The sequence below is a fragment of the Ochlerotatus camptorhynchus genome, unplaced genomic scaffold (genome assembly GCF_037179485.1).
Source record: "Ochlerotatus camptorhynchus isolate MF236.1 unplaced genomic scaffold, CSIRO-AGI_Acam_v1.1 ptg000329l, whole genome shotgun sequence".
Lineage (NCBI taxonomy): Eukaryota > Metazoa > Arthropoda > Insecta > Diptera > Culicidae > Ochlerotatus > Ochlerotatus camptorhynchus.
The window spans coordinates 1,722,055-1,794,143 of NW_027040817.1; the positions used below are offsets into that span (position 1 = coordinate 1,722,055).

A 72,089-nucleotide genomic window follows, 5' to 3' on the forward strand; every position below is an offset into this window, starting at 1 on the left:
CTAAAATGATTAAAATTTATTCAAAAAAAGATAATCTACAATCTAATCAACCATGATTAAACTGGGATTAATATCAGATGCTTATTTTTTAATCATTCGATATGATTAAACTGAGTTTAATGTCAAATTGATTAAATTTCAAGCAAAATGGGAATAGTTCAATTTATCAGTGTACTATAACTACGGCTACGGAAGCGCACTACTTCGGTATATGACCCATTTCCGTCGTCCACTGCCATTTCTCGGCTGTCCTTAAACCAGTTGCATCAATTTCTTGTTGTGACAGCTCATTCTACGGAAAATCAGCTCAATCAGCCACTGGTGCAAAATTCCTCCGCTATAATAAAAGGTATTTCCGTCATAAGGCTCCTACCAAAATGCATCGCAGTCTTGATTTTGATCTGGCGAAGATCTTCGATATTGCCGACGGAGCGAATGCATAGCATGCACAGTAGTATTTAGTTTGCTTGCTGTTTATCCTACGATGAAGATTTATTGAAAATTGGTTAAGAACAGATTATATCAATTTCAACGCCGCACTTGCCGGTTGAACAACTCTCATTTGTCTCAATTCCAACGATCCCGGGTACTTCGTCTTTTTTTTGTCGATCAGGTGCTCCTCTTAAAATTTCCGGCCAATTCTACACTTGATTTTTGACATTTCTTATTATGTCGCATATTGGAGCAACATTTAATTTAATAGGCAAAAATTGGGAGCATTTAATGCTTGTTTTTCTTTTTTTTTTGTTGATTATAATTTGATAATCCTTTATTATTTAGTTTGCCTTAGTAAAGGGTCCTATGCACTGAAAGCAATCTTCTTCTATGCTATTTTAAGAGGCTGTTCATAAACTACGTAGACAATTTAGGGGGGGGGGGGGGGTTACAATTATCCACGGCCCATACAAATTTTAAAAATTTTGTATGGACAATTGTCTACGCAGGGGGAGGGGGGTCTACGTATTTTATGAACAGCCCCTAAGAGCGTAACATTAATTTTAACCGGTGCAAATCAATATACCCCACTGTGCGAGGTATTCTGTTCTCGCTGTTTTCTGCTGTTGATCAATGCGAGTGAGCATGAACCAAAAAACCTTTATGTTCATTCCGAGTTTTGACAGCTACTCTCATCGTTCATTATCTTTGTGACAAGCATACGATAAACATGCTCAAATGAAAATGTGCAGTTTCTCAAATGAAAATGAACTGCAGTGACTCAAATGATAGTGCTAATCGATATCAAACGATTGAAGAGTGACTTGTTGATAATGATTCATAGTGTTTCTCAAATTCATCGTTTATTTTCGATTGAAAATGAAAATTTACCGCACTGGTCTCTCTTTTTCCCGTCGCTTTATTCGTGTTTCTTCTGAAAAGGAAAATATATACCTATTTAAAGCATTTCTCACATGATAACCTTTGAAGTTACACGTAATGTGTATATTTTATCTTCAATCCACATGTTTATCTAAAAAAAGTAACGAAAACGGGACATAACGTATAATAAACAAATTGACAGAATAGATGACAGAGTGTTGTTGAAAGGATTTGGAAGCCAAAATGAGGCTTCGTTTCAACTCGATAATTGACGTTACTTTTAATTGAAAGGGGTGAGCAAAGCAAAAATGACCACGTTTGGATTTTCAACGTGAGTGTGCAGAATTTTTTAACGTCTCTCGCGTTCCACCTTCGATAACTTTTAAACATGTGTATGATTCATGATGAAATTTTCATCGCTGAATAAAAAAATCTTCCAAATCAAAAAGTTGTTAACAGATTCTTGCTACAACAACTAGAGACGCTACAGAAAATAAAAAAGCGGTCAAATACTAACTGGAACAGACTTTATAAAAAATAAAAAATAAATAATAATTTTCAAAGTCTTGACCGCCAAGTCGATAAGGTCGCTATTGAAAATGTAGTTGATTGTTGAATTTATGTATGGGCCGAAATTGGGGGCATTTAGACCGACATTACATCCATTTCCCCTATTTTATTACATTCAAAATAGTAAATAATTATCCTGACTCCTGCCTGTCTTTTATGCATAAAGGAAACCGAGAACCACTGCCCCAGTCACCGTCTTTAGTCTTAGGTTAGCAATTCCAAGCGCGTTCTTGACGCCATTATTACCGACGCCTTAAATCTGTTTTCCGCTCGTTGCAAAACTATAAATTCTACGAAAAAACTTTTTTCTTTCGCCCTACATAACACCAAAAATAATAATAACGATGATGCACTCTCACGTCCTTACCGACCTGACTTTCCCCGGCATAGCCATCCAGCTTCAACGCTTCACTTCCTGTTGTCTTTCCGTTTTCAGCACATTTTTCAACGATTTACAGTTCGTTAGTTTTTGGAGCGTTTCCAGAGCGAACTCCAGCAGGGAAACTTTTTTACCCCAATGAGCTTATACTATAGCGGCATTTTTTTGTGTACGGTTCATGCAGCACCAAGAACCAAGAATGGCCACAGAACAGCATCACCAAAGAAAGGCGTAATGACGAGGTGCCTATGAACACGAAGATGGGAGTTTTCTTTCTATGTTCGCGCGCGCGTGAAGAAACCATTTTTCGGATCATTATTTTCTTCCCACTTGGTAGCACAAAAACCAACGCATCTTTTGCTAACCGTCTTTATTCCATCTAAAAAAGTAGGATTTTCACGGAGTTGGTCATAGCAGATTGATCAAGTTAGAAAAAAAAATTATATCTTAAAGAAATGCAGCTTACTGTAGCCTGTCGCATGGTAAAACTTTGGCTTGGAGGCGAACCAGCCCCAGGCTGAAAGCCTCCCTAATAAAGATAAATTAATTAATTAATTAAAACTTTGGCATATGTGCTTCCATAAGTATACAGTTTGAAAAGAAAGTATATTCAACGATTTCTTCCCTTTTATCTACTTTTGAGTTCATATATTGCCTGCTTCACTCTTGCTAATGTTATCATATGTAAAATCTGCGGACTACGTTTAAAATCTTGTATACCGTAGATCGACTGTGTGAAATTAACTAACAGAACCCCAAGGATGCAACGAGCGAGGCGATGCTGTGAATAAGCACGCTTCTCTGCAACGGGACAGGCGTGCTGTGTCACAGCATCGCCACGCACATCTCACCCTTGGGGCTCTGTCAGTGATGTCTCGCGTTTTTTTAATTAACCTCGGTTACGTAAAAAAACATGGTAGTGATAGTTCTTTCAATGTCGTCGATGTGGTCACATGCACCGCGTGCACCTCAGCCAATTGAAATATGTGTCGGCCACCACCAGGTAGTAGACACCATAGGGTCTCGAGGGACCGTGATATGTTTTTAAAAAGGCAAATTGAACTGATCTGAATGCTAGCTCAACAAAGAATGATTTATTTTACCTCCGGAAATTGCATTACACCTACCATCTAGCTTAAACTAAGTATGATGCAATAAGCACTAAGCATGATGTAAATCTTAACTTCTATGAATCAAAATATGAAACGAGCACCAGTAGCACCTATGATGATGATGCGCCCTCGTGTCTTGCTATCCCAAGCTGGTGTCAATTTATACGGACTGGTGGTAGAATTCATAGAAAACGTATCGACAGTGGGAACGTTTTATGCAACTGGATCCGTCTGGTTCTACAATGTTGCGATCTGATGATTGGTGGTGTTAATGATGAATGGTGGTAGGTTAATGGAAAAACGTATCGACTGATGTTTGTGGTAATGTTAATCAGTATAGACTGTTTGATCAGTGTAGACCGTTGAGTACACTGTGGTATGCACTACGCTGAATAGAAGGCGGTAGTGTGTAAATGTCCGTTACCTCTTGATATTTCTAAGGGAGGAGGACGGCCCATAAGAGTAGCCTTACGAGACTTTTCGGTGGTGTGTTTTTTAGATCGTTTTCTCGTATTGCCTTTCAACACAAAATTCAAGATCACAGGTATAAAAATGAAACTACAATGTGTTGAATCGGAACCTACCTAACTAATAAAAACCAAAGAAATCTATACAACACTCTAATAAGGAAAATCCCAAAGGCTTGGTAGTCCAATCTTGATCAGTGGTGTTGAGTACTTGGCACTGATGAAGTCTGCAAGTAGTAGACGAAATACTCGTATCTGTCAAAAGATAAGCAATTATAACGGAATTAAAAGGAAATAAACCAACACGCTCAAAGCTCTTCATAAAAGTATATTGCTGTTTTTGTCCTATCACTTGGCTTGTACCCCAACAGTGCTGCTAGCTATTGTGCTAGCACTGTCAAAACATACTGCCATTAACTGCTCCCAAGAAATCTGCATCGCTGTCAGGACCTCAGAAATGCTATTGAAGATGGTCGTCGCGTCTGTTTTCAACACCCGTCTCACACCCACGAATGTTACCGTCGGTCGATCATTATCAATATACCTGATGACAATCGCCAATTGCTCGTGGTGGCCACAATCGCTCGTCTAATCTGCAATGATTGAGACTGGTTTTCCTCGCAAGGTTTTTGCAATGTTCCGCAACATTACATTGTGCAACGACGTAATCATGTCATTTTGAATACGCTTACTTGTGTACTGGCAATTTATAGCACCTTCCGCCAAGTGTTTTCCAGCACAGGATCGTAGTTAGCCACCAACTGGGAGGCACACTTTCCCAGAATGTTCACGAAGTGGTCGGCCACCTTTGCTAAGTTTGCGCACAATATCGATGAAACGTTCCATTGTATAGCGATTTTGTTGCCGCTTTGCCTTATACCCCGTACAGACTATGGCCTATATTATGTAATATATGCTGTCTTGCAATGAGCACTCATACATCTAGTTTTCACTGAAAATCCTATATGTGAGTGCTCATTGCAAAACAGTCTATATTACATGATATAAGCCATAGTCTGTACGGGGTATTATATGCTTTTGTTGTTTGCACTTTAGTATCACCGTTGCGAGGCCGTTGAGCTTGGTCATTTTCAGTGAAAATTGTAGTTCTATTTTTTCAAATTTTGACCTAAATCCCAAAACTAATAGGATCATTAAAAAGGTTTAAAAAAATGTAACGATTTGAACAAAAGCGCACAAAACTTCACGAATTAGTTACATGGGTCTCCCCCCCAGGGTTCATGTTTAAGCCCCCTTCTTTATAATTTCTATGTAAAAGACATTGATGGTTGTCTTGATGAAAATTGCTCGCTAAGGCAGCTTGCAGATGACGGGGTTGTGTCTGTTATAGGGCCAAGTGCACCGGACCTGCAAGGACCATTGCAAGATACCTTAGACAATTTGTCTACTTGGGCTATGAAGCTGGGTATCGAATTCTCTCCGGAGAAAACTGAGTTGGTTGTTTTTTCTAGGAAGCATCATCCTGCACAGTTACAGCTTCAACTAAAGGGTAGAACAATCACTCAAAGTATATCTTTCAAGTATTTAGGTGTCTGGTTCGATTCCAAAAGCACGTGGGGAAAACATATTGCGTATGTGAAACAAAAATGCCAACAAAGAATCAATTTTCTTCGTACAATTACCGGAACTTGGTGGGGAGCACACCCGGAAGATCTGATCAGGTTATATCGAACAACCATCTTGTCGGTTCTAGAGTACGGTAGCTTCTGCTTTCAATCCGCGGCGAAAACACATATCTTGAAGCTGCAACGGGTTCAATACCGTTGCCTCCGAATCGCGCTTGGCTGTATGCACTCGACGCATACGATGAGCCTCGAAGTACTCGCGGGTGTTCTCCCACTGACAGATCGTTTCGCGGAACTGTCCTTCCGGTTTCTTATCCGTTGTGAAGTAATGAACCCATTAGTAATAGAAAACTTTGAGAAGCTGCTCGACAGAAATCATCAAACAATATTCATGAGTCTCTATTACGAGTACATGACGCTGGAGATTGGCCCTTCTTCCACCAATTCCTCTCGTGTTTGCCTCCAAGACTTTTATAGTTCCTCTGTAAATTTTGATCTGACCATGTTGCAAGAAATCCGTGGAATACCAGATCACCATCGGTCGATGGTTGTTCCCTTAATTTTTGCAAACAAGTACCACCATGTCAGTAACAATAAGAGTTTTTTCACAGATGGTTCAACTATAAACGCTTCCACTGGATTTGGAGTATTCAACGAATTTCATAGCGCCTCATATCAACTGCAAAAACCCTGTTCCGTATACGTTGCGGAACTAGCAGCCATATTCTACGCAGTAGAGCAAATTGCCTCACTACCATCTGATCACTATTTTATTTTTACTGATAGCCTTAGCTCGTTGGAGGCTATTCGATCAATGAGGCCGATGAAGCACTCCTCGTATTTCCTGACCGAAATCCGAGCAAAATTGAGTACTTTATCTAACTGCTCCTATACTATCACCTTAGCTTGGGTCCCATCTCATTGCTCAATTCCGGGTAATGAGAAAGCGGACTCGCTAGCTAAGGTGGGCGCTATGGAAGGCGATATTTTTGATCGACAAATCGCCTTTGCGGAATTTTTCTCAATTACCCGTCAGCACGTCCTCACCAACTGGCAACAAAAATGGAATGAGAGTGATCTGGGAAGATGGTTACATTCTATTCTCCCACAGGTGTCGAACAAGCCATGGTTCAAAGGATTGGACATGAGCCGTGACTTTATACGGGTCATATCAAGGCTCATGTCCAATCACTATTCGTTAGACTCGCATTACTTCCGAATCGGGCTCGCAGGCAGCAATTTGTGCGCTTGTGGTAGTGGCTATCACGATATCGACCACGTGCTTTGGTCATGCACTTTACATTGTGTTGCTAGATCCGAGTTATCCGCATCCCTCAGGGCCCGAGGAAAACAACCTTTGCGGCCCGTTAGAGACATCTTGGCGAGCCGAGATCTCGAATATTTTAATTTAATTTATGTGTTTTTAAAACGGATCGATCTGAGGATTTAGTAGTTAGTGTCATCTTGTGTTCCCCCAAGTTGTTAGCTGCCCATCGGTGTACCCCCATGTTTGTCTTTTTCATCAGTTGGTCGCTTAGTTCGAGATCAAGAGCACATTGCTCTCCAAACCTTGTGTTCTCAATCCCTACCCTGCCATCCATTTGTTAAAATGTGTTACCCCTAACCTCGAGATAGCCGTGAGTAATCGGCCCCCGCTTTACTAACGTTAGTTTTTAGAAACTTTGTAATCTAAACAATGAATATCGGCTCCGCAAAGCTACGGCAAATGAGCCTAGAAAAATAAACGCATTATAAAAAAAAAAAAAAAAAAAAAAAGCGCACAAAACTATTTTGACAAGCGAGTACAGGATTGTTAACGGAATGACGACTTGTGCGAAGGATTGAGCATGTCAACCCTGCCGCAAAGTACCGCCAGTCGGGGTGACAGGAAATGATGGCCAACATAAAGATGATATAATGGACAATCCCGAAGTTATTGCAACGCACAGAAACAGCTGTAACTTTTTAACCACGGTTACAAATTTCTTGAAATTTTCATAGAAAATTCTTAGACGAATTCTTAGTAAGGCAACAATAGACCAAGGTTCAATGGCAAGCTAATACCTACTTTTCAATAAGAGAATCCAAAAGCTGTCTTTAAACTTTGTACAGCTGCGAATAATTCCATCCTCAGAATTCCTTGAGGTTCTTTTCAAAAATTTTAGAACTCTATGAGCTCTTTTGAAATACTTCTAAATCTGAAATTATCTTTAGAACTTATTGACTTTTACTCACAAGACCTTGGAACTAAAATTTCCTTAGAGTTTCAGAAGAATTTCCTCAGTATTATCCAGAAGTTACTCCCGGAATGAGCTAGAAATTATCGGTACTCCCTTGAAATTTCCCTCAAAATGGCTTTGGAATTACACTCATAATTTAATTTTTCTCGGTATTCTTTTCGAAATTATCTTGGAACTATCTGCAGGATTCACTAGAAATTATTCGCAGAATTTTCTTGGAATACTCCCCAAAAATCCTTTTTAATTATACTCAGAATGCAATATTCTTGAGGTTCCTCTCGGATTTTTAGAACTCTTCTAAGAACTCTTTTGAAATTCTTCTCAGAAGTCCACTGGTATTATACTTAGAACTCTTCATGATTTTTTTTCTCATAACACCTTAATTTTCAAAAAAATTTCTCGGAATGAGCTAGAAATTATCCTCGGAATTCGCTTGAAATTTTGCTTAAAATTTCTTTGGAATTTCACTCAAAAATTGATATTCTCGGTATTCTTTTCGAAATTATCTTGGAACTATCTGCAGGATGCACTAGAAATTATCCACAGAATTTTCTTTGAATTCTCTCCAGAAATATTTTGGAACTGTCCTTGAGATTATTTTCGGAATATTTTAGAACTTTTTTTTTCTATGAACACATTGGAACTTAAATTTCCCCAAAGTTTCTGAAAAATTTCCTCTGTATTCTCCAGGAATGCTTCTGAGAATGAGCTTGAAATTACCCTTGGAATTCCCTTGAAATTTTCCTCAACATCCCTTTGGAATTTCATTCAAAATTCGATTCTCTCGGTTTTCTTTCCAAAATTATCATGAAACTATCTGCAGGATTCACTAGAAATTATTCGCAAAATTTTCATGAAATCATCCCCAGATTTTTTTTTTGGAACTGTCCTCAGAATTCAATACCCTTGAGGTTCTTCTCAGAAATGTTCAATAAAGCTTGCCCCTCCATTCACAAGAACTGTGCAATTTTTACATAAGGAATTTTCAATTCAACTTGCCCCTCCATGCAGCAGATTGTTGCAAATCATACACCAAAAAATGTCAATACAAACTTGCCCTCAGGTAATTTTAAACCAGATAATTTCAATTGACCAGAACGATACAAATTTTCCACCGTTAATATTCAATAAAATTTGCTATTCTAATCTTCTGCTTGGTGCAGATTTCCTTTTTCCATTTTCACCAGACATTTTTAATATAGCTTGCATCTCCTATCATCAGAATGTTGCAGGTTTTCCAACAAATATTTTCAGGATTTTCAGCAGCAGTAAAGCAGTTTCCCTCCAATCATCAGAATGCAAATTTTAAACCGGAAATTATTATTAAAGTTTGTTTCTCTATTCAGCAGAAGGATGCAAATTAAATAACAAAAAATTTCCTAAAAGCTTGCCCATCTCACCAGAACGGTGCAGATTTTTCACCATAAATTTTCAATATAGCTTAATTTTAAATAAAGCTTGTGCCTTCATTTACCATACCAGTGCAAGTTTTCCACCAGAAATATTCTGTTCATTTCATTTATCAGAGCGATGCAAATTTTGCACCAGAAATTTTCAATAAAGCATGCTCCTCCATGCACCAAAAATTATCAGTGAAGTTTGTTTCACCATTCACCTTTGTGGTGCAATTTTCAGACATTGCCTCTTCATGCACCAAAATGGTGCAAATTTTTCACCATAAATTTTCAATGAAGCTTGCATTCATCAGAACGATGCAAATTATGCACCAGAAAAATGAATAAACCTTTCTTCTACATTCACCACAGTGTTGCGAACTTTCCATCAGAATTTTCAGTTAAATGTGCACCTCCAAATTTTTAGCGTGATTCAATTTTTCCACCAGAGTTATTCATTTTGATAAGTCCCTACATGCACACCCTTGATGATATTTTTACACCAGAAATATTCAATAGAAAGCTTTTTCTTCGATTTACCACCACAAGGGTGAATTTTTTCAACCTTAAATTTACCCTCTTCTTTTAACTCTCCATGAACAACCTTGAAAAAAAAAATACACCAGAATTTTTTGTATGCACCAATTTTTTAACCAAAAAAATTTCATCGAAGGTTGTCCCTTCATGCACCTTTGTGATGCAATTTTCAGGCACCATCTCAAAGGAATTGACGCAATAAAAGGTTTCCAGTGCCCTTATATTATGAAATGAAATTATTTTTTGAAATCACGTTATCAAGAAAGTTATTTTATATCATAATTTTGTAATTTGGTAATTGCCCCACCTTGCCCCACCCTGTGCACGCCAGTACACGGATAAACCTTCTACACTGAGGCGGCAGCAGACTGGAGAGATGTAATTGTTTGACCCAACGCCTATTGGGTCAATAACCCTGTGCCTCGGTCGACTCGGTAGGCAATTTGTCGCACTTTCGTTATTGCTATCGTGTGCCGATAGTGTTGATTTTGCTTATGTTGATGTTGCGATGATGATGAGTTAAAGCTGGACCGTAATCAAAGCGCTCGGTGTATGATTAACGGCTTTCTCACTCACGCACTTATAACACTATGCCAACTAACTTTGGTGAGAAAAAAAAACCCTCGCGAGGGGAAAACTCAAAAATAACAGTTGGTCGTACAACAAGTCCAGTAGGTACGTCTTGACCGGCTCAGCGTGCGAAACGGAATGAGTTGGCATTCCTGTCAGAACTTTTGTGAGCTTATTCAAATTATATTCTAGAACTCCTTTGAAATCATCACTAAAATTTCTTTGGAACTATCCTCAAAGTTTGTATGCCCAGAGTATCCTTTGGAATGCTCCTGAACATTTTCTTCGCTTCCACATGTAATTCTCTTCAGAATTGAGGTAAGGATGGCTCGAAACGCGGCCAATGCGGTCAATTATCTATTTAATTACTATAAAAAGTCTGTTTAGGACAATCCACGAAGAAAGAGGAGTCGAACAGCATCTTTTTTGTAAACAAATTTGTTTTTTTTTCAACCACAGCATACCCAGGTGGTCAATGTGAACAATGATCCACCCCACCTGTATAAAGCTATTTATTTACTTGTGCAACCATGCTGATTCAAATCCATGTTTCATATCACAACACTATTGCTTGAATCTGTTTTTAATGCTATTTACCTACCTATAATCGCATATCAGTCCCTTATGTATTTTTGCCAATTTTGAGATAATAACGCTTTCCACTATAGCGGTGCTGGTGGTGTATTGGTAAGCGTGATTGCCTCTCACCCCAAAAGTCCTGTTTTCAATCCCAGTCGGCAACGCCGGTGTTTTCTAAGGCATAACATCACGGAGGAAAGTAAAGCCGATGGTCCCCGGTCCTTGAGTTGATAAGTCGATATGTAGGGTCCAGGTGTGGGAGCTACCGTTCGGCGTCGGTAGCAAAACAAGATCGACGGAAAACAAATCAAGCAAAAAATCATGAAAAATGTGAAAACAACATCAACTCAGTTTGTCTCATCATGAAAAGTAATCGCGTATCAATCCCATCCTGAAATTCAATCGTCCATAGGTGTCGAGTTACAGTTTTGCTTTTTGAATTGTCGTATTTTTCGCTGATATACATCCCAGTTTTATTGCAACTGATTATACATTGCACAAATAAGCAATACATTTACTATGATTTTCGTAACCTCAACTGCCATTTTCTCAATGCCAATTTTTGTTCATGGGACTGATATGCAAATATAGGCAGTTTACCTTCCTGATGGTTTCTGATTGATTAACTTTGATTCTGTTATTATTAATATCGTTTTGTATGATTAGGACTTAGTTTAAAGAAATATATCAGTAGGATTCAATATCATCTGTTGGTATCGAAATTATGTGGTTTTGTGGTGAGCTTTTCTCCCCAAATAAATAAATAAATAATCACAAAATTCATGTTTGGTGATTTCCAGTCATATCAAGTTTAGACTTAATCATATATTTTTCTATTTAACAATTAACATAAGTTTGATACTTCCTGTGACATTTCCGAAAACAACAAACCGTAATCATCATTAAGCACACACAGCACTTATACATCACAAAATTGACATAGTGACATTGCCAAACAAATATGGTCACAGAGATAAACCAGCTGATGGCTGAAAGTCTCCCAAAAAAAATCAAAACAAATATGGTCAACGGTCATCTCCTCTCGACTATCCACAATCAATCAATACCCCCTGCAAAGACAAGGTCATTGGCACTGGTTTGAGAAATTCAACATCAATGAGCGCACAACACAAACATACAAAAAAGCCTCTTGAAATATCTATAGATCAGTGCGCAAAGGTCTAAATCAAGTGTTATAATTATTTATTTATGCAATCTTCACACATCTTCTGGAACGCGTAACTCGCGGGGTTTTTGAAGCTTTGTTGACTTCTACCGGAGTCGAAATCGCCACCAAGGTAGGGAAGCAGGATTGGAACGTATATCAGCAATGGAAACTGTTGGCGGGTGAGCCACTGGCGGCAAGCGGAATCTTCGGGCGTCGAAGAGGTCAAGTTGTTTTGCTGCAGGGCACGTATGTTTGCGGTCAGTTCCAAAACTTGCTTGTTGACTGCTTCCATTTGAATCATCAATTGATTAACATTATACTCCGACGTACTGCATTCGCCGTGAATTGGATAAACAAATCCGTTGTATTGACCGAGAACTGGTGAATTCTGCTGTTGGCAATCTGGTAGAGGATTTTTTGGCGTTGCATATGTGTAGCCTTCCGGGCCATCCATCCGGGTTGATGTTTTCGAAGTTATCGGGTGTTTTGCACCTTGATCGAAATTGTTATCTGCTGTTGATGCGACAATGGATGGTTTCGTGTGAAGATAACTATCTCTATCTCCTGTGGTTGTTGGAGGAACATCATTTGCAAATTTAACTGACTCAGTTGTAAATAAGCCTTGTGTTCTCGACGTGAGTGTTCGAGAATCTGTTCTGGTTAATTTATTTGACTCTGTTGTAGATGAGCTATGCATATTCGGTGGGATTGTTCTTGAAGTTGGTCCTATTGTAGCAATATTCGGTGTGTTTGGCGACAGATGCACATTTTTTGTCTGATTGAAAAGACTAAGTGAATCTGTTGAGTTGATTTTACCCGACTGCGTCGGAGGCGTTGTTATGGTCAGTATCTCATCCAATCTGCGACAAGAATCAGGTAGATATAGATCGTTCCATGCTACCACTTGTTCATTCACTTTTTTATCTTTTAAATCAATGTTTAATTTATTTCTGAAAAAAAGTGTCATGAAAATTTGCCCTTATATTAGAATGCACCACAAAATTCTCACATGCTGCTAGCAACTCTTTCGGTAAAAATTTTCGTTGGTTGATTCGGGGGAACCAATCTGTATCCTAACCGATCTGCTACGTAATATACCAAGTGTTTCTCGTTATTCGGATCAATGTAACCGTAACAACCGTACGTGACATCATCCGGTCCTTTCACTTTGTGTTGAAATTGACTATTTTCTTTTTCCACCTGATAGCCATAATTGAATTCATCTTAAATGATACAAAATAAATCGCACTGCACAACAAGTAATTCATCAATAAATAAAGTACGTACTGTTTTTTGCACTTTGCTCATGATAAACCTCGGCATTTTTCTGCTTCACATCGATATTGAAGTCATCGTCTGCACCGTACACTTCCAAGGCGGAAAATATCACCAACACCTGACATTATAAATGGTGAATAAATTATAATGTACAATTGATGCACTATCCCATCAAAAAAAATACTCACGGCCAACACAGTGATATTCATTCTCATTAACACTTTCCTTAATATTGACCATTCACTTTTCAGCGACACTCCAAATGTTGATAAATAAATATTATACCGCCGTTCAAAACCATAAAGTAAATCAAACTTCTGCTATGGATGATCCTATCGAAATCATGCGCTGAGCTAAACTGTGAGCCAAATTTGAATTCAAGTTCAATTTATAGTGGCTTCAGCACTAAATCGATGCGCGCTATTCGGACTAGCAACTTCCGACGTTATTAGCGGTATTATTAGAGGCATAAGAAGACCAGTAATGCCAGCGAGAAATGTCGCTTTGATTTTTTAGTCATATACACAATAACCATCTAAACAACCAGCGGGGATCTCCCATCTGAATGGATTTTTGACATTTCTCACATTAGGCAGTACGGCAGCACAAATAATGACGCACAATGATGCGATAAACGCACTACTTCCGACACTACGTTCAACGTATAGAACGAGAGTAAAATTGATTGTCGCTAAAGGAAAATATAAGTTTTTCAAGTTTTAAAAGGAAAATGAAGGATATTTCAAGATTTTAGAAGTTATGTTCATTTTAAAACTTATTAAAAATGCTGATTTTTCAGAAATGGACACCAAAGACACTTCAAAATTGATCAAAATCGTAGACCGTAAATTTTAGTAATAATTTTGAACTTTTTTTCCTGCAAAAAAATCTGAACTAAAAAAATATGTTATCTGCATAAAAAAAACGATAAGTATTATTTGTGGGAAAAGTTCAAAGTTTGAAATAATATTTAGTTTATGTTCTACGATTTTGGTCTGAAGTATTTATTGTGTCCAATTCATAAAAGTTAGCATTTTTATAATTGAAAGCCATTGGAGGCGAACCAGCCCAAGGCTGAAAGCCTCCCTAATAAAGTTAAATAATAATAATAATAATTGAAAGCTTATAACATAAGTTTGATAAAAATGCACCTTTTTTTTTTGTTATTGAAGTTACTAACGCTATTTTCTTCATTTTTGAGAAAAGTTTGTGATTTATTGCCTGTGTGTATTTTTTTCTGAAAAGTCAGTCCAGTTTTTTACAACTTTGTCTCAGATGTCATTTCGATTAAATTAGCCATTTTCGTGCTATGATTTATTGAAAAATATGGGAAATCCCAACAAACAATTTCAGCTGCAGCTAAGCTTATACAGGCAAAAATGTACCAGCTAGTCTGCAGCTAACATTGTTAGTTAGGATGCCATTTTTCAAATCTAGACGTGAGTCAAAATTTCCGAATTTCGACACAAACTTGGTTCATTAGGAATTCGGAGAGGAAAAAATAAAATCGATTCTTTAGTTGGCGTAGAACTGCTCTTCTTCGTTAGTTTCCCTTATAAAAAATATTATGGTTAATTTGCTTAAAGACGTGTTCGGAGTATCATCCAAACCATTTGTGGAATTGTTCAATAATTAGGGTTTCGTTCCTTTATGGTATTTTTATTAGGGTTGCTATACCACAATTTTGAACCAAAAGAGAGCATAGATATCAAGTTCAAAAAAATAGTGCTCACCCCTTACTGACCCTCCCCCCTCCCCTAACAGGAAAGGTAAAGAAACCGGCAAAGACGAACGACACGCTGCTTCACGATCATTATATCTGCAGCAAAAAGTGATGGGCGCACGCATTGAAATGGCTCACTCATGAGCCAATGATCATAATTAGATACAGTAATCCCTCAATTTATTTATGGTTGGCACTAATCACATACAAAAAATTAGCGTAATTGGTTGAAGAACAGCCGAGAAACAGCGGTGGGAAGACGGTACCTGTCACCGCATATATGGAGAGATTACTGTACTTATGAACATGAGCCTGATGATTTGTTTTAGGTAGGCTCTACTCGATGAAAGCAGTATATCAAAAATCTTTCAAGCGATATCGAACAGATTTAGTTGACCTTGATTAATGGATCTCAAGAAATCATAGACCAATATTGATATTGAGTCATTTTTACGTGTGCACTTATTTGGTTGTCCTTTGTGAGTAGGTAAGCAGGCTGTTGGTTTCTCAAACTGAGTAGCCCCTCGGGCCAATGACCTTTGTTACCTTCTTAACGTTGAAGTAGTCAGAAGATCAAGTGGTAAGTTTCGAGCGAAACAGGTCATGTTTACGAAAAGAAAACTACACCAATTAACTTTCCTGCTTAGTAAATCTATACGAGTACTGAAGTTTGAACGATTTCGATTTCAGTGAAAACTGATGTTTAATAACTGTTGTTCTTAAGCTTGTATTCAGCGCTTAAACATCTGATGTTAATGATTCTCACAAGCCAAAAGTTAAGGAATAATCTCTGTTTTAAGCTTAATACATGGTGTCTCTGGTAGACAAACTCATTTAACAAAATTAGTATCGCTGAAATACACACCAAACGACAGCTCACCCCTATCATATGAGGCTAGTATTTAAATGAGCAGTTCCACACCAAATGACGAATCGATATAAATAGACCTTCTTCAATTTGCATGAAACATTTTATAATTGATTGTTATGGGCAATCATTCACATTATTTTCAAGTATTTTTTTACAAAATGACGTCTTTTAAATTTTTAAATAAATTGTAGCACGAAACCCAACAAACATTGCATGTTGAATAAGAGCTTATTCAGGCAAAAACAAGCTTCTTCATCTTAAAAATAGCTTATTCAGCTGTTGATCAACTCAAATTGTTTGTTGGGAAATGTCTCTTCTGATCGATATGATGACTGAGACAAAGCAGTAGAAATTAATAAATTGTTTCCTGGACAAATACACGGTATTTTTATATACTATTATTTTGAGTTACCGTATGCGTGATAATGTTTGCACCATCGTACAAATAAGGTTTCCGCTTCACCTGTGCATACAATGCCTTGGTTTTCTTTGCATGCACGTAACCTATAGCTCATACCGTAGTAGGCTGTGTATAAAAGAAAATGATTTACTTAGTGACAGTTGCACCATGACGAAGTGGCAGCGTACTCGTGATTTGTGTCACGCGCAAATATCGCAGAAAGACATTTCAATCGCCGTGGGAGTGTCCCGGTGGACCGTCAAAAGGGTTTTAGACCGAGAAAAGAAAGGACAACTATCCGCGAAGGTGGCTACAGGTCGTCCGAGGTCAGCTCGGGTTCCGAGGGTATCAAAAGGAAGATTCGGGTGAATCCAGTGCGTTCAATAAGGAAAATGGCAAAGGAACACGGGATCAGTGACTTTACGGCCCGGAAGATCGTTTTTACGGCACGGAAGATCGTAAAGGAAGATTGCGGGGCGAAGTCGATGGCACGGAAAAAACTCACATGATTACCAACCGCAAGAAATTCTTGAACTTCCTTAAGCGAAACAATCCGGTAATCCTGTTCACCGACGAGAGCATGTTTACCGTCGATCCCGTATCAAATTCCAGAACCGACCGGTAAATTAGTTCTCTTCCGGTACAAGACGTGGCCGACGAGCACAAGAACGTGTATCTGACTAAGCATCCTGCTAGCGTTATGGTGTTTGGATTGGTGGCTTCCGATGACAAACAAATGGACCGGGGGTTCATTCCAGAAGGCGACAAGGTCAACACGGAGGTCTACATCGGGATTTTAAGTAAGTATGTTCTTCCGTGGATCAAAGAACAGTACGGTCCGAAGCCAAATGTTGTATTTCAACTAGCAATGGGCGATCTTGGATCGAAACACATAAGATTGATTCTTTTGGTTCGATTAATCGATTTTTTAATCGATCTCAAACACGACAAAAATCGACTGGATCGATCATTTTCATTCGATTTGTGCATTTGAATTTGCAATTTAATATTGACCTGTACCTGTAGTCTTCAGCTCACGCTCAGGCAGTTAAAATTGTATCTGAGCAGATCTATAGTACCAAATTTCACACATCTGTCCCCTCCACCAAAACCAACCGGAGGCCTATGGGATATTCATGACGAAATGGCAAAGAAAGATATTAATCTGCAAATCTAAAAACATTCACTTTTTTGACATATTTCAGGGTCATCAGTCCTCTGCTATGTCATCACCATTGGGGCATATCGACAGAATTACAAAATTTATTGCATCAGCCTGTTTTTCCACGTTCTGTCGATCTTTTTCGATTTTCCGTATTAATTTCATCATGACCAGATTTGAATACAAATAAATCATGGAGGAGGTTATGCTCCCTTATGCAGAAGAGAACATGCTATTTTCAGCAAGACAACGATCCGAAACACACTTCTAAGTATGTATGGTTCGTGCAAACAAAGTGTCGGTTATTTCATGGCCTAGCCAATCTCCTGACATCAACCCCGTCGAAAATTTATGGAACGAGCTTAAAATAAAGTTATCTGGTCAAGCATTTTCAAATAAGGATCAACTATGAACCACAGCTCAAAAAGAGTGGTATTCTATACCACAGGAAACTTTTCAGTGCTTGGTTAAGTCAATGCCAAGAAGATTGAACATGGTTCTACTTAACAATAGAGGGCAGTGAGTCATTTAATGTTTTAACTTTGAGTCTTCGCGTGCAATTACTTAATTTATATTACACTATCAAATGCTTAACATTAAAGTCAAATAAAATTAAGTTGAATGAACATATCCTAAAATTACGCATTTATTTTGCCTACACCTACTCTAACGGAACTATCAACTCTATGCTTTCATCTACTCCATCTATCGTGTAAAAATTACCACTACAGTCTGTTATTTGAAATTAGAATCTTCAACTATGTAAATCGTTGACTTCACGTAGAAGTAATACTAAAACATATAGTCAAAAAAAAAAAAAAAAAAAAAAAATTTGTCAAAATTTACACAATTAGTTAATACCGTTCTGATTCATATTTCAGACACTTAAGGCATGTGCTGCGGAAAACGGACATATACTTTATAGTAACACATTATTTAGATTCGTTTCTTCCATACATTGCTGAATTAATCTTAAATAGAGCTATCTGGGATATTTTAAAGTAAATATGAAAACTATTCGAAAAAAAGTTGGTTGAAAATGCTATCTAACATGAAGCTTTAGTGTGATAATGTATTAGCTAAAGCAAGGTCTGAATGGGGTAGGTTGACAGTTTTGCTAGAGTACACTCAAAAATAAATAAAATCAGAAATGCTTAAAAACTAAACAATTTCCCGCTTTGCCTTATTGAGTCAGAACCAAGATTAGTTTGCCAGTGAATAAATTCGAAATAATCATGCGTTGCTTACTGTTCAATGTTCCAGTGATTAAATCGCAAATAATAGCTAATGACTAATTTTCAATCATTTCTTGATAAAATTTCAAGATTTTCAGCAACATTGAATTTTAATCATTTAGAAATTAAATTTCAATCATTTTACATTGAATTTGTTGCTGTACAATGCTGATCGTTCGAATTATGTCCGTGTTACCCTTAAAAATAGCGTTGGGAACTGCTTGAAGTTATCCGGCGAAGGAAGCTTCGGATGCTGATTCATTTGTTGTTCATAACCAGAACTGTGTTTTCTCTTTATATTTCTATTTTTAATGCCTTTTCACGTTGTTTCCTACTTTGAATTCTACTACTAGGTAGTTTTAATTCAAAGGAGAAAACAGCGTAAAAAAGTATACGATTATTCTACTAAAATGATCATCAATCAATTTATTTCTAATTTTAAGTTTTTGAATGTTTTTGATTTTGGGGATGTGATTATCTGTTTACAATCTTAACTTTCATTTTTGTGCGTTGTTTTTTTTTATTTTAGTAATGAAGATTTAATTGTCTCTCTTGAGAGCTGTTCGTATACTCTCTACCATTATGTTAACGGTGGCAATTCGGCTGCATTTATACGCCTAATATACATTTTATATGTCTTATACAACATATCAAACGCTGTAAAAAATCTGTCCCCGCAATCAATGTTTTTTCCTTCTACGTTGACAAAATAATTCCCAATAGCGAAAGCTAGTGCATTGCAATAAATGCACGGAGGAACATTCATTAGACTCGGCATCCTGAAATGAAATTGTTGATGTAATTCTTTTCTCAGCTTTAATAGAACACGTACTCCACCTAGAATTATAAAAGGTATATATTAAACGGGGTCGGCAGGTATGTATTAAAAAACGCTGTTCCAAAATAAAGTCGTTTTTTGAAATTCTGATAACTTCCGGGTTTTTTCCTCAACGAATGATTGAATGATGCCGGCAGAATTGACGAGCACTTTTATGGAGAAATGACTTCTTTTTTATTCTATCTTACCTTTAAGCACTTCCGCTGTATCTTTACCGATGGCAGCGAAAATATCCTCCATGGCTGCAATAAATATCCGGAATTACCGCGAAAAACACCACAGCACTCGCACAGCAGAATCAAAAACACCAAAACAAACGCAAACGAGGTTATGAACAAGTTTGACATTTGGTTTCACACTGTTAATCATATCTAACACTTTCATGGAAATAATCATGAACATGATTAAATTTTACTCAGAGAAGACTAAACTTCAATCAAGTTTGACTAGTTTTTAGAAAGTCAGCATGATTAAACTGGGTTAAACTTAAAATGATTACTTTTCAATCAAAATGTGATTTGTCCAATTTTTTAGTGTTCGGCAGTATCAAAATTGAATATGAGCGAAGGGCCATTAATGCGACAGTACTTGAGGAGACTTTAAGTATTTTTTTCAAATCTACAGGCAAAAGATTGCGTGTTTGACTTGCTCATATACTGTCTGCGGCTGTGGAATAGTTCTAGCGACGTTTCATCTCTACCTAAAGCCCCACGTTTCTGGAAAGCATTTCCAGTCGGTGGTGTGTTATAATGCAATTCTTGTTTACTAAAAGCTTCATGTTAGATAGCATTTCCAACCAACTATGAAAATTGTAAACTTTCACGTATGAAGTAACAAAAAAGCACTTATAACGATTTTAACGATTATTTAACTAGACCTACCAAGATTCAAACTTTGGACACTTCCCTTTGATAAGATTAAAATTTCGGACAGAATAGATTCAAATGAACCATTAAGTCTAGGCTAATTTTTACACATATGGCGCTGTTCCATTCGTAGTAAGTAGCAAAAATCCTCATAAATAAATTTGGAAAAGAGGAAATAATACACTTGGATGGATATCCAGGACAAAAAAGATTTGTGATTTCCCTCTCACTGATTGCAAAATAGAGCACCTGACACTGCAAAACATGTCTAGTACCTCTATATATGCATTTAGATTGACAGCTGAAGTCCCTCCTTTTTCACATATTCTGCACAAAAGATACTTTCGACCCCGCCTTTATTAATTTGCGGGAAATCATATGAGGGGTGGGCACTTATCAAAAAACCTAACCCTCTTAAGTACTCATCCCCTGCCCCTAGGTAAAAATGTCAAGATCACAGGTATAATAACGAAACTACAAATTTCGATAATTTCTTCTTTCAAATATCCTCCGGAGCATCGAATGCAACACAATGCAACACGATTTGGCTGTAATTACACAGAGAACCAATAGACGATGCTTGGGACTAGCAATCATCCTCAATGTGTAAAAACTGGTGATCTAAAACTAGGCAATACCAGCGACGGCCGCACCCGAACGCAGGTCAAGAAAGGAATGGTGTCTGTTGACGTGACACTCACTTTGATGGAAGCCGAGAAAACCTCTGGACTTCCACGAGGAATCACTGGGATGTTGGGTAAGGGTCAGTGTTGGAAAAGTTCGCGATATTTCACGAAGTTCACCAAGGGAAAAGTTCGCGAGTCATAGGGAACTTTGATGAAATTTTCCATCACTGGTAAGGGTAGAGGGTAGGGTTTGCAGCAGGGTTCGATTTGGTAAACGATAAGCTGAATTGATGTCCTAACGATAGGGAGGGGTTACTGTATAAATAAATGAAAAGGAATGATCTCACCCAAATATCCAAGTGGAGCTGCACCAACATAAACCGGACTGCTCGTAGACTTTCTTCGACCCATCGCAGGTATCTTCTTCAAACACAAACGTCAACATTCCGGATCCATCTCGTCGATATATAATTAATAAAATATAACAAAATACAAACAACCTCGATTTTAGTCACCCATTTTTTTTTTTACTCAAGCTATATATGAATATTTTAATTGCATAGTATGATTGAACTCAACTTTTCCTAGATAATAAATCCACAATTTAAGTAAATAATCAATTTGCTAAATAATCGAGGTTATTTGAGCATACAAGAGTTATAAAAACAAGTATCCACGAATAATTTTTAAAATAGCAAAACTCTGCAAAGGTAAAACAATTTAAAAACATAGACCCAATGTATGATGATGTCCAATTTATTCTCTGGATAATCCAATTCTGAAAAACATAGATCATATTATATTATAATAAAATAAAAGGTAAATAACAATGATATGCTATTTGATACACCTTCTGGTCCTTCAGGATCTGCAGGACAACTATTTTCTATAGTTTAGTTTAGTTTAGTTTTCTTTATGTGACATGATCAATTGGACAATACGAGAGGAGAACTAATATCCTTTTCAACAAGATAAAAAACAAACATCTACCAAACATATTTCAAAAATAGTAAAATTGTGATCTTTGTTTGGGACTCGAAGAGTTAATACCATATTGACCATATTGACGGAAGTATTGTCAATTTCTGTGTGGAGTTCCCTTTTGTGTTCAAACATGATTCCAAATTTAAAAAATTGCCATATTACATAAAAGAACAAACAGCCATTTTATTCTACATCAATAATGTTCCTTATCACTGACAGCGATGACACGGTTTTTGCTGCTGCTGATAACGTTCAGCAGTATGGCCGAAGGGTTGATTAACATTGTGTTGACCTTCAACGTAAGGAATCAGAATAGGTACGTAGACGAGTTGTGGTGTTGTCCTCTGGTTTCGAAGAAGTTGAACTACCGTATTGCAACTTCCCTCGTTGGCACTACTGAAAGACGCTGGATTGTTGGCCATTCCCGCTAGCAGCATATTGAGTGTAATCACTTGCGAATTAACAGCTTCGATTTGAGCAAGCAATTGGGTTATATTCAAACCGTATTGTTGCTGGGCAGCAAACTGAGAACCAGCTGAATTGAATGTAGCGTGGATATTGAACTGGTCCAGATTGATACTAGCCGGGTTGATGTCCGGCAGAGTACCGGACCATGTCGTGACTGTCTGCTGGACGGTTTGTCCTTCCAAATTGTTATTATTACCTCCTTGATCATAAGATCCTCGTCCTTAGTAAAACAGAAAATATGAGTTAGGTCTACATGTAACATTAATGTATAAAATTCTTACCGCTTGAAAAATCACCATCACGTACTTGTTGACCCGTATAAGTCTCACCCGTGTATCGATCATTGTGTTGATTTGAATGGACATAGCTTGTAGCAGGAGTGGTAGGTATGGTATATTGTGTAGGATTCGGCAGTTCAGGTTGCACATAGATCGGTTCAACCCTTGTTGAAGTAGGAACTGGAACGCGTTCGGGTCGCACGGTTTGCTGTTGTACATCCGAAGCCGCCGAAGATAGAATTTCATCCAAGCGGAAACACGCATCAGGTAGATAAAGATCGTTCCATGCGACGACTTTCTCATCATAGTCTTTGCTTTTCACTGATCCATCAAGTTTATTCCTACAATTTTATGGAAGATAAGTAATCATAGCTACCCCTAATAAAAAAAAACTGATACTTACAAACTGTCGGACAGTCTCTCAGTAAAAATTTTAGTTGGACGATTTGGAAAAATGATTCTATATCCCATACGGTCCGCAACATAATACACGAGGTGCTTCTTATTAGAAGGATCAACATAGCCATAGCAACCATATGTCACATCGTCGGACCCTTTAACCTTATGCTGGAACTGATTGCTTACCGTGTCCACGTGGTAGCCGTAGTTGAATTGATCTATTTTGATGAATTTCTTACTAAATTTTTTATTTTATTATAAGCATATCGATTTCCATTACCATTGCGCGCATTCTGTTGGTGATATACTTGAGCATTTGGTTGTTTTATATTTATATTCATCCCTCCTTCAGCAGCATTAACTGCTACAATTAGTGCTAAAGCCACCTGACAATGATGATATATTATATTATTAAAACGTACTTAATTATATTTAAAAACCTACCAGCAACGAAAACATTGTCATTTTGAATCAATATTCTAATAGCTTGGCAATTTCCACTCTGCACGATTGTGATCCGTTCAGCTCAAACTCTTAACAACCACTGATCAAGCGTTGCCCTATATATTCGAAGGAGATAATTCTGTTAATCGACCAAACTTTAGCCTTACGAAGCTGATAACGGTGATTTAATTTATTTGTTGATATATTTTTGAATTCTGAGAACGTGTTTTCATATATTTTGCACAAACACACTTCAATTTGCTTATACATTCTAGTGAATGAATAATAATTTCAGTGGTCAATGAAATCGTTATTGCGATGAATTCACACGCGAGTTTGATCAGCCAGCTCGAAAATGAACATAAACAAAAAAGAAAGGGTAGAAGAAAAAACCAAAAATAGGAGAAGAGACAACTGTCTTCACAAGCTTCGTCTCAGGCACATAGTAGGTACTGCCAAATTTCGCTCGTTGGGCTACCCAAGTAACCAAAAAGCCCCTTTTTGCAATATAAAGCTGAGATATAGCTGATATAATGTGTGGAAGCCCTATATTAACCTTATATTGCAAAAAGGGCGAATATCGGGCTATTATCGGGCTTATTGGTTACTTGAGTGACTTTAAGTGAGCTACGTTTTAGTTGGACTCCCATTACTTGGGCTGTAACCCACATAAATCAAAGTCAAACGTCATTTCTGACAGTGCTGATTCCTTTTCGAAATTTCCCCCTTTCCCCAACTTCATGCAAAAACCGGCAACAATTTTCGCAATTAAAATGCTATACGATATGAGGAAACCTTTACTCAACCTCCATACAAGCAAATCTGGCGAACTTAGTCAGCTACTTATGGCTGTTGTGACGGTTGGGGCAAGCTCTTTTTGCATATTTTTTTCGCTTCAATACAGCTGTTATCTTGCTGTTTAGTTGTGTATGAACATGAAGGGCGCTTACTCAACCTTTAGCCGATTATCCAATAATCACTACACAGCTTTCGCTTGACGCCAGGTTAAATATTGTTGGTTGCAACTAAAACTTTTATCACACTTTTTAATACGTGAAAACGCGCTTATTTGTCCAGTATGGTGGGAAATGCGCAATATTTTTAACGCTTTTTTTTGTTGGAGGAATTTATCATGTTTATTTTACTGCGAATCAAATTAATCTAAATTAGTTATAAGCAACACCTTTCTCGACTTTTCTCGACTAGTTAATTCAGCTTTGTAAAGAAGCAGAGTAAAAGCTGTAAAACTGCAAAAGTCTAAAAATAAACCTAGTTGACTGTAAAATTGATTCCAAAGTACACTCAGGTCTTTTTTTACACGGGGGATACGTACCGTGTAAAAAAAAACCTCCGAGATTTTGATTTTTCACATGTTTAAATGTTTTTAAAAAATCGGATTTTGATGCCATTTGTATTAATAGCATGCTATGGTCCAGATAGACATATTTTAAAAATTTCAGTATTTACACCAAAAATTGTGATTTTTTTTTAAAGTATGCCAATCAAGTCGATAGGTTGCATCGTTGTCGAGAAATCGTTAAAAATGTACCATGTAAATCGCAAAAAACCGTGTGAAAATAACCGTGTAAAAAAACCGCGTAAAAAACCGTGTAAAAAAAGACTTCAGTGTAGTGCTAACACAGTTTATTAGTTGAGTACAGGTTGTTTAATTGTTGAAAAAGAACTTTTGATGTTTATGTTATTCAGCAAGAGTGGTTGGATGTGTAAAAACCATCACATAAGTAACATATTCGCTTTATTAGCTCCCGACCAACCGTTCGTGAAACTTCTTCAAAGTTCTTAATATAGAAATAAAGGTTTATGTCGGCAATTCTTTACTTTAAATTTTCTATGATTTCGATGTACACATTTAAAAATCTTTATTGATCGATACTTACATTTAAGATTATTACTTCATCGGTCATATGATAGTAATCTATAAAGGTGCCATACTAAATTTCTTTTAATTTCGATATGTCACATAGACTTTAGTATTCTTTACAAATATTCATCAATAAATATTTAAATACTGATGTCATCATAACTTTGAACTTTGACAAAGAACAACAAAGATTGCCATCGATGCACATTTATAATCTCCTTGTTATCGATTTGCATCGCTGGTTAAAGAGAGTTCGAGACACACCAGGTGACAGATGGCAATGTTTATATTATTTATCGACATATTCGGCATTTCATCGGAAGAAGCAATCTACCGGTAAATGAACGAGAAGACCGATAGCCACGATGCAGCAAATGTTAATCATTGTAGTTCTTCAAGTTTATGTCTATATATATATTTAATAACCCGTGATAGCATGCGTGGTGGGATTCTCGGCATTTGGAACCCAATGAGGAAAATTGATACCTTTTTGACCTCTATTACACCTATATGGCTGACTGGTTGATGGTTATGACAAATAAATATTGAGTTCATGTATGAAAAGATTTACAGAAATTTCAATACATCACATACTAGAGTGTGTTTGCCTGTCGTTGATAAGCTCATCAGCAGCAGCCGTGGACCCAAGGATTAGCAACCAACAACGAAAGCAGTACACCCCATATGGCATGGGATCGAAACTAGAAATTATGCAGTTAAAAAAACCACAAATAAAATCAGCAGTTGTGTATCGATATTTTGATTTTACAACAGAAATCGATATTTTGATCTGGCTACACAATCGATATTTTAACATTGGTAACGATTGGTTGCAATATTTTGAGAAAGATCTTTATAAACGATTCACGATTAGACTTTTAGCATCTTTACAATTATTCATGAAATGGTGACGATCGCTATCGATTTTTATTATGAATGGCTTTGAAGATCGATGTATAGAAAATTAAAGAAAATTAACGAAATGGTTGGTCGGGCTTTGTTTTGAAGCTAAAAGTTGAAAGTTGATAAATATTTGCATAGAAGTGTCATTAGCGTTTATTGGGTGATGTTATTCAGTGCGACTGGCAAATTGAATAATGGTTGTGAAAAAGTTGAGTAAACGCTCTCCAAAACTATTTTGCTAGCTTCTGCTTGTAGCTGTATCCAAGGGCGTAGCCAGGTTTAGAGCTAAGGAGGGGCGAAAAAAAATTTACTATGGAAAATTTAGCCGAATGCCATTTCAGCGAACGCCATTTTCACGAAAGCCTTTGTTTTGCTGTGTCCCTGCCCCCCTCTGGCTGCGCCTATGGCTGTATCTGCAGCTTTGTTTCAGCTAGGAGTAAGCTTCCCCCTCTCCAGCTACGCATGGTTTTTTAATCATTCATCTCAACATACCACAACGAAGAAACTTTGGAATCTGACTTCCATTGGTACCCCGGAAGTGTTGGCCTCGGTGTTGGTAGAAAAAGTGATTTTTGATATTTTATTCAAACCATACATATTAAAACAGTTATAACTTTTTTAATGACATTATAGCACCGTATTTGGGGTATTTTAGTGCAAGGTTAGTTACCAAGTTAAAGCAAAATTGTGGTCTGTAGGGGTGAAAATGCAAATACAAAATTCTTATACTAATTTCCATACAAATTTCAAACGCAATGCGGAAAGCCGGGTTACAACCAATCGTTCCCAAATTTTTCACAGTTGTTTTGGACCCCAAATGGAGCCTTAAAAGGGTTTGTTCTCGCTTGGCGTAGCTTATTTGAATATTAGTTCTGTATGCCTGTAAAATTCTCGAGCTTTCTGAGGTGAGAGGTAATCACGCTTACCACTACACCACCGGCGTCGCTGGATTTTGAATAGTGACAACCCAACAAACAATTTAAGTTGATGAATAGCTGAATAAGCAATTTTTTAGCTGAAGAAGCTTATTTTTGCCTGAATAAGCTCTTATACAACATTCAATGTTTGTTGGGCCAAATCAGGCCAAAACAGAGCTGGAGTGTCGTTGCTTCTGATGAATGGTAGCAACCGCATTTGTAAACATTCTATCTCGTACATATCTTTGTTGATAATGCCGGTAGAGATGAAACTTTTGGATTTCCGTCCGCAGCTACATATGACCAAATCAAATACTTTTTGGGGAATTTTGAAAGCTTATTTGTCTGGAAACACTCGGTAACGGCATTCCTTTGCATTGCAGTATAAAAAGCCAAAACTGGAAGCTGTTGGCAGTCTTCGAGCACGTATGTTTCGCCGTCCACAACTGGGTGAAAAGCTCCTTACCTCGACTTTTTGCAGTCAAATTTTTGCTTATCATTACGATTGGGCACCTTTTTCACTTTGTACGCCTTCAGCTCATGACTCTGCTTCACTTTTTGTACATATGATTACGATTTTCCAACCTTGCGAGCCACATTACGAACTGAATGGTTTTGATGTTTCTCAATAATGGCTACCACCTTCTTGTCCATTTGTCGAGAGCATACTTTTCGATTTGATCGGCTTCCAACCTTCCGATCCACAGTTAAGCGATGGTCAAACGATTTGCACACACCAAATACGGTACTCTTCGGGAGGTTTAGCAACCGGTGGAAACTAACGACTTAAACTTGGCTGGTCCCATGCAAATCGATTAACGTACTCCATTCTAGTCGGAATTCTAGTACTACACTATGTTTGTTTTGATTCTCTATGAAAGTTTGACAGATAAAATGAGGGGTTCGTGGATTTTTCTCATGTTTCGAGGGGTGCATCGATTAGCTTGGAACCGAAGATAGTACCAGAGCTGAGCCAAAAAGTTGAGCACGTTTCTTCGGGATCTACTAGTCTTAGAGTTACCTCTATGGTGTTATCGTGTTGTGATTTGGTGAATAGTCAGGTAAAATTGTACATGCAATTTGCTTGGTATAAATCCGTCCTTACACGTGCCTTGTGCAACGGTTATTTTTCGAATGCAGATTCGTAGCAGTGGCTGATATACGCCCAGCAAGCCACACCAAACAATCCGTGGCCATTTATGAATCCACCGTCAGCTTCAATGTTCCCGGAGTACGCCGGAAGAGGGACGCGAAGGTCAACGACGCACCCTAGGCAAAATAATCGGCCAATCAACAGCACAGCAAATAGCAACACTTTTTTCCTCCCGTAGGTGATGACCAAAGGGATATCGACGTTCGTACCGCGTCGTGCAAGAAAAAAAAAGTTGTTGAATATTACATCCAAACTGCTGCAACCAGGTCAATCCATCGGTTGTGTAATATAACCAACAATCAATACGAAACTAACGATTTTATATTGGCTCACTACTTGACTAGCCTATTGATCACAAGCAAACGATTATCGTACCCCATTCTAGTCGGAATTCTACACTGATAAAATTTCAAAGATTGTTTTTATGTGTCCCACACATGATTTTTTGCAATGTGATCAACAAATAATATCTATGTGTCGGACACATACTTAATATGTGTACACATAAAAGCCATGTGTAACCACACATACTATTAATTTGACTCATAAATTTCATGTGTGCTACTGGGTGGATTCTGTTTATGTGTGTCACATGAAAATCATGTGGAATTTCACATGGAAATTCGTCAATAAAAATGTGTGGAATTTTATTAGTGTAGTACTGCACAATGTTTGTTTTGATTCGCTATGAAAGTTTGACAGATAAAATGAGGGGTTATTGGATTTTCTTATGTTTCGAGGGGTGAATCGATTAGTTTGGGACCGAAGATAGTACCAGAGCTGAGCCAAAAAGATGAGCTCGTTTCTTTGGGACCTTCTGGTCTTAGAGTTACCTCTTTGATATAACGTTGTACGATGTATATCGATTTTACGAACAAAATTACATCCATTGTGATCCATATTGATCGATATTCCATTTTTTTTTGCTGTGTAGAATGAGAGTAGGTATAGGAGATGATTGTGAAGAATATATGAACACTCTGTACTGAAGTATCGTGAAGTACAGAGTGTTCATATATTCTTCACAATCATCTCCTATACCTACTCTCATTCTACACAGCAAAAAAAATGGAATATCGATCAATATGGATCACAATGGATGTAATTTGGATATGGATAAAAGCTCCACTGTTTTTGCAAACCCTACAAATCAGTGCCAACATTTCAAAGGGGCGTAATTGCTTTTGTAAACAATGGCTTTAGACGTCGATTTCTCGCAAATTAAAACCCACCCCTTAAAATTACAAATGCCAGCTGATACAGGAAATATTCCTCTGGGTGCTGGTGGCATTCATTTTCATTAGTGAGCTTTCATTCGCAATAAATCGACGACTAAAGCCATTATTTACAAATGCAATTACGCCCCTTTGAAATGTTGGCACTGAAATGATTAAAATAAAGCTCTTTGAATTTAAATCTAATTTTCATAGTGGTCGATGAGGGTAGATCCCGATGAAGTAAAACCACAGACAAACAGACATAAGTCGTAGAAGGAAATTCTTCAAAAATTTCGTCAAGCGTATTTTGCATGAACACCAGCACCCTCTGTCATGCACATTCCCAAGCATTGGTTTGCAACCGAAGCATCCCTCGTTCATGCAATTTTTCACTAGTTGCTTTTCCCTCGATCTTTCAACACACCAGCTGTGTTAAATAAAAACAAAACAGATGCATGTCAGTGATGTCGGTTTGATTGAATTTTGCAGAAACACGGATCGTAAAAATATTCACATACACAGCAAAAAAATAATTTCGATATCACATCAAAGTGGATGCACTACAATCATGTCAAAAATTTCATGTAATTTTTATGACCACATAAATAAACAAATGCAGTAAAAGCAGCGTAATGTCAGTTCATGCATTGTATTAATGATAATTTTGTCCTTTTTAGCAAGTAATATTACACAATATTTTCGACATGATTGTAGTGCATCCACTTTGACGTGATATCAAAATTATTTTTTTGCTGTGTAGACCTTTTTGACGTTTAATTGTCTTTCTCTATCAAGCACACAGGGATAAATGGATGGTTTGTTTTCCCACTAATCTGTTTCCTTCTTGCTTGCACTCCTTCAATTTAAATGCTGCATTAGTGTGTGCCGATTAAACGCTTAGCTTAGAGATTTGTTTTGTTTGTTTAGTGAGATTTTTCTTTTGCTGGAAACAAGTTTGCATGAATGAATGGTAATGCATGACTAATGAGTGCCATTTCTACCACCACTCATCACTTTAATTTGTACACAGCAAACAAGTATAATATGTATCAATCAATTATATTCATGGTGATGTATTGAACATAAATAACTGGAAACGTTGATAGAATATTACAGACATCAAAACGATTTGTTCTCAAATTCTGTCTACATCGTGCAGCGTAATATTACACACAAGTGGAATGACCAATGTGCAGCAGTTTGGATGTACACTGGAGTCGCTTTTTACGCGGTTTTTTTTTACACGGTTTTTTTTTACGCGGTTTTTTTTTACGCGGATTTCGGAATTTACGCGTTTTTTTTTACGCGGATTGCGGAATTTACGCGGTTTTTTTTTACGCGGATTTTGGTTTTTTTTTACGCGGATTTCTGAATTTACGCGGTATATCGCTTTTTACGCGGTTTTTTCTTACACGGTCTTTTTTTACTCGGTTTTTTTTTACGCGGATTTCGGAATTTACGCGGTTTTTTTTTACGCGGATTCCGGAATTTACGCGGTTTTTTTTTACGCGGTTTTTTTTACGCGGGACGTATCACCCGCGTAAGAAGCGACTCCAGTGTAATATTTATCAACTATTTTTCTGTATTCGACAGATGTTGTGTCTTATCATTTTCAAGAGCCGACATATACAAATTAACCTAAAAAAGAACTGACATCACTGAAAAGTTTGAAATGTGGTAGTTTGCTTAACGCTTCAGTGGCGCACCATGACAAATGCGAGCACATTCTTAATTAAAACCTTATTTGCGATGAATGTGATTGTGAGTGTTATGTCTGTTTGTCTGTGGTAAAACCTTGGGTAAAACTGTCTGAATAGGTATTCATTTTGGTGGGTTTTAGTTAGCAGTTATTCCAACAATCAATACGAAACTAACGATTTTAAATTGGCTCACCACTTTAGTAGCCTACCCAACAAACAATTGACTATTGAAGAAACGACTTCTTGACGATTTTATTCCACTTCATGCTTAATAATACTTGTACTATTTTTAATAATAACTTCTGTTCAGGCTTTGTTCACACAAATCTGGAGAATTTATTCAACCACAACATCGAAATATTTGGTGTTGAATAAGGTATGCCGAGAAGCTTTTATAAGACATACAAAAATTGTAACAGAGGCTTACTCGATCAAATTTTTGATTATTCAGCGTTTATTAGACATCATTACTTCCTTAAACACCGATGGTATAAAGGTGTATATAGACGCTTGATTCTCATGTGAAATAATGTTTAATTAGACACTATTATACATTTATTAAACGATTATTCAACTACGGGATAATTAATCCGAAAATAAGAACGCGGCAGAGCAGGGTGTTGTTTCTCTCTCGTTAGTGATTGTTGTGTCATTACTTCTGTCGAAGCACACACATAACCTAGAAAATTTATTACATACACACATGTCCGTTGGATGGGATTCGAACCATGACCTTTCGATCACCAGCCGCTTGCCTTGCCATCTGAGCTATCCTAGAATACAACAAAAGGGCAGCTAAATAAGTATTAAAGGTTTAAATTTGAAAACCTATCAGCACTTCCAGTCGTAACTCTAGCTAATTGTGAGAATGATGAATTCATTCATAGTTATTTAACATGAGACCAACGTTACCTCTCCATCTCTCTAATTTCGATGGAAAGGATGCTATTCTTTTCAATACATCTATGAATTGGTTGTCGTGTGTGATACGATCTATGATTACGATTTAAATTAATTAGGCGTAGAAAATAAATAAAAAAAGGGTTGAGGTTGGGATTGAACTCGCGACCTTCAACTTGGAAAGCGGAAACGGTAACCACTATGCTACCAATTTCGTTTTGTTGTTAGCCTGAAGCAGTGTTGTGGAATAATGAATGAATACGCCGTTTGTAAAGCATTTACAAAGCATGAAATTATAACATGGACGCATAGTGGTATAAGAGCTATTTTGCTGACTGTATTCACCTTTATACAGCAATATTGTAAAGCAATGCAATGGAATCTAATAATGGAGCTAGAAAACAGTCATAAGACGTCTAATAAAGTATTTTATTAAATCAATTGAAAACAGTCGAATTAAAGCGACAATGTAAGTACACTTATTCAGTTTGTTATTAGATCAAACCTCTGGTTCTGAATCAGAAAGACAGTCAACGTCTATAAAGCTTTTAATAAGTAAATTAATCATATCAGAGCAAACGGCGGAATAAAGGCGCATCTATCGATCTCAATAAGCTTTTTTCAGCACATAATTCAACATCCCTTTTTATTCAGCATTGTACACTGTTATACAGCATTTATTCAATGTGTATGCTTATTTGTGACTTTGAATTGTTTGTTGGGTATTGGTCCCAAGCAAACGATTAACGTACCCTATTCTAGTTGAAATTCTATTACTACACAATGTTTGTTTTGATTCGCTATGAAAGTTTGACAGATAACATCAGGGGTGTGTGGATTCATGCAGAACATGCAGGGGTGAGTGAAATAGCTTGGGACTGCTTGGGACCGTTGTTCTGGTACTGAGTGAGCCAAAAATAATAATGATTTTCTTCGGGACCCAGTGGTCTTAGAGTTACCTCTATGGTTATTCCATATAGGCAACTCTAAGACCAGTAGGTCCCGAAGAAACGTGCTCAACTTTTTGGCTCAGCTCTGGTACTATCTTCGGTCCCAAGCTAATCGATTCACCCCTCGAAACATTGGAATATCCACTAACCCCTCATTTTATCTGTCAAACTTTCATAGCTAATCAAAACAAACATTGTGTAGTACTAGAATTTCGACTATAATGGGATACGTTAATCGATTTGTTGGGACCAATAGGCTAGTCAAGTAGTGAGCCAATTTAAAATCGATAGTTTCGTATTGATTGTTGGTTATTCTGCTTGCTTATTTTTTTTTACTAGTGAGGCTGGCTCCGAATCCAACCGAGTAACTCTCTAATGTGATACGTTTGCTCCGAGGGAAAACAAGACGATTTACCTGTGATGAGAATCGCCGTGACAGATAATCTTGTTACTGGCCGATAGTTGATCGCACGCTTCTAGTAGTTGCATTTTTGGGGTTCGTAGGAGATCGGGTATCAAGATTGGGTCTGCTTGTTTTCTGGCAAACGTCAGTTTGTTCGTTTGTTTTTCAAACCTAGCTCAGGTTGAGGTTCGCACTGACAAAAAGTTCGGTTTCGCACTTATGTGAATAAACATTAATGAAACTTGAATTGTTCATGAAGCTAATCCTAAGCCTAAAAAAAATTAAAATAATAAATATTTAATTCCGACATGTACGCGCTTGTTGAACATTCATCACGATTATTTTACTGCACAACAAATCAAACATCTATGTGGACGGAGTATAATTTTTCAATGTTTGCATCAGCTATCTTAGATTGGCAAATAATCGAGCAAATGAACCAAAAACTTTGCTGACAGTATGCCCAAAAGTGTGCTGTCAGTATGCCCAAAAGTGTCAGATTGTCCAAAAATGTCAAAATCATGTGAGCTATGGTTCTATATGTGGTTGACAGGGATAGCGTCCCCCTGGAAACGGTATTATAAGTAAAGCCCTCTAATTAAAGAATGGATGACTGTCACCACAAAACTGAAAAAAGCTGTTCGAATTGAGCAAAGCGGTACATCTTGACGGTTAGATCGGAACAACTTTTGACAGACGTCCATACTTTTACTGTACGGCTTTAATTAATCATGTTTTGTTGTTTTTGATATCATCCACATCGAGAGGGCCAGTCACTTTCGAATGTATAGGAATGGTAGGAAACCAATTGGAAATGCATGAAAATTTCCAGTTTTTATTCATTATCGTCTATATGGGCAGTTTTAGATGCGCAAAAATTGCACGAGTACATTACTATGGTGATAAGGTAAACACTCGTTTATTTGTTTCCTTCTGTGAAAACATGTTTAGTCACAAATCGTGGATTTTCTGATATTCTCCATACTGCAAAAAAGATTTTCCTACCACTGAAGAGGCGACATCTCTCAGGTCTTCAGTGTAGCTACTACCCAAATCATATAATAAATAATAAGTTAATCCGAGTTGGAGCTTACCGCCATTAGTGGTCATGATCAAGGTTGCTGATCCTCGCAGCGAAGCACAATTCGTTATATATTTCTCTCGCTGTTGCTGAAGGGTAGTACCAACAATCAATACGAAACTAACGATTTTAAATTGGCTCACCACTTTAGTAGCCTATTGGTCCCAAGCAAACGATTAACGTACCCTATTCTAGTTGAAATTCTATTACTACACTATGTTTGTTTTGATTCGCTATGAAAGTTTGACAGATAACATCAGGGGTGTGTGGATTCATGCAGAACATGCAGGGGTGAGTGAAATAGCTTGGGACTGCTTGGGACCGTTGTTCTGGTACTGAGTGAGCCAAAAATATTAATGATTTTCTTCGGGACCCAGTGGTCTTAGAGTTACCTCTATGGTAGTACTGCACGAGAGCGGCTCTCTTCTCGTGCACGAGAATATATCTCCCACGAATGATTTTAAATAATTCAGTTTTGCGCTTCTCTACATTCTCTCGTCATTCACTGAGTTACGGCTTTAGGCAAACCAACAATCGTCACTCATCCACTTGTTTGCTACTGGACGAGTTTAGATGGGTTCATTCAATTCGATTGCTATTCGTTTGTGGGCAATATTCACAAAGAATGCAAGATTCCACTCGCCACGAGCGTTCACGGCGATGCGATATACTGAGCTGGACGCTTGAGTGGTTGATTGACGCTGCGCTGAAGCAAAGCATTTTTAATGATTCATTAATCGCACTACTGTGCGTAAGATCAGGTGTATGCGAGAGAACAGTAACTTTAAGTTTGGAAAAATCTCTATAAATAAATAACTCGAAAACGGATATTTTTATTTTGTGGTGAATAACTTTTTAAAAAATCAGCGTTAGGAATTCACCTGGCCGCCTCACTACCAACAGGAACAATTGGCGTGTTCAAAATTCACCTCACTGTGTCGGCTACGAACAGCCCCTAGTTGTTTCCGATGATTTAAATAATACCAAATGGCAATTGTAATATTGGCACGATGCGTTTATTAATTTTCAATAGACTACCTTACCATGCAACGATAAGTTTATGGCAAATGCTGACTTTGAATATTGGGTGGCCGCATCAACTTTTAGGCAAACTGCCTTCTGTCGAAATTTGACAGACAATATTTGCCGCATGATTTCAGCGCCTCTGTGGATTGACGGAGGCAGAGTATTTCGGGAGATTTTCAGACCACACGCCTTCCACAGGGGACCCAAAATCAAATTTGCACCTTCTCATTCTGGATAACTTATGGGAAGGATGTGATCCGTTACCATTTGCAACGTACCCAGGAGCACATCAGCCCTAGTAATGTCCACTTGCACTTTCGGTTTTGCACGTTTTGCAGGTTTTGTTCCAGGTCACTAGTCTCCTCCTCTAGCCCTTGGGCCACTTCCGGGTGGCAGGCATTAAAGTGACATTTGATTTTCCCCGGATTGAACACCTTTTGTACGATCCGCGTCTATATCGGGAGGCAACGATATTTGCATCCAATGCCGTATTTTCTTCCTTTTTAAACTTCCAATATTCGTCATGCTCATATTGGCAACCGGTAGCACTCGCCGCGAGTATTAAACTAACACACCGTGAACGTTCATTGAGGCCTGCACTCTTATCCGATCACACCAGTTCGTAAAGAACGATGAGAATGGAACGAGAGTGAATGGAAGGCAGCACGAATACTCTTTGCACACAGGTCACTCACAAAGACTCGTGTTAATGGCATCGTTCGGTTCGTTCAGGAATGTATACTTTGCTTTCATTATTCCAAACGCGTTCGGAGACGGTAAGCGGTTTTGAGTCATACGATGCGAGTATCAGTAACCTTGGTCATGATTAGTAAACATTGCCCGTAGCTTGTGCCACTTTTTCTCTAGTGAATGAGCTCAAATCAATGCGTGCAGTCGTCTGTTCCGTGCATTGGTCAATGGTCTGCTACAATCATTTTAGGAAAATAATTACTTAAACAAGCTTCAACTTGAAAAAAAGACCCCTCGTTATATTTTATTTTCTCCCTTTTTTATGGCACAGACCTGTTGGTACATATTTACCCCTAGTTATAGTGCATTTCATTTTCGTCGAAGCTTCAAAAATGACAACTCGATGACAGCTGTCAGTGAACGTGGGTTCATTTTGGTGACGTTTGCTTGCGACGTGTAGTGGTTCTCTTCGATACGTGGATTCCCTGAGCAGAAAGTGTTCCGAAAGTGCACAGGCAGCTTGGTTATTGAGTGAGCTGGAACGATTGTCGCGGTCGCAAATCCCATCCAACTCTGAGCAAGTCCAGAGCATCTCCGTGTGTGTTTTCTAAACGGTGAAAGACTGATTTTATTAGTTCCCCAGTGATTATTCATCGCTGAGCCAACAGAATCATCAAAATGGTGTGTATTTTTTTGCCCGGAAAAGGGATTGATTTGTGCTATAATTTTAGGTTCATTTCCATCAAATCGATGCTTCAGGGAAAGTGAAATGATATTCAACAATATAGTGATTCGTAATAATGTATTTCAGCCTGCTCCAGCAAGTTCCACATCCGTTGGAAGCGGAAGTCGATCTCCCACAAAGCCCACGTCGGCACCTCGAGCAAGCGGCGCTGGAGGCTCGAGCAATCTGAAACAACGGAAGACCACCACCACGACCACTGCTGCCAGGAATCGCACCACTGGCACCGGATCCGGTGGTATGTGGCGCTTCTACACCGACGATTCTCCTGGCATCAAAGTGTAAGTATTACATCGTGTTGTGACCTCTTCATAAACTCTCGGTGCTTTCACTTTAAAACCATGGTCGCTGAGCTTAATAATATTTGGCAGATAGGGGAAATGGCTCTAATGTTGGCCTATGGATCTAAGATTGGGCCCATCGTTAAAAATCTGCTATTTATCAATTTTATCTTGATGAACGCGTCATTGAGACGGTACTAATGGATATGTTTGGTCTCTATTGAGAATTTAGTCGATTGCTTAATTTATGTATGGGCCCAAATTAGAGGCATTTAGGCCAACATTACATCAATTTCCCCTACTTAATAATATGTATGTGCAAAATTGTGCAAAGCAATGTTTCTTAGGAAATCTCAAGTTCAAATCCTGCCGGAGTACCAACTTGGTGACCTAAACACTTTAACGTAAGCTTAGTTGTGGAAATAGGATAAATTATTCCATACAAAATTACAATGCCTGTTAGCTATCAGTTTTATTCTAGTTAAACCAGTTTATCCTTTACCTTTCAAATTAAAAATATGATATTAGTCTAAAGGCCAACTGAAAAGTCCAAATAATTATACAAGTTACTAAATTATGTTACTCAAGAGAATATTGGTAGCCTTTCTTATAATTAAACAAGCTATGCATTAAAATTGGCGTTATCGTACGTTTAAAACCACTTTTATTTATTTTGATTGAACGGTTCTATTGTGAGTTGAGCTTGCATCTTACCATCTGTGATGTGCATTAATTATTTCCTTTTGGTTCATATTTTAAGAGCTTAAAACAAGTCGGTGCATTCCATCAAGGCTAACAAAATAATGTCGCTCTTTTGAAATAATGATGAAGAAGTCTCAGTTATGCAGTTGTGTCAAATGACTTACATAATACTTTTTTCTTTCCAGTGGCCCAGTCCCAGTCTTAGTGATGTCTTTGCTATTCATTGCGTCCGTGTTTATGCTGCACATCTGGGGCAAGTACACTCGCTCGTAAGGACATTAGATTGCTAAGGCGTTTCCTGCTCGTGGAATTCAATCCACACAAGACGCATTCACTTTACTATTATAACTCTTAACATTATTGTGTCTACGTATGTTTCACATGGGATGCCAGGGTGCATTTTCCTTTATCTTTTGCATACCTTTTTTTGTTCTGTTTTGTACGCGTTTGGGAGAAGATATTCTTTTCCGATAAAGATAGATAAACCCATATGATTTTGTACCGAACAATGACGGTTCAGAAAAAATATACAAAATAATTTAATTCACGAAATGGAACAATCGTTATCATTACGAAAAGTATAATAAAAAAAGTTTCAAAATCATTTAGATGTTAGGTTAATTCTGAAAGAAATATCCATTGTTTCGATTAAAAACAGTCAAAGATTGCCGAATAATTTAAGAGAATTCTCTGGAATATCCAAAACGTACTGAGAACCAATTCTACAGACTTCGAGCACAAGTTAAGTGTGCCAATTTTTTAACAAAAAATATCCTTTTATATGGCGATATGTGCTATATAAAAAGTAGAAGGGTCTGTGCCTAGGGGCACGAACAGAAGCTTGACGTAGGACCGCTAGTGGACGGAACAAATATGTTGATCATTTAGTTCTTAACTCTTTCCGTTTTTGAATTGGTGGCCCTGAAAAGGGTCGGTTGTTTTTCAAATGCTGGCCACACCAGTGCAAGTCGATGCTGATCGGATGTCGGCGGCCTAGTCATGTTGCCTTTCCTCCGGTCGATGTGGGTGATTTCGTCGTCGTCTCAGTGATGCCAAATATCACAGGAGTGGAACTTCGAATCAGAAAGTGGCTCCACTGGTCATTTGCGAACACTAGCGCACCTAGCGGTAGAAGGCATCTTCGGCCTGCAGTTAAGATAGGCAGCATGCTATGATAGTGTGAGTGCACATAGAAAGCCCATGCGGAACGCTACCACATCACATCGCTCGTTGAGCAGAAAAACGAGCACTTTTTGATTCGCCGATTTGTTTGCACTTCCCCTTCTGTTCTGTGCAAATATACAGATTTATCTGTAATTATACAGATTTTTCTCAAAATTTTGATACAGATATCTGTACATACAGATTACAGATTTTTCAAATAAGTGGAATATTTGTTTAATTCTGGATTATATTTATTAATATCCATAAATAATCCTTTCTTCCTTTTGAGTAGGTACGAGCACGTAACCAAATACCAATTTTTCACTTTTTATTTTATTATCTTCGTTAATTTTGAACGGACTTCTGATGCTCAGGTGTTCTGATTTCTGATTACTCGTTAGAATGGGAGTCAGCGGTGCCGGTGGTGTAGTGGTAAGCGTGATTATCTCTCACCCCAGCAGGCCTGGGTTCAATCCCAGTCGGCGCTGCCGGGATGTTCTGAGGCGTAGCATCTCTGATCCACGCCTTCCTTCGGAAGGGAAGTAAAGCCGTTGTTCCCCTGTTCATGAGTTGATGGGTCGATAGGTAGGGTCCAGGTATGGGAGCTGCCTCCATGGCGTCAGTAGCATTGGTGTTCAGCACGGAAAACTAAATCGACGGAAAACAAACCAAGGAAAAAAATCGGAGAGTTAGTTTTTCATTCTTATTGTTTAATTAACCATATAGCATGGTGACAAGTACTATGATTTTTATTATTTTTCGATTTGTCGAATCGGTAAACAAGCCGTTTTAACAACCCACAAGTTGATTGATTACAGTTTGTGAGTCGAAGAGTCAACTGGAAATTTTGACTTTTGACTAGCGTAGTATCAGAAATAAATAATATTCTATGCAATTCTACTAAACATCAAAATAAATGTGTTGTGACATAATACAATAAAGTTGATAAAACATATGAATACGATTGCAAATAGAGAAATACAGAGGAAACCATCCCAAAGTTTTTCACAAAAAATACTGAGTACACTTAGGTTATATAGGTTCGCGCAACAGCTAGCGAATTCAATATCCTTCTAATCTGCCAAATGATTAGATAAAGTTGAAATTTGGTTTGATTAGAAGAATTTGAGAAAATGAAACATCGAGCATATCATTTTAAACTAATAGGGGAAAAGTTGGCTTCGGCAATACCTTAACCTATTATCGTCAGGGGGTTAAAAAAAAGTCCTAGAGCACTCAAATTTGGCCAATAGTTGCTCTGAAACACAATGTATCCACATGCCAAAATTGAGCTCTCAAGGACGTTGTTTAACCCCTGACGATAATAGGTTAAGGTATTGCCGAAGAGAACTTTTCCCCTACTTCATAAAATTTTAATGCTTATTTTTCATTTTCTAAAATTGTTGAGTAAATAAAACAAATGACCTGACTAACATTTTCGTAATCTCGGACATAAAAAATTCAAATTTAACGAAAATGTGATTGTTCCTTCCTTTTTTCTCAAGTTTGTATCTTATTACTGGGACTTGATTTTTTTTGTATTTTTAGACTTTTTGAAAAGATACAAATCACTTAAAAAAAAATCAAGATTCAGGATTTCAGATTTATTATCTAGAAAGCAAACTTAAGTCATTCTTCAAGATTATTAACTATGAACAAACTATTTCTGAACTTCAAATGAACTTAAAGTATATTTACGACGATCCGCAATAAGATCTACTATAGAATTTAAACAGATTATTTTACAGTGTCAGCCATAAATACAGAACGAAATCGAAAATAATGTGGCAACACTGCGTCGTCTTCGTATTGGTGCGATGCGTGCTCATACATCGTGTCGGAAGCTTATCTCGTTGCTCGAAAGCAAATGACGAAGAAAACGATTTGGCATTATCGCTGCTTTTCTCCTTCCTTCCTTTCACTGGTGAAATGGTGAGCGATCAACAGAGCATTGAGCTCGCTCATGTGAGCATAAGCAATGTGTCGTGTATTCGATTTGCGCTCTATCGTTGCGTCCGTGTTTGGGATTTTTCGTTACATATCTGAATTTTGATTTTTTTTTTTTTAATGTTACCCCCAGTATCGAAATTAAAGACGTAGTCCTACGTCAAAAAATATAAGAATTTGTTGCACATCATCTGATTCAAGGTTGAAGCGTCTAACAAAGGATTGAAGTGAAAATAAGTTTCCCGGAATACTTAATGTTTTGGTGTGAAAACTATTCAAATATGTAAGCGACATTATGGCATTATCCAAATGTCACTACCCCGAATGGTACACTTCTCCGAAAATCATTGCCCCGCATGGCCATTATCCAGAATTCATGGACCTTTTCTAAAAATTGTTGATTTTCTTGATTATATTGTATATATATTTAGTTAAAGAACAGAATATTTCCGTCTTTATTAACCCTCGCCTTGGCTAGTTTTTAACCTGGACGTTGGTGGGCGGGCCTAATCGTATGCTTCATAGTGGAGCGTTGTAGACGGTAGGTTTATGGCCGGCGTTGCTGGCTCATGCCGCGATAGAATAGCGCCATGGGCAGGCGATGGGGATTACTAAGCTTCCCCTCTCTGATGAACCACTGCATGAGAAAACCAAAGATCTAGTCCAGCAGTGATAGTATCACACTTGTTACTCCTTTGTTTGAGAGCCGCGTCGTAGTACCAAGCGGTGGAAACTAACGATTTAAAATTGGCTCACTACTTGACTAGCCTATTGGTCCCAAGCAAACGATTAACGTACCCCGTTCTAGTCAAAATTCTAGTATTACACAATGTTTGTTTTGATTCGCTATGAAAGTTTGATAGATAAAATGAGGGGTTAGTGGATTTTACTATGTTTCGAGGGGTGAATCGATTAGCTTAGGACCGAAGAGAGTACCAGAGCTGAGCAAAAAAGTTGAGCACGTTTCTTCGGGAGCTTCTTGTCTTAGAGTTACCTCTATGGTAGTACAGACAGGACAGACAGACAGACAGACAGACAGACCCACCTTGGTGGAGGACTACGACTACTTTGGATCGGAAAGTGGCTCCACTTGTCATTTGCAAACACTAGCGCATCTAGCGGTAGAAGGCATCTTCTGCCTGCAGTTAAGATAGGCAGCATCCTATGATAGTGTGAGTGCACATAGAAAGCCCGTGTGGAATGCTACCACAATACATCGCTTGTTGAGCAGACAAACGAAGCACCTTTTGAGTCACCGATTTGTTTGCACTTCCCCTTCTGTTCTGTGCTACGAGTGCTATATGACGAGAGAAACCAGAGGAGTACGAAAAATGGTGAGAACGGAGTCGATGGCTAAGTGGCAGCAGGAGTGGGATGCAGCAGAGAACGGTAGATGGACACACAGGCTAATAGCGACTCTTTCAACCTGGGTGAACAGGAAGCATGGAGAAGTCAACTTCCACTTGACGCAGTTCCTGTCTGGTCATGGCTGCTTCAGGAAGTACCTGCATCGGTTCGGACACACAATGGCACCCTTCTGTCCGGAGTGAGGCAATGTAGAAGACTCACCAGCGCACGTGGTCTTCGAATGTCCTAGATTTGATGATGTGCGAGAGCATATGCTCACCCTTAGCACGGAGAATGTCGTCGAAGAAATGTGTCGAGAGGAGGGCACCTTTAACGCCTACAGCAGAGCAGTAACGCAGATCATGTCAGCGTTGCAGCGAAAATGGCGAGAAGACCAACTAGAAAGTAGTAATGTGCTCACACAAGTGCGAACTGAAAGCCGAAGCCGGGAGAACTCTCCGTCAGAGTAGGCTGTATCCACCACCGAGAATAACCGAGTAGAACGTGACGCTGGGAGCTAAATGGCTCACAAATTGGAGAAACGATCAGCGAACTGGAAGCGCCAATTAGCTGAGGTAAAGCGAGGTGCGGAATACACGGCCCCCTCCGAAGTAATACGACAAGTGGTTCCGGGGAAAAAGGGCAAGGCGTCTAAGGAAGTTTTAGTGCGGTAAGAATCTCACACACCGTGTCACCGCGACTGTGCGCCCAGTTGTCAAGCGGTGGCACGATGGCTTTTTTGAAGGTTTCCTCCTTGCCAAAAAAAAAAAAAAAAAAAACAGACAGACAGACAGACAATCGAACCGTCAAAATGCACCGCTTTGCTCGATTGGAACAGCTTTTTTTCAGTTTTGGGGGGCTACGTACAATATAGCATGCTTTTTTTTAAATCGGCGCTAAAGGTCAAGCTAATAATGAATCCCGAGCAAGACCGGGCACACTGAGCTGGTTACATATAAAGCCTAGTATATGCTAGTTATACCGTTCAAAGCGCAGTGAAATTTGAAGCATGTGAAAAATCTTGAAATTTCGCTAGCGAAAATATTGTGAAAAAATGGTTGTGGAACATTTTCCAATTTTCTCTTTTCGCAGTTCACGTGAAACTAAATCGACCAGTTTACACCTCCAGTGAAGTAACTCCAATCCTCTTGTGTGAACCTATATATAATTTCAGCGAAATCATTATAGTAGAAAAAGGTGAGTTTTTCGGGAAGGACAGTAGGTGTATAGACTGGAAGTTGGTCTCTAGATACGCCGACTTAGCGGAAAGCGCATTGTATGCACTGAACAATTTCAATTACAATAAAATTACCGAGTGTCGCTTCAAAGGATTTCTTTTATTTGTTCTGAAATAAAGCTTATTTTTCCAAGCCGTTCCAAATGGAAATTTTTAATGGTTTAAGCTAATGATCTTAGATAAATAGTACAATTTTGAACAATGTCCACGGAAAATATAGCCGAATCATCGTGCTTGGTTCTGCTTATCTAAGTGTCACAATACAACAAAGTTGATTAGCCGATACATGTATAACAATGGCATACAGAAATAAACTAGTAATTCAAATTTATGTTGCCTAAAGACCCATCTCAAAAGGATTTAATCAATTGTGGAATTGAAACTGATGCTCAAATGGTGGTATTATTGCCGGGAATTAGCTAGCGTGTCTGTGTCTGTTGATACAATGCTAGAAGTTTTAAGTGTTACCTATCGATTAAGAGTTTTGGTTTTCGTATGTAGTGAATATATGCGATTAGATACATTTTAAGAAATGTTTTGATCCTCCTTCGTAGAGCTGACAAAACGGTGTATTAAGTAAATAAAACTACCCAAATTAAAATCTACAATCATTAACTGTGGGAAAAGTTAAATACGCATTTGTGCCTGTCTAATCTTTACTGTGGAATGTTTAAGTGTGAAAAGCAAATAGAAATAGATTTTTTGTTCAATTATCAGCTGACATTTCGGTGATACAATGGTTAATGTCCAGCACCTGCTTTATAAACTCTGCATCATGCACGGAATCCGCTAGGTCACTCATCAGTTCAATTAATTCGGCCTGTTCCATTCGCAGTTGCGGCGCTAGATTTCCCAAATGAGTCATAATATTCTCAGGGATCTAAATGTTGAAAACAAGAAAGTTATAAACTGTGCTTTCGTTACGATTAATGGTTTTTAATATACTAACCTGTTGAGGATTTTTAAACGACGAGAATTTGAATTTTTGCTTAACTTGCGTATCGTTGACACTATCGTAAAAAAGAGTCACCTGTGCATCTGCTGGATTCGGAACTACCGGGAAATACAAACCGGCACATACGCGTCCCTTGGCATCACGAGACAGTAATGAGCGGAAATTGTACACAAGATTTCTACGAACAGTAACGTCAATCGCCGTTCTATAGGGTCGCTCAATGTATATTACTGACATTTCATACTGTTGCTTGCCGGCTCGCGTCACACGTTCCGTCCAGGTGATGAAGTTTGCACTATGATGACTCAAAACGTAACTGTACTCTCGTTTGCAGTGAGGTTCATCTGATTGCGTGAACCAGCCGGTATGTGGATAACATTGATCTTTCATTACAGTAACAGCGCGTGCCACATGGTAACCCGGATCGAGGATCAGTACACCTTCCCGCCCTCCAACCACGATTTGCATGGCGACAAGAGCGTGCTCCTTCTCTAAACTTGGTGCGGCGTGTTCGATGTTCTTCTCTGTGCAGTGGTTGACATAGGCTTCCGATTCTTCCACTGCTTCCTCACACGAAACCAGGTAGAAGTGCTCCGCAATATGCGGATAGTGTTCTGCTAATCTGTTGGTTGAAACAGAAAACAATAGTTTTATCGTTAATTTATATTTTCCAGTAAATTGCATCTAGACTTACCTCGACACAATTTCCATTGCCAAACTAACACACATGTGATGCCGACGGTTTATCGGTATCGTATAGTTTTGAAAATGTGTTCTAAGATCCGGGTCGGCACTGTGAGTGCTGCGGTAGGTCTTGTGAAAATCCACAAAATTATTTGCTGTATTGTAATGAGTCTCCTCCAACATCCGCTGTAGTTTCGTTTCAATCAAACCTATCAAATCCTCATACTGCCACACCTTGTCGACGACGTACGGCTTGGCCAGTTTGGTTGACCATTTTGGTAGCGGTAACGGCGAGTCAATCGGCCACGCTCCGTTGGTCTGGTCAAACTTGGCCAGGTTATAGCTATCCTCGTCGAGTGTCCATTCGAGGTCAGCAGTACCAAGGGCAGTGCCCGCTTTCGCAACCGTCACATTGTGTCTGTGACTTTCCGGGTCGGTCAATCGTCGGGTGGATTGACCGAGCCCGTGGTCCAATGGTAGGACCGAGGGAAGCTCGCTGCGTACGACGGCGAGTCAACTTGGCCACTCGTTACCCCAGCGGCCAACGGTTGGTACGTAGGCGCCATCCTGACGTTCGACGCTCGTGAATGAAATGGTGTTTGCACCGTTAAGATCGTTCCGGCCCTGCACTTTGCCGGTCAGGCCCGGTTCGTCCCCTTTTATTGATGATGATTTTTCACGCTCTGTTGGTAGGTAGAAAAAATATGCAATGAAATCAACACGAACTCTAGTATAATCCTAACTCACACTTATCAACTGCAATCATAGTGTTATATATCAATGAACTTTCCGCCCGAGAGTGTTATACACTCTGATGAGCGATGAGGTCGTGAGAGAGAGCAAAGCGCTTAGTTTACTCAATGAATGTTTTGCGGTAGACTCTCCCACCACAGATAGATTACTATTTGCAGCAAAACAAAACCATATGATTGATCTTACAGGTATGTGTGCATGCGTAGTGTAGGTACTCAAACAACCGTTCTACTCTCAAGTTGATGGCTCTCTCTTGTGTCAGTGAATGATATTAGAAATCCATCGGGCAAACATTTTTTCACTTACACATTCCAAAATAAATGCTACACAAAAGAAATGAGTAAATTGATAAGCAACGAGTATGGAACTCCATAAAAAAATATTTACTGGCTCATAATTCGTTCCAATAAAATTTGCGTCATCGCTGGTTTTCCTTTGAAACATAACACGTGAGTCAGTCACAGAGGTGGGCGAAACCAGAAGCGTCACTATAAACTTTCCTTAACATTATATACGTGGCACAGCAAATTTTCAAAGGTTAAATGTCCTCTGAATAGTGAGACTTCTTGAAGCGCAAATAACACAGCATTCATTTGCCAACTCGGACAAATAAACAAGTTTGTGGCATAGTCTTCTCACTGCAATAATTGTTATTTTCAGTTTGTGGTGTTATGAATATAACTGCCATTCAGAGTCCTATCGCTTCTGAGCTGCCCGAAGGAAAAGAAAATGCAAACCTGCTGAGCCGAGACAAAGAAAATTGCGCAGCAAATATTACCCTTGCTGTATTGTATTGTAGGTTTGCAGGCTGACAGGTGACATTGTCAATTGTAGGTACTTGTTTGTTATCTTATCTACTTATATTTATTACGAAGAATGCCCAACAACAGTCTGCAAGACATTTTTCACAGAGCAATTGCTAGACAACCATGGTCAGCAGCATGGTAAATGATAAATGACTGTGTGGGTCTTCCTTCATCATATTCCGAGCATAAATCTGACTCTCAATTGATTTAATTCAATTTACGGTAATTGAAAGACACACATAGCCTTGAGAATCTGGTTAATGGATGTCAATGAACCAAAAAAAAACACTCTTCGCATAACATACTTGGCCAACTTGGACATGATATGACCACTGAAAGTCAGACGTAACGCATTGAATATTTTTCACTGTAAGACATCGGCAGTACGCTCATCAGATGGCGGTAGTGTGTAAACGTCAAACGCAAGGAAATTTACTAAGCGCGCCATAGGCGGCGGCACTGCCAACTAAGGAAAAATAAATTTTCCGCGAAATTAGATCAGATGAAAACCATGCAAGTGTTACGTCTATTTGTCTGTGATATAACTTTGTTCTTATATGACCAATTGAGCTGATGATACGATATCTTGAATTTAGGATTTTTTGAACTTGTCAGAAAGTGAGACATTAGGTGTTATTTACCTAATTGAAGGCACAACAGATCAAAGTTGTATAATTTAAAAGTTGATTAGTATGCAGCGCTGCGATTATTCCAAACAACATTTTAGCATGCCGTGGTAATCTAAGCAACCAATGAAGGTATGCCGTTTTTTTTTGCAACCACGTGATCCATGACTGTCATGCCGCGTGATGAATTATTGTATGCATGTATGTGCGTCAGCATGTCGATCCCAGTCACTCTTTGTCTGGTGAAACAGCTGCCACGTGAATCATAACACACGTTCTCCATGAAGCAGCTCACCTACAGTGACTTTTCTCTATCAGAAAACTAGGGCACCCAAAGGCAAACTTAAGTGAATAAGTGGGTTTTGATTATTTTCCCCTGCCTGACTTTATTCATTCTTTGGAATCTGTGGCTGTTCTACATGCAGTTTTCTTAGTAGCAGTGGACATGGAGTTTTCTTAGTAGCAGCGTAGCAGGGTTGCTGCAACTCACTTCGCTATAAAAAAAAGTATTCGGAATTATTAATCATTAGATTTTATAATGATAATCTGTACTTGTAAGTTACAAGAAGAGGTTGTGAAGTTACTATTTGGCACATAAAGCCTGTCAATTTCGCTTTCAAAGGGTCACAATCATCGTGCAACGTGCATCATAAAATCGATGATTACGAGTTTCTGAAAGAAAACTGGACAGCTTTTGTGTGTCAAAAACATGCTTTAAAACCTCTTCTTGCAAGGTACAAGCATACAATATCATTTTGACATGTCATACTTCCCAAATTCATTTTTTATATCGCAAGCCTGCTTAGTAGTACTAATTTCATAGTTGTCGGTAAACCTAGTTTGTTTGTGCTTTCCCAGTGTATATATTAAAAGTAACTGAAACTGAAATTACCAATGCATGTTTAAAGTTTCATTAAATTAAATTAAATAGGTGTAAAGGTCTGTAAAAAAAGAAACCTGGCCGTGTGGTTGTAGGGGAAACTGAACACCCCTGTTTTCTAAAAATCTGAAAGGTTTTTTTTAGGGTAAGTTGCCATAAAGTTTCCACTAGACGGAAGGTAATTGTGTGGTGGCATTTGCGTCAGTTTGTTGATCGTTTATATTTTTAAGGTCAGTTATTATGTTTTCACTCCCTAATACTTTTTTTAACCACCATGAAAAATGTTAATAACTTTTTGAATATTTAACCAAAACGTATCAGCTCTGGTGAAATTGTTGCTTTTTCGTTTGATCTTTTGTTCAGTTTGATTTATGTTGAAAACTCAGTGAGGGAAGATTAAATCCACCAGACTGTTCACACATTCGATTCCGGGATGTGTGCAAAAATGATACTCAAATGCATATTATAAAAAGGAGATTTAGTCTCCCCTATTTTTTCTACTGAGTTTTCTAGAAAACTACAGAAAAAAAACGTACTTGAACGTGTTCTGTGATTCGTGTGGCTTGAAAGAATATAAAAATACAGCCATTTCATTGCAAAACGATATCGCAGTTCTCAGATATTCGTAAAAATTGGTAGTTTTGGTCGTAGTTCCATGTTAGGGTGGTCCAAAATGGTGGTCCTTTTTTTTATTAAAGGTATTTAATTACAAATACTTTTTAGGAAAAATATAATGATAATAAAATATTAGGATTTTGCATTGAAAAACATTCATTATATTTGTTTTTTATGGTTTTCATGGTTTGTAGACAGATGGCGCATTATGTTTTTATATTTTTCCTTATAAAATTAGGCGTTTTTACACAACAATAGGCGAATTTTGAGAATTTATACGCAGCGGCCATACTTCTATTTCTTGGAGTAACGCAAACATATGACGTGTTTGTTTGTTTACATTTATCTGCTGGTTGCTATTTTATCCATTCCAATCGCCAGAATAGCCCTAAATGGTAAGTAGTAATAGTAGTCAGTAATTTGATCTACTGCAGTATATCCCGTGTCCTTAGTTTAGTGCATGTCGTATTACTCCATCTTTATTAAGAAATGATGAAGTATTCGATTTTTTTTTACAGTTGTCATTCTTGCATTTATCGCAAGGATCCGACTCTAATTGTAAGGTCCCGCTATTTATACCCTTCGGAGTGTTGAAACATTTTCCAAAGGCGCACCCCTTTGTCAGTCAAAATTGGATTCCTTAGCAACAAAATTAAGGAATAACACCGATAATGACCATGCATCAGATCCCTAGTATTAACCACTTCAAACTAAGGAACTACGAATAGAAGATTAGGAATCACATAGATGAAGACTAATTAACTCATTTTTTCCTTGTTTCAAGATCATCCTCGGTGGACCAAGTCGAGTCTTCAAGAAGGCATAAAAAGTAACAAGGTCTATGATGTGTTCCTTTCATAACTGAAAAATACTGTTTCCCTAGTTTGAAGTAGTCAGTATATCTTATGGTATATCTTACATCCCGTAACGTACCACGAAAAGGTGATCTACCCACGTTACGGGGCGTCCCACCTCTTACCTCTACAAAGGTTTGACCGGGACGATTTATCTTTAAGATAATTAAGTATGACATCTTAACCATATTAGCAAACAAATATGAACTGGTTACAGTTACTGATTTAAATTCAAAAGACATAGCCTCTTTTTCTTCGGCAACCTTTCCATTTAAACTGCGTGTTAACCAGCTGTTTTATTATCGGCTATTTGAAATCAGCCGTATTTTATAGTGCGTATATTTCATTTGAAGAAAAACCTGGCATAACAGGTTTGCTCAGTCGTCAAAATGTAATCAAATTGATGCTGACTAAGGAATAGTTTAGGTTGGTTGTTTGTCCTTATTAAGGATATGTTCAGCCAGGCACTGGTTAATCTCCGTTTAAATACCTTCAGCGAAATGCTTTGGTGAGAAAATATAGCGAAATTAATATTTAAATTTTGATTGCGTACAATAAGCAATGGGTGCCGATGCCATCATTTACCCTATCACTTTGGAGGCTTTAAAACATTCATAAAGTTACGTACGGACGGTGCAGTTTATAAAACGCCCATATATATTTTTTTAATTTTACGTTGTCTCGATATTGTTTATTCTAGATATGAGCCAAACAATATTATGCATTGCTTAATTAATTGATTGTCAAACTCATAACTTTGTAATGCATATTCCTCTATATACATATATGTAGAAGCCGTTACGCTAAAACCCTTTTCCTTTACATTTGTCAGAACACTAAATTAGAACAAAATGTATTAAGTTGAATTTCCATGTGTCCAGTTGAGTGTTGAAAAACGACCAGTCATATCGAACTTTGTCTTACGTGTTACAAATCAAACATTGCATTAGGTTCTAAGTAACATTGACAGATTATCTTTGTCGACTTTCTTTTTGTATCTCCACGGCCATGTAATGACATTCCCAGGTATACTATTTTGAATAACATAATGGCCTACTTTTCCTAACTAAAATAACAGTGCCGAAAAGCACCCAGTCTGCATTTTTTCCTTGATTTGTTGTCCGTACTGAGTATCAATGCACATCTGGGCCCTACCTATCGACCCATCATGGACCGGGACCAACGGATTTATTTCTCTTGCGAAGGAAGGCGTGATCAGAGATTTTATGCCTCAGAAAATGGGATTGAACCCAGCTCCGCTGCCACTACCGCACCGGCGCCGCTATGTTCTTGTTTTCGACACTCTTTTGAGTGCAAAATAACTATTTATACAGCAAGTTGCAAACAGAAGATTTTTGTTGCACGAGTTGTAGTTTATCCAACGTGGCTTGCCGAGGAGGATAATTACGACCAGTGCACTGCAGTGCTGAAAAAAGCGAATTTTGCAACGAGTTACATACAACATTCTTAGCACTCAGCAGAAAGTAGAACTGTAAAATGAATGAAAAATGCATTTAAAGTTTGTTTTTGATACATAATTTAATATGGCAATTGGACTATTTATCTTCTAAGGTTCACTAAAATTACATCCGTCAGTCGTTAGTAATACGTTGGGGCTAAATGACAGCCAAAAACCGAACTGTCAGATTTGCTACAACGGATCACTTACGGTTAAGACATTCGACAAAGTACTTTTTTCAAATCTCGGTTTATGGTCAAATTTATCATTTTAGATTGATATGGTTGATTTTCGCATTACATGTCGTTAGTATAAAAAAATAAGCATTATATTCATATTATATTATATTATATGCAAAAAAACGACAAAGGTTGTTTTTATTTCGTAACCATTTTCTTAACAAAAATGTATGGCTCTTATTATTACAACGCAGGTCTGCCAAACATTTTAAAAGTTAATTAATGTTGATTGAATAAGTATGTGTATCACAATTTGGCGACCATACTAATGTTTCAGGTAGTTGTGTTTACAAATAAATGATGTAAATCTTTATAGGGTGAATGACGGCTTCAGTAATATCTTTACCTATTATCGTCAGGGGGTAAGTGAAGTCCTTGAGCGTTAATTTTTTGCATGAGGATGCATCATGTTTCAAAACATCGATTAGCCAAATTTGAATGTTCAAGGACTTCACTTAGGCCTTACGATAATAGACGAAGGTATTGCCGAAGGCAACATTTCTTTTAAAATCAATGGTATGGTAAAATAAATCTCCTCTTGAATTTCTTTGCTTTTAATGGATACATTTTTAATAATTCCAGTTGTAGATTCTATATATCTCATTTCATTTCTCCAAATTGTTAAGTAGCTTACATTTAAGAGAGTGGTCAAGTTTGCTAGCATCTAATAATCAAAAGTCAAAAAATAAGTGATCACCAACATCGGTTATCTGACTCAGTCTAAATCATGCCAAAATTAGGAATACATTTGTGGAACGTTAGATTGAATATTTTAAATATTTTATGTAATCTTGAAGCCTTCTTTGTATCAGCAATAGATGATAAGTTTTAGTAGCCCACTATGATCATTATGATGATATCATCATGGTAATAAGATACATCATCAAAATATGTTAATACAACACACGTCATTACCCAATGTGGCCTTAGTCTGTCAGCAAGTGGCAATCGCAACAAAAAAACCATAACTTTGTCGTCATTTAAACTCTTGAAACTATTCAGACCAATGACACAGGGTGACTCACTCTATGCTACCACCGTAGTGCTCCACAATAAGGAAACTGATTCCACTACTGTTTGTGTACCCTGTTTACGCATACATATTGCTGTTATAATATTCGTAAGTTGGCTACATCATCAGCATTCCAGCCAGATTAATGCCTGCTTTGACCTCCAATTTATTTCAGCTCCTACAAATACCCGCTCGTTTCGATCATCGGGTTCAATTGAAATTGTCGAATAAAATTGAAAGGTACGCTGATTGTTGAACTACTGTTCAACAAGCGTTTCATGCTTGATCTCCGATGATGTGATCGTTCGTTTAACTTTATACCTTGTAATGAAAACATTGTGGTTATTTTGAAATATACCTATGATTGCAACTGACTTCAAGGAAAATTTAATTGTTACTTACCCATACAACGGCCTAAGCCACAAGAGGAAAAATTGTGTTGCGCTCCTCTTTTGAAATAAGTTGTTTTTCTCGTCCCGCCCAAGAATATATCCTCTTGTTGTTCTGCCGAACCAATCCAAATAAAAATAGTCTAACAACTTAAAACTCACTGCCTCTGTTCACAAACTGTTTATAGTCCATCTACACGACCGTTTGCAACGTGAGTAGGCAAACAAACTACCAGACAAGTATTTTTATTCACTGATGCAATTCACTGCACTTGCACTACCGGGGTATGGCACTGGCCAGACGATCCTATCTGTTCAATCGCTTAAGCGCGACTGCTTTGTCCAACTTATGAGTTCGTTGGAGGCCTCTACAACTTATATAGAATTCGCGTTCGCCGTTGAACAATAATAGTCCACACGTTGACTCTTCGCACTCACTCACACCAATCCTTTCTGGTCTTATCTCTGTCGGATTGTTGCCCGTAAACGGACACACAAGAATGATGAAAAGTGCTGTGGTGTGAAGCTTTGCACTCGCACACACTACCCCGGATGCTGGTCCGCGAGATCAGATGATCTTAGGCCGATGATTCTCGCTACCTTCAGATTTTTTTTCCTTCCACTGCAATAGAGAAGGCTCGATCACGCGCTCTGTGTTTGTCGTGTAGCTAAAACGAAAGAAGAAAACATGTATGTAGGTACCTTTGAAGTTGTAGTTAGTATGTAAACAAGCCTACATCGGCCACATCACGTTGAGCTCAATACCAAACAACAAAAATACGATAAGCAGCAGTTCCGTTACGCTGTCACCTTTATCATCACGACGAACGCGAATGCCTCTATACCTATGCAACGTTAGTTTATACAACTCTTCTGAAAATCATCCCCCCCTGTTGCTTGGTAACTCTCCCACTTTTTAATTTCCAAATAAATAAAGGTTATTTTCCATGATTGCGTAAATGCGTAAACTATGATCTTGTATCGTCATTGTTATTGTTATTATTGTGATGAACCGGATGTTTTCACGCTACATTCTTGATAGGAGATCTAGGGGTAAGTGTGCCACTCTAAGAATTGTTCGTTTTATCATGTTGTATCAACTTCTATGTGTTTCCTATCGTGAATTTTATAGGAGTTTCTACGTCGAACTGCAAGTTTGGCATTACCTTGATGTGTCATCAATATGCCTAATTTTAATTAAATCATCAAAAGTTGTTAATGTATTTTCAAAACTGCATGTCATATCTGCCCGTTGAAAATGTTACGGAGCATGAGTGCCCACCCTAAGGATCAAAACGGCCATGCGTCTGAAATAGAGTGAAACCGATTAAAACTTGTTTATTAACAAAAACTTGACGTAGGGTAAATTATGGCTTCGGCACCCATTGACTGTTTTCGGCAACCAAAATTGAAACGTTTATTTCACTGTATTTTCCCATCAAAACTCTTCGCTGAATGTATTAAGTCAATTCCTTACCTTTTCAGCTTCAATCTGATTACATTTTACGACTGTGAATTCCTGTTATACCATATTTTTCTTTAAATGAAATATACATACTACAAAATACGGCTGATTTCGACTTGCCGATAATAGAACAGCTGGTTAACACGCAGTTCAAATGGAAAGGGTGCCGAAGAAAAAGAGACTGCCGACAATAGTCACTCTCACCTGAGAAGTTTGGAGCGTTGTAAAAACATGTTCAACCCGTTTTGATCAATTCTGTCGATTGGAATTGGTAGAACAGCAAGCAGCAGATAAATGTCAACAAACAAACCTGTCATGTATGTGTGTGACGCTGAGAAATCGCTAACAGAAGTTCGGACGCTGCTTAGATTGACGAGAATACGTAAATTCCCCTATGTTATTAACCGCTGTTATTGATTAATCAATTGAACTATCGAATTTTACGATATTTTTCAACACTAAATAAATGCACCATAAGGCGCCAATGAAATCAATTAAAACAATGTACATATATCATTCCCTTATATGCACAAATATGTAATTTTCTAAACATTATTTGATAATTTAACACACAAATGGAGAGGTGGCACTCTTGTCCCGTATGAGATTCATTGTTAAACAGATGATTTATGATCAATTAAAACAAATATTAACCTTTTTTCCATATTAATGTTTCAATCGTTAATAGTGTTGAGGCATCAGGCAGCAGGAATAGGATAAAGTGATTAGGAAATCCAAATATCCTTATTTTATGATGCTTAATTATTATAATAAATTTAGATTATCAATACACACAAATGTATTTTTTTCAGAGCTTCGTTTCCGACAGAGATTTTAATTATGATTTATGAGAACACCATTCATAGTTGCATGGGTGAGATAGCATTGAAAATGCATTTATTTTCAAAATTATTGGGCGTGGCAGTCTTGTTCCATATGGCACACTTGCCTCTTGTCCCCTTTCTATGGAAATGTCAATAATATTTCATAAAAACGCAGGTTTAATATATTGAATAATAACAAAGAGAACATATTAAGACGCTTGGCAACTCTCCGTTTTCTCATACAACCGCTATAGATCAGTTCACGAAGATTTGCCGCACTCTTCTCTCACCCGCAAATTTGACAGTTTTTGGTGGTTTATTTTGGCTCCCATTCGTTGCCATCTCATTTACTCGGAGGCAAAATGATAAGAAGGAAAAAGTGAGGTTAGGGACCTATGACATATGATGTCGTCGCTAATAACCTCGAAACAAATGGTTGGATTTTTTTGTTAATAAAGAGATGACCAGTCTGAGACCGAAAATCTGTTGAATAAGTAAGGCAAGGTGGAACAAGATGGGCTATCTACTTGATTTATTTATATTTTTGTTTGTCGACATCAACAGGCTCAATGTGCACACTAAGATTATTTCACAGATTTCTGTGAAAATTTACCGAAATCACAACTGTTGAATGTTCGGTAAACAGTTAGGTGATTTTACCCAATTTGCCTATAATTTTGCACAAAATATCTGTGAAAAACTACAAGAATACTGTGGAAAATCACCGTATTGTTTACCGAACATTCAGCTCTTGAGATTTCGGTAAAAGTTCACAGAAATATGTGAAATAAACTTAGTGCGTACTGCTCTGTGCGGCATAACAGTCCCATTAGCATTTTTGGCGATTATGAGTTATAAATTGGAATCGATTGTCAAGTACCATCACTTTACAATATACACGAAAAAATTCCTACTTTGTTTAGAAAATGTCGCGAAAAATAATAAAACTATGTTGTCCCATCCATAAGAGCCCATGGAGAAAAAAATCTTCAACAGCGTTTTTCTCAGCTTGCCGATTTAACGAATGGGACAACTAAAAAAAGGGCATCAATGGGATTGCTTTGAACCTGTTTATTTTAACTTTCTTTTTTAAAAGAAATAAATTAATACATGTACTCGCAGACCCTTATTACCCCTTTACCCATCGTGGCCCACCTGACCCTAATCGAACAAATTTAAATATCTATTGGTATTTCGATGTGTTAATTTTGATTTGGTTCGATTTTTTTGTAAAGATTTGGTTCGATATAATCTTTGATTTATTCTATAATAAAAATAATCTGTTTAGCAAGTCTTACGATTATATCAGATTTAATTTTTTTTTTTTTTTTTTCATTTTGTTTATTTGGCAGGCTCAAATGTTAAAAGAATAACTTAGCGCAGCCGAGTAACATAGAATACCAATTTTGGTACTCAAAATACAAACAAAAGATATACAAATGCATATTATTAAAGGATTTTCCTGGGTGGCGATCGAAGCGGCGACAAAGCGATCTTCTCCCGTGCACGCAACTTCTTTCTTTCCCGAATTTGTTCCTCATTTTCATTGAACCCGAAACGTGATCGCTGCTGCTGCATCTGAACATCGTTTCCCGTTGCATGCTCTCCGCTACTCTCGTCGGTCGTCGGGGTCGTCTCGTCCATTTCGTTATCTTCATTCAACATCTCCAACCCCGTGTCCGTTTCCTGGTCGCTAATGACAAACGACGCACCTTCCATCACTACACCAGCATACGTACTGCTGCTGTTTTGTTTTCTTTCACCTTGCTTTCCTTTTTCCTTTAGTTGCTTCTCCGGTTCCTTCCGAGCCTTCCGCTTGGGACAAGAAAGCTTCCGGTGTCCGTCCGCCTTGCACAGAAAACATTTATCTTTGTTGCCATCATAAAATATATTTCCTTTGCGGTTGAAGAAATACAATGACGTGGGGATTTCCTTCTTCACATCCATATATATACCGCGTATCCCTGTATAAACCTCAAAGCACAGATCAGATGGAAATTTCTCCCGGATGATGCGTTTAATTTTTCCATATTTCCCCAGCACTTTATCCAGCTCGTTGTCCGGTACCTCTGGTGGCAAGTCATACACACTCACATACTGGATAAATTCACCAGCATGCGACATGCGTACCTTTGCCGTCGTTCCATTCGCATAATGGAAGATTAAATCCTCCGAATTGTATGTCAGAGCATGGAGCATCGCTTCCTCTGATTTGAACTTTATGAAGACTCCCCTTTCCTCACCAATGCGATAAACAGCTTCCATTTCAGCCGGATCCGCGTCGAGTGCTTTGGCGAAATTTACAATCTCTCCGATGTTTGGTTTAGCATCATAATGGCTGAAGCTAAACTTGATGGTGTTTTTTACTTCACACATCTTGCACCGTAGCAACAAAAGGCACAAACTGATAGCAACGAACAAAGAGCAACTATATAATAGCGAGTCTCAAAAACAGGCTATCGCGTGGTTCACACCGAAATAAAAAATTCGACTGCTGCTGTAGACAGCTGTGGGACAACTGATCAGATTTAATTTGAAAGTTGAAATTTTGCATAATATACATAAACACAAACACGCGATTATGTACTAATGTTTATGTTACATCCAATTTCAACTAGACCCGATGTAATTTATGATTCTATTTGTGCATTGTTAATACGTCTTATGAATGTGCTCGATCAGGGATGTCAGAATAATATCCTCTACACTTAATACCCCGTACAGACTATGGCTTATATCATGTTACATAGGCTGTCTTGCAATGAGCACTCATACATCTAGTTTTCACTGGAAATCCTATGTATGAGTGCTCATTGCAAGACCTATGTTACATGATGTAAGCAAGACCTATGTCACATGATGAAGCCTATGTTACATGATGTAAGCCATAGTATAGTCGTATATGTGTGCAGTTTTCGCCGTCAGTAAATCTCCCTGGTAGGCCATAGTAGAGCAGCCTACCGTAATACGCAGCAATCCACCCACCGAAGTCTACAAAAACAGTATATTAGGCGGTCATGAGAGGTGGCGACAAAAAGGCCATTATGAACGGCATAACGGGCACGATGATTGGCGATAGAAAACGAATGCCCTGGGTCACTGGCCAATAGTCAAAGGACAGTGACCCAAAGAATGTCTTTCTAGGCTACATACACCGATTGGGTCAGTTATCAAACAACCATCGAGTTAAACGGTCGATAGTTTCAAGTCTCATGTGAAATAATCATACAAAACAAAGCCTAGAAATTAGAAAGAAATACTGTGCAGGCAGCAGATCGAGTGAGTGAAAGGAACGGACAGCAGGACCCGGCTGTATTTTTAAAAACCACTGAAGTATACCTGGTAGACGTATCGGTAGACAACGCCAGTCCCCAGCCAAATAAGAACATTTCCGACACAAGTGGTAGCTTTGGAAAGTGAGTGCTGTATGAGTTTTTCTGTATCCACTGTGATCATTCCCTGCCACGCGGAAACCTAGTTCGGTAAACGTGCCGACCCTGAGACCATTGTAGTCAGAGAGTCTCAGGATTGCTCCTGACTGAGGTGGCTATAGTAAGTACTTACATCCTTGTGCGCTGCACTGCAGCAAACACGAAGTTCCAGTTTCATTGTTGTATGCATGCTTGGCATACACAGTTGTTGAAATTTGTTTTTCTTTAAAGTAATTCGAGGGACACGCACTAGTCTTTCAATACTACACAGCCTGCTGATCAAATATTTAAAATCTTGCCATTACTGCATTAAGGTGATTTCTTGTAGAGTCCACAAATGGCCGCTACGTAGGCTATACATGCACTTCCACGAATTCTCAATTACACATTGAAACTAATGTTCTGCCCGACAACAACTCAGCAGCACGAGACTCCTTGAGCTGTGTCTCAAAGTCAGCGCACTACTGGGCAAACTGGAGGGGCTACGCGGACGAAAAGGCACTCAAGCTTTCAATTAAACTGAAACACAGCGCGGATCAATTTAAACACTGTATTTTCTCGGCTGCAGACCAGCGAGCGCTCGCTGCGGTTCCGGAATGATCCTGTCGATGGCGGATGATTAAAGGCCGATCTTGTCGGCAAGATGGCGGTACCACCGCTCAGTGAAATTCCGGTACAATACCGACAATGGCGGATGAAGCGAGGCTGACCGAACGTCGGCTGTAGTGCGATGGCGGGTTGGTTTTACCGGGGCTGGTATAGCGGTTTGTGGAGATGGTTCCGATGCACAGGCGCTTCTAAATGTCACCTAGACCGTAGCGTGCAATGGCGGTCCTTGACTCGCCAACCAGAACACAATTTGATTGGTTGAAAAATGTCCTGAATCAGCTGAATTGGTGATTTACACTTCACCTTGGTTCACTACTCGCACTTAGTATTCTGTTAAAGTATACTCCACAGAAACTTCACAGACACACTACACGCTCTCCTGAGATAAAGTCAACGATGACCGTTCTATAAGCATCGCAGAACCCTTCAGCTCATCACCCGTGATTCCGTGTCACCATTTTGCCGCGGCCATGCGCGCCTTATTCAGCAGTCGGCCATTAAGTATGGCCGTATCGTCTGCCCAGTGGGTTTCACCGCAAGTGTTAAATTTATTTGAATGCTCGATCACATGGTGCATATTTAAAATATTGTATTGGACCTTTGTAACAGAACGGTTACAACATATCTCAGAAATCAGTGCACAATTTCACCTGAAATTGCTACTTCATGTATGCTGCAGTGCAGCAAATGTGCACACTTAGATTTTTTGCCGAGATGGGCACCACCGAGCAGCTCGGCATTTTATTTTGCTGGAAATTCAGCAAAAAATATGTTTGTTAGCTGAATCTCGGCAAGTTTTTCACTGAGATCCAGCAAAAAAATCTAAGTGTGTGGAGTAACAATTTGAGTGTTACACGTGTCGTAGAAGCTGATATTTACTTATGATATATACTTTAAAAACACTCTTAATTTCAGTAAATACTTTAATTACAAATAATAAGTAAATATATACCATATATTTATATTTTTGGATAGTTAAGCTCAATATCCAAAATAGGTCTCACTTGCCCCGGTGTACAGGGAAAGTGAGACCTACACACCAAATTCAAGTTTTCATTATCAGTAAAACGAACACCACCCGTCAAACCGCAGGAGGAGGAAGAGGTAAAAAAAAACTACAAATAAATAAAATTATGTAGGTAAGGACACTGGCTCGGACACTGGTTATATTTAATAAACGATACTTAGAAAAGAGTCTGGCGATTTTATCTTTATTATTCGTATATTTGTATCAACGATCTTTTACAGAAGCTGGAAGCTCATATAGTGAAAACAAATTCTATTTACTGAATTTAATAGTTTAATCAGCAAAATGCTGCCAAATGTCAGAATTTTGAATTGCTGAAAGATCAGTAAAGAAATATTGCTGATTTTCAGTAACAGGTTGTTATTTTGACAGAAGTTGGAATTGCTGAAAAATTCAGCAGCATTATTTTGCTGGAACGTTTGCTGATCATCTGATGCTTTTAAGGTAGTTCTGAGGAATTTTAGATTTATTGAAAAGCCTGAAAGTTTTGAGTAGAATTTCAAGAAACCCTGAATTGTATTAAAAGAAAATTTTAATAAAAACTCCGAAAATTTCGGAGGAGCACAACTCCTTCAGAGAAAAATTTCAAAGGCCTTCTGAGGATTATTATATAAAGTTGTGGGAGAAAACTAATCCGGAGCATAAGTTCTTAGAATCTTTTTGAAAATACTAAAAGGAGGATTACAATTAAGCCTGAGAATAACTATAGAACATTTTCAAAGGAATTCGGAAAATAAATTCAGGTTTGCCAAACAAATTATGAGAATAAATCGAAGAAATTTGTGAGGGGAAATGCCACAGAATTCTTAGGAGACTTTCAATGTGAGCAGAATCCCAAGGAGTGAGATTCAAAAGGAGAATGTCAAGGTAATTCCAAGGAAAACTAAAAGAAAATTGAATTAGGAGGATAGCTTTATTGAAATGTTGTTGTTTAAAAGGAAATCAGAATGGACTATTCTGAGGTCTCAAAAACTACTTGAAAGTTCCCAAATTGTTCATGAAGTTAATGAAACTGCATTGAAGTTTTTTTCTAGTTTGAGAAACTAGCCGGATGTTCACAATACTTCTCATCAAATTCTTAAACTTCCCTGAACTTTATAGGACTTCCTAAAGTTTCCTCAATGTTTCTAACGTTGCCTTGAAGTTTCGACAATTTTCCTTAAGTATTATAAGCATTATAAACGCTCACTTATTTTCCCTGAACTTATCTATGGTTACCTGAAGCTCTCTAAATTTGTTTAATAATCCGAAAAAATTTCTGATATATATATATATATAGTATATATATATATATATATATATATTCATAATTCCCTGACGCTTATGACGTTTTCGGATCAATCATAAAATTCATGGAATACCCCATTATTCCACGGAACTTCTTGTAAGTCTCTGCAAATTAGCTTAAGTTAATGGGATTATTCTGAAGCTATCTGATCTTCCTTGAAGTACTCGGAACTTCGCTGAATATCATGAAATTATCTAAAAGTATCTAAATCTATAAAAATGTCTTGAAGATATCACTACTTGCTAAAAGTTCTCGCATTTTTTTTAATTAATGGAACTTCGTTGATTTTATCTGATAAATTTAGCTAAATTTTCGCATTTTTTAAGTTCTTGAAATCTCCATAGTATAACACGCATAAAATACTATCACGTTTTCCGGATGTTCATAAATTTTATATCACGTTCCAGAAATTCTTTCGGAACTTTGAAGTTTCTGGAAATTCCCTGAGTTTCTCGCAACTTATTTACGGTTTCTACAATTTTGCTTGAAATTATTTGAACTGCCCTTTGATTCTTTAATCTGTCTTGATGATCTCGAAGCTTCCCTAAAGTTCTCAATTCTATTGAAGATCTCGGTTCTGCTCGGAAATAAATGGAATTCCCGTAAACACCTTTAAATTTCCCTGAAATTCTCTGGACTTCTGTGAAGTTTCTGAAAAAAATCTGAAGTTTTCAAAAATTCTCTGAAGGACTCTGTGCTTTCCTGAAATTCTCGGAACATTTTAAGGTTCCAATTTTTTTTTCAGCACATCATGGAACTATCCTGATTTTTTTTTAAATTTACGATTAAAGATCTTTAAACTGCTCCAAAAGTCTGGACTAAAGCTACGGAAATTGCTCTGAAATCCCCCAAAAATCTCAAGCTTTTCTGTGGTACTTATAACTTCTTAAAAATTTGCACAAATTTGCACATAAGGGGTAATGTTTTCCCCTTCCAGTATGTTCCCCATATTTTCATTGTATTAGCTTCCCTTATGTTCCTGCAGTTTGTTTATGGAGCTTTACTGAAATTCTCAGCATTTTTTTTATTACTTAGAACTTCTTCAAAGCATCTAGAATTACGAACTTAAAAAAAAATCATTTTTTTTCTTGATTCCGAAACTTTGAAAATTTATTAATATCTTGAACATTGAATACGAAACTTCAAGATATTGAAAAAAATTAGATCTTTGACTTACTCAAATTAAGTAAGTTTTTTCTAACTTTATTAAGTGAGAAATTAAGTAAGTGTTAAACATCAACATTCAATGGATTTGATTGTAAAGCTGTTTCTTTAAAACTGATTTCCATGTCTTAAAAAAATTTGGGTAAAATGCTGTTGTTTTTGATCTACAAAAAAACATATTTTTAACGCATTTAAAGAATAGCTTTCTTATTATAAAGCTGGAATTTATCCGGTAAAGTACTGGAAAAACCTGGAAAACTCAAGTAAGTCTATTTAGAAAAATGAGTAGACACGCTGTAGATAGAGAAAGACGATTAAATGCCACAAAGCAAAGAATGATCAATCTTGAAATAAATTCACGCTAAAAGTTGAAAATAGTGACTTTAGTGACTTGGCCTTAAAAAAAGAGACTTTTTAGTGACTGGTTTGAAAAAAGTGACCAAGTCACTAAAAAGTGACTCGCTACCAGCCCTGTAAGTGTGTACCACTTGCCCCGGTGTACCTTATTTTAATTTTAGATACTAACATAGTGGCTACTGATAGCCTCGTCGGTCTGCTTTGTCAAAGGGCATGTGCTATTCAGTCATGCTACAAAGTGAATGATAAATGCCCCTGTAAATGTCACAATACTCATACGAATACCATTATCTATTATTATTCAGGTGGAATATACCTGGATAGTTCACCTACATAGTCACAGATAACTTTTAGTCAAACAGCTGACACATTCTACCGTGACGTTGCAACGCTGGTGCTTGTATCTTTAACAATGTTTATAATTTTTTAAAAAAAATGCATAGTAACTCCTAAATTGATAGCAGATTTAAAAAGCACTTTAAATTTCCTATAAGAATTGATTTAAAGTTTCAGATTTGATAAGCTCACTAAAACGTATTAAATTACTCAAATCTGAATTTTTTGATCAATTTGTATGGGAAATTTTACGCACTTTCAAATCTAAAGTAATATTTAAGAGCTACCTTACGTGTATTTATTTACAGTAAAAAAAACTAATAAAAAACAGGTACCAGCATTAAAATGCCAAGTTGGAATGTGTCTGTTCTTGTTTAATGAATCACAACAAAGCCGTACTAACGACACAATTAGCGTTTTTTTATTATCCGTTTAAACCAGTTTCAACCCAGTGCGAAACCGAAGTTTTCATTAGTGTGAGCCTCGACATGAGGTAGATTTTAAAAACAAACAATGAAACTGACGAAAATAAGCAGACCCAATCTTGATACCCGATTCAGGATGGAACTGGATAAAAAAGATCGCTTAACCTCACGTATTTTTCCACCGCTGCGATCACTCTACGGCACAGTAAAGATATTATAAATAAAAAACGAGTTCTGTATAGGTAGAGGTAGTCGGGGCAAAATGAGTATCCTTAAAATTGATATGGAAAAAAATAAATTTTTAGAAACTCCACGCACATATGTACGTAGCTTACAACAATGATCCTAAGATGTAACGTTTAAAAAATTGTTTAGAAATATTCAATAACTACCAAGAAACTGATTAAAATTTGAAATCGAGAAAATATCGTCTCTTGTAATAAGAATTTACAATAAACAATGAACCTTTTGAAGTTTTGCTTCTTACAACTTTCAATTATTTTTTTCATCCTGGTGGTATTTTGTATTGATAAACTTACCAATATAATACTTAGGCTGTGTTCCATTTGGTGAATTTTCTCTTCAGTTTGACAGATAGAACACCATGACACACAGACTGACTCTGCTGACTTTTTTGTTCCATAAAAAAGTAATTAATTTTGACAAACACCTTTTTGAAAATCTCACGATCAACAACAGAGAGGTTTTCGAGCATAATAATTTATTTTCGAATGTCAAATTTAAGTGAAAATTCTTGTCTGAGAACGGTGTTTCTTGTCTAATTTATTTTTATAAAATCCTAAATTTGACACATTGAATAATATTAATGCTAGAACAGACCTGAGAGAATTAGCGTAGACAATGTTGCAATGTATAAATTGCAGTTATTACAGCTAAAACATTATGTCAACCGGGGTGGCCTTCTTAACCCCTCTACCCGCACCGTAATCCGGGGACAAATTGATCGCTTTTTTATTTTAGAAAAACTATCTTTGCTAGTGTTACAATTCCATTATTGTTGAAAGCTTATACAAAGTTTTATCAAATGATTTATGTACTTATTAGCTTCATTAATTATTAAATAAAAATTAATGATACTCATAATTACGTAAATCATTTGATAAAACTTTGTGTAACCTTTCAACGATAATCGAATTGAAAAATTACTAACAAATACAATATTTAGTCTTATGGAGCAAAAAGATCCCCGGTCAGAGGTGGTACCGTTCAGTTTGGTCAATAACGGTTGACGAAAACCAAAAATAATTTACGCATATTTTACCTTCACTTCTCTTTTTTATCTTGCATGGACAAAAAAGTTGAGGGTTGTGTCCAAAGCACGACCGCATTGTTGACGTAGAACTACGAGATTGTTTTGCTGTACCAAATAAATAGTTTAGAAATTTAATTGAAAATTCGAAATCCTTAATATTTTTCATGGATGTCCCTTGGAACTTTCATTAGAATTCACTAGAAATTATCTTTCTAATTCCCTCAAAATTCAATACTCTCAGAATTTATTTGAAGTTTTCATAAGAACTCTCTTTACATTCTTCTAGAAATTTATTTAAAATATTCATTAGAAATTAACCTGTAATCCTCATAACACTCCTCATGTAATTTCACATAGAACCACCTAATAATTCTACTTTTAACTTGATCAATTGACTTGGCATTGTAGTCAAAACTCTATAAAAAATACTTCCAAAATCTCCATTGGAATTTGTATCTTACATAGGGGAAATGTATGTAATGTCGGCCTAAGTGTCCCCAATTTGGGCCCATACATAAATTCAGCAATCGACTAAATTTTCAATAGCAACCAAAAATATCCATTAGTACCGTCCCAATGACGCGTTCATCTAGATTAATTGATAAATAGCAGATTTTTAGTGATGGGCCCAATCTTAGATCCATAGGCCAACATTAGAGCCATTTCCCCTACCTTATTATTTCTAGAATTCATTCTAAAATTTCCTGTAAATTCCTTTGGAATTTTCATCAAAATTATCGAATAAGTTCTTCAAAATGATTGTATCTGGGAAATCTAGTGGTTGAGAAGATTATTATTTTCCAACGAGAGGACTAAGTATATTTTTGCCGGTTCATCATCGAAATTAACGAACTTCTCCCGGTAATTTAGAATTTCAGACTTTTTCCCGATTTCCCGGTTCACTGATCACCCTGTGTCCAGTATACAATAGGTCTTATACATCTGAATAACATTAATAGAGACAGTGCTGCAAAAACTCGACAATACACGGCGATATTTAAAATAATTCTTTTGTCACTCATTTGAGCTAGCAGTCATCGTCAAGGCAAACCATGTCAATTGTCAGTGACGAACATGTGCAGATTTTTTCATTAGTTAAATTTGAAACGAAATTAAATAAATTGAGCAAAACAATTACATGGAGCCGATAAAAAGAACAAGCATCTACGTCCTGAGCTGCTTGGATAACAATAATGTGACTCAGAATGCTCGAAATTATACTTTTTGTTACCAGGTGAATCTATGTCATTCACGAAAAAATGAATGAGATTTCGATAGAGGTTTTTTTGATGATCAAGTCTATCAGTGACTATGTAGTTTGTCAATTTCCCTCGAAAGCCTGTCTATGACAATGACAAATCTCAGTACTAACTAGAGATAGCAAGCTCGTATCTAGTCGAAACACAGAAAACGAAACTAACTAGAGAGTGAGTAACTTTTGCTCATTCGTGAAGATACATTTCTAAAAGCGTTAGTCAACCCGCGTATGAGTAACCTACGTAAAAGTGACTCACTCTCTGAATAAGATGCGTTTTTAGTGAATGTAGATTGCTTAGGCAAGCCGTTTGAATCAAAGGTTACTAGAGCTGCAAGGTGAATGAATTCTGAACTAAGAGAGAGAAATACATCCAAATAACTTAACTGAATACAGAAACCTGCTTTATGGCCGTGCTGAATTTGATGCAAATTGCACACTGAGCTTGACTATCCAATATCCAATTTCTAGCCGAGATGGCATGCTAAATACATTGAAAACGAGTATTACTCAGAGAATGAGTCTATTTTACTGATTCATATCGAGATTTTTTTAATCGTAGGTTACTCATGCGTTGAATAACCTACGCTTGGAAGTTCAACAAACCATCATTGTTTTGGCGTAGGACTACGTCTGTGATTTCTATATGGGGGTACACTTTGTGAAAACCAAAAATGGAACATGTAACAAAATTATGAAATATTTTGAACGCTAATAATTCACCTGCCCCTAGACCAATTTCATTAATTTTATAACCAAGCGATCAGATATATTTCTACGCACACTTTATCATTTTTACAATTTCACTATTGAAAATTACACGAATGTGCAACTGTAATTAAAATTATCACCGACTGCCTGCGAAAAGCGATTTCCCTAACACAGATTTCAAAGTTGAATTCCATCTGGTCTCACCAAACGGTGTTTATTGAATCACCGCGTTCTGAGGGGTTGGTGTTTTCCAGTACACAACGAAAGGCTGCCTGCAAGCAGCGAGCTGCAGCCCACATGAGCATCCATAGAAGGAGGAAGAAGCCGCACCGCTATTGATTGGGATCAGTAGCTCTTCGTAGGTTGCTGTGGGCCATCTATGTCAAGCGCGTCATACTAAAGAGTATACACAGATAGAACCCCGCTCAAATTTATATTCCTACACAAAACACAAGCTCCTGCAGCAGTTAACAAATAAGACTTATTATATAAGACCACGTAGTCCTACGTCACCATTGCGGCATAACATCTCTGATCATCCTTCGGAAGGGAAGTAAAGCCGTTGGTCCCCGGTTCATGAGTTGATGGGTTGATAGGTAGGGTTCAGGTGTGGGAGCTGCCTTCCTGGCGTCGCACAGTGTTGCTTTTTGCCGTTTTAGTGCGCTTTTTTAATAGCTTCTCAAACATTGATTTTAGCGATTCTTGGAAAAAATCAGAGCGTATACTCCTTCAAATCATTGTTTAAGTGTAACTTTTTTCGTAGATTTTCAATATATTTAACATGCTATCTCTTAAAATTAAAATATGCATTCAAAAATTAGACATTTGCAGGATTTTTTTTAGTTATTAAAAAACACCTAAAAGATCGCGTGTTGCCACATGTTTTTATAACTTTTCGGCAGTAAAATAAGTATAGATTCAGAATCCTTCCTAGAATTTTGCGCCAATTTGCGCCGGAAATAGTTATTTGAGGAGCATTTTTATTTTCACTTTATTTTAGAGATTTTTAGCCTTAAGCTAGTTCATCTCTTATATTTGAGGAGCAAATACCCCTAAAAATATCGATTATTTGAGAATAACTTTTTTGTTTCAAGATATAATTAGTTACAATGTTGAGCAAAAGTATGTGTTTAAACATGCAAAATATAGTTGTAGAAGAAACCAAAATTGTAGGATGCCTAGAAAATCAGTTAAACTAAAAAACATGATTTAAAGGGGTCTTTCACGAAAAATGATACATATCTCGCAAGTTATAAGATCTAGAAATTTTGGGTGTTCAGCAAAGTTGCTTAAAATAACATTTGCTACAACTTTATTGACGACGTTAACTCTCTATCTGAATCAGATAAGATCTCACTTTTAGGTAGATTAATCTACATCAAAAGAAGCGGATTAACATATTCAAAAACATCTTTAAACAAAATATACCCCTAAAATCAATGTTTGAGAAGCTATTAAAAAAGCGCACGAAAACGGCAAAAAGCAACACTGTGCGTCGGTAGCATTGGTGCTCAGCACGGAAAAGAAAACAAATCGAGGAAAAAAAACTTGATCAATTTTGCCTCGAATGTTGCTGTATTGTTGTGCACGGAATACATTTAAGGCATTATTACTAGCCGGTGGAAACTAACGATTTTAAATTGGCTCACTACTTGACTAGCCTATTGGTCCCAAGCAAATCGGTTAAAGTACCCCATTCTAGTCGAAGTTCTAGTACTACACTAGTTTTTTTTTCGCCTTGAAAGTTTGACAGATAAAATGAGGGGTTCGAGGATTTTCCCGATTAGCTTGGGACCGAAGAGAGTACCAGAGCTGAGCCGAAAAAATGAGCACGTTTCTTCGGGACCATCTGGTCTTAGAGTTACCTCTATGTTATTACTTTATTCAATATAAAATGTTTGACTCTTCATACTATATTTTATTAAAAGCAAATTTGAATTAGGCATCACCACCCAATATTAAACAACCCTAATAAAAATGTTATGGTTAATTTGCTTAACGACGTGTTCGATGTATCATCCAAACCATTTGCGGAATAGTTCAATAATTTGGGTTATCGTTCGTTTATGGTAATTTTTATTAGGGAAGGGTAACATTATGCTATTGTAGGTAACCAATGCTCGAGTTACACAAAAAAGGTAATTAAACCTTATTGTTTAAAGTTAAAATATTTTATATTTTGATTAGTTTTTCCGATACTACCATAAATCACTTACCTACTTAGGTACAGTTTTGACCAATCTGGAAGGATCCTACTCAAATTTGAGTAGTTTAGAAAAAGCGTGTACACATATACACATATTTGTACCAAATTAACTGTCAAAACTTGTGATTTAGAGACGATGCTCATCTTGCTTCACGTCATACCCCATATGTCCAGCTTACCCCCACCTTCCCCAACATTTATTTGTCTGCTCTGGTTTATTGAAGTGGCTGATTTTTGTAGAGCTATACGACGATTTGAAAGTGATACGATGAGAAGTCATGGCCGAACTTCAGTTGGCCTTGCAACCAAACCAAAAATTCTTGCATTTGTTTTCCGCGTGAACCTATTTAAGTGTGCGCTTAGTAATAAAATAAAGCAAAACAGGCTCATGTCATTGGAAGCACATCGGTTTCAGGCTCATTGATTTTACCGCCTCAAAGCACATGCACCTACGCAGTATCTACTTCCAGCACAGCCTCTCATATTGGTACACCTGACAATCACCACAACAGATAGGATCACAAATCGACCACATTTTAATTGATGGAAGACACTTCTCGGAAATTATCGACGCCAGTATCTTTCGTGGCGCAAACATCAATTCGAACCGCTATTTTGTGATGGTAAAAGTGCACCAAAGGCACAAAACTTTGAACAAACAAATGGAACGATTCTACTATAGATGACTTCAAAATTGATTTACCTTAATATACGTTGGATTAGGTAAAGAATCACAAATTGTTGAGATATTATTAAAAATCTAACACTGCTTCTTGATTACAAATTACATCCAGACGCATCCTACGGATGAAATAGAAAAACAATGGATTCTCTATAAGCCCTTCTTTTGTTTTTGAGAATAATGAGTGCAAATATTCATACACTGCTCTCTAATAGGCTTAGTGTTGTATTATTGGAACTTTCTGCTCGATAGAACGGGCATCGGTGATTACGACGAAATAGCACTCTACCCTAACAGAAAGATCATTTGATTGATGTTCTTCAATATCCCGTTATTGATGATTTAAAGTTCACAAATAGATAAGGACAGCAGACGACCATCTCGTTCATCTAAAAATATGTTGGTGTGGGTTGTTGACATTGCAAATTTATCAAGATAGCATCGTCCATTCGACCAAAAACATTGTTTCTAGCGCACTTCAATCATGCATCAGTTGCGTGATAAGATCCAGAACAACATGTGAAAAGGGCATACAAGCTTTTTGTAAACAAACCTTTGTAGGCCCTTTTCTCACCAACCGAGGGTCGCCCACGCAAACCAGCAATATCATCGGGAAGGGGAAAGTGTCCCCTACCCGGTGATGTTAAAAGTTTGCGTTGGTGTCATATGGGTGGCGAGAAAAGGGCATAAGAAGGTTTGTTTACAAAAAGCTTGTATGCCCTTTTCACATGTTGTTCTGGAGATAGAAAATGCTGTACTTATCAACTGAAATGTGAAATTAGCGCTCGGCTATCTCATTGATGGTCTTATTTTGACTCCAACAGACAATTATGTCATATTTGCGAACGGCGTCATTAAAATTTTCAATAGACTGAACTCCATCCACAATCAATCAATGACAAATTTACACCGAAACGTTGATATCAAGAAAGATGTGTGAATGTAAACTTTGTTTCGATGCTGAGCAATTTACATAGCTACCACTCGTTTTTGTTTTGAGTAGGAGATTTATTATTGATTATTTATTATTTATTATTATTATTATTTTTCTAGATTATGAAATCATTAGACGGTATAAAGTTATGTTGTACTTATGAATAACAAGAAGAGGGTATAACGTATGTACTAATTATCATTATAACATCTAATGTTTTCATCATGCCGAAAAAAAAAATTAGCTAAATTTAAATTTCTTCAAATTAGGACATTGACCGACTAATGGCATTCAAACCAGTAGTTAAATTGATCAACCCTTCAAATAGCTACCCCGCACTTTCTAGAGCGATAGAGTTCTCATAACTGCTGAACATTGCATTAGGTCCTAAGTAACATTGATCGATTCTCTTCGTCGACTTTCTCTTTCTTTAATAACTTGAGCACATAACCGTTTCTTGTTGTGTTTGTCGTATTAGATGCTAGATAAAAGCTTCTTTTATCAAACAGTGTGCTGAAAATATCTGTGAATGTCTTTACATGGCCGTGAGGATACAAAGAGAAAGTCGACGAAGAGAATCTGTCAATGTTACTTAGGACCTAATGCAATTTTCAGCTTGAAATGTGCTTTTTTTGGGTTGCCTAAATGTGAGCAACTTCTTTCAATTGTTGGAAATTTGACGAAACATTTGAGAAAAGTATGTTTTATCACGGATTGAAGAAAGCTCGACGTTGATATTGAATAACTTGCTATAATTTCTAATAATTCTTTTTTAAGGTTACGAGCCCAACAGTAAACATTGATTTCCAGCCCTTTAGTGTGTGGGAAATTATGCGAAGACAACACTGATGGTGTTTATTTCCTGGAAGAATATCACTATCCAATAGTGCAAATCCTTAACTGCTGAAAAATATAATTCACCAAACGTGTTTTCTTCTGTGCAATTAATAATTATTTAATTGAAATGAGTATTTCTCTCCCAACACTAACACAACTTTTTTAACTGGCTTACACGGTATTTACTAAGAAAAAATAACTGTATTGTCAGTTAAATGCCAAGAAAACAACGTTCGCATTTATTGGGCTTACCAGTTAAT

At 37.5% G+C, this 72,089-nt stretch overlaps 4 protein-coding genes across 4 annotated transcripts; 1 reads left to right on the plus strand and 3 right to left on the minus strand.

Annotated features, from left to right (window-relative positions):
* Positions 1-11,887: 11,887 nt before the first annotated feature.
* LOC135708289 (uncharacterized) lies at positions 11,888-13,527 on the minus strand. The gene is made up of 4 exons (XM_065230288.1): positions 13,386-13,527; positions 13,207-13,315; positions 12,929-13,142; positions 11,888-12,869 (listed from the first exon to the last, which is right to left on the minus strand). The coding sequence occupies exons 1-4, from the start codon at positions 13,410-13,412 to the stop codon at positions 11,951-11,953; spliced, it is 1,269 nt and encodes a 422-aa protein (XP_065086360.1). The 5' UTR covers positions 13,413-13,527; the 3' UTR covers positions 11,888-11,950.
* An 8,540-nt stretch (positions 13,528-22,067) lies between these two features.
* Positions 22,068-23,580, minus strand: LOC135708290 (uncharacterized). Its single transcript, XM_065230289.1, has 5 exons — positions 23,492-23,580; positions 23,328-23,433; positions 23,052-23,265; positions 22,652-22,989; positions 22,068-22,590 (listed from the first exon to the last, which is right to left on the minus strand). The coding sequence occupies exons 1-5, from the start codon at positions 23,510-23,512 to the stop codon at positions 22,112-22,114; spliced, it is 1,158 nt and encodes a 385-aa protein (XP_065086361.1). The 5' UTR covers positions 23,513-23,580; the 3' UTR covers positions 22,068-22,111.
* Positions 23,581-36,757: 13,177 nt separating this feature from the next.
* On the plus strand, positions 36,758-38,321 carry Sec61beta (Sec61 translocon subunit beta). Its single transcript, XM_065230266.1, has 3 exons — positions 36,758-36,994; positions 37,125-37,336; positions 38,224-38,321. Exons 1-3 carry the CDS (start codon positions 36,992-36,994, stop codon positions 38,309-38,311), a joined length of 303 nt encoding a protein of 100 aa, XP_065086338.1. The 5' UTR covers positions 36,758-36,991; the 3' UTR covers positions 38,312-38,321.
* Positions 38,322-43,868: 5,547 nt separating this feature from the next.
* On the minus strand, positions 43,869-45,883 carry LOC135708263 (uncharacterized). The gene is made up of 3 exons (XM_065230265.1): positions 45,383-45,883; positions 44,683-45,310; positions 43,869-44,613 (listed from the first exon to the last, which is right to left on the minus strand). The coding sequence occupies exons 1-3, from the start codon at positions 45,553-45,555 to the stop codon at positions 44,440-44,442; spliced, it is 975 nt and encodes a 324-aa protein (XP_065086337.1). The 5' UTR covers positions 45,556-45,883; the 3' UTR covers positions 43,869-44,439.
* Between the last annotated feature and the right edge of the window lie 26,206 nt (positions 45,884-72,089).

Bases quoted from the DNA above. Each gene is read 5' to 3' on its own strand.
- LOC135708289 (XM_065230288.1), bottom strand. From the start codon at position 13,412: ATGAGAATGAATATCACTGTGTTGGCC. The intron at 13,316-13,385 runs GTGAGTATTTTT...TTATAATGTCAG, and splicing joins TGAATATCACTGTGTTGGCC to GTGTTGGTGATATTTTCCGC. The intron at 12,870-12,928 runs GTGAGAATTTTG...ACTTTTTTTCAG, and splicing joins GAAAGAGTTGCTAGCAGCAT to AAATAAATTAAACATTGATT.
- LOC135708290 (XM_065230289.1), bottom strand. From the start codon at position 23,512: ATGACAATGTTTTCGTTGCTG. The intron at 23,434-23,491 runs GTAGGTTTTTAA...CATCATTGTCAG, and splicing joins TGACAATGTTTTCGTTGCTG to GTGGCTTTAGCACTAATTGT. The intron at 23,266-23,327 runs GTAATGGAAATC...TCATCAAAATAG, and splicing joins CCAACAGAATGCGCGCAATG to ATCAATTCAACTACGGCTAC.
- Sec61beta (XM_065230266.1), top strand. The intron at 37,337-38,223 runs GTAAGTATTACA...TTTTCTTTCCAG, and splicing joins GATTCTCCTGGCATCAAAGT to TGGCCCAGTCCCAGTCTTAG.
- LOC135708263 (XM_065230265.1), bottom strand. From the start codon at position 45,555: ATGTTGGAGGAGACTCATTACAATACAGCAAATAATTTTGTGGATTTT. The intron at 45,311-45,382 runs GTAAGTCTAGAT...TTCAACCAACAG, and splicing joins GCAATGGAAATTGTGTCGAG to ATTAGCAGAACACTATCCGC. The intron at 44,614-44,682 runs GTTAGTATATTA...TTCAACATTTAG, and splicing joins CGTTTAAAAATCCTCAACAG to ATCCCTGAGAATATTATGAC.